The following is a 72089-nucleotide window of genomic DNA, read 5'->3' as shown; positions in this document are numbered from 1 at the left end:
AATGGAAAACAGAGATATTGTAGAAGGTCTTGTCTCACTTTTAGTTGACTTGCATCCATGTTTATTTATAACAAGCACTAAAGGTAATCTTGTCCATATTTTTACAATGATATTGCACCTGAACTTTAGCGGAGATTAGAAAGACAATGCCAAGGTAGACATAGAGCGTTATATAAAATAAATGGTATACTACATGGATGGGTCATTTAGTAAGATTTTGATCTCGCTTACTCTGTTATGCAATGTAAATTACTCTTGACATTTGAAAAACCTCTGCTGTTGTCCATTTGCTCAACCTAAATTAAAAAAAATATATAATAATAATAACAACAATAATAATATAAAAGAGAGTCTAGAAGGATGAAAATAATTAGATAGAAGAGGAAATGAGCAAACAAAAAGTAAATACATTTTTATATTGCACAGAGACATGCCTAGCTTTAAATTGATCCAAAATACAGATATTGAATAATATCTTCTAGGTGCATTGTGATGCTTTTATCGCTAATAAAAATGGTAGATTTCCACTCTGATTTGCTGTGTGCAGAAGCCGACCAATAATTAAAAGAAATCTCTGAGGTTATCAGTGCATTTGTAGTTATAAAACTCAAACTTTTGTTGTTACCAAAGGATTTTATTGAAAAATAGACATATAACATGAGCGTGGGCGTTCTGGATGTAGCTATATTGCATTAAACCAGAATACATATACAGTACGTTTCTAAAGGCAAATTAAATGTCATGAAATGTGTAATCATCTAACACAGTATCCTGAGAATTACAGTAAGGAACATGATGCTGTCATTATGGTAGGGACATAAGCACACCATTGAGCTCAAGACCCGTTTTGTAGTTATATGCCACAAAATAGTTGCCAGGGGGTTAATTAGGAAGGGCAGGGGTTGAGGATGAAAGGCTCTACATACTGAGCTTCGAATGGTGGGAGCTGTACAGTATGTGTGAGGCTAGAGAGAGTAGAGAAATTATAATGGAAAGGAAAGACCAGAAGGGAAAAAAAATAATAATAATAAAAAAAAAAATGACATTCAAATAGTGCATTGTGCATCAATTATCCTACTTCTCAGTCTTTATTCCAAACAACTCTTCCTAAGCCATCCTGCTGTGTAATGGATCAAAGCTAATGTCCTGCCCTGGGGACCAGACATTTTCCCCTGCCCATTATTTTCTTGGGCTTAGGTCCCCCCACTGCCGCCATGGGTTCTCCTACCTCTGGACCCTATGAGAGAGGACCCTGGCCACTGGAAATGTTGCCTCCACAAAATAAATATTTGCACATCAGGCAGGCTGCGATGTGGACACCTGAATAAAGAACAATAAGTTAAGTAAAATGGGCACATGGATAGAATTTTTCTTTATACCAGCGGTTAGTTGGGGGGAGGGGGGGGTGTATCCTGGAGTTGGGCTTTAAGGAGCAATAAAAAGACAATGAGAAGGTAGAAGAGGTAAGAAGAAGACTGAAAAGGGGATCGAAAGGAACATGGGGGAAGGGGGTCCATTCATCTTCATCTTGTGCATGCAATGTACAAAATGAATGTAATGTTGAATGGTAAGGTCCAGGAAGTAGAAGAGAAAAATGGTAAGTAAAGCTCAAGAGCATTAAAAAGTGTTAAATGATTTGATTACCTTCTCAATGCTTTGACGTTTAAAGTGGAGTTCCACTCAAAAGTGGAACTGCCGCTTATCTGTCTCCTCCTCCCCTCCGGAGCCACATTTGTCCCCTTTCGGGAGGGGGGAAGGGGGAGCGGGTACCTGTTTTTGACAGGTACCCTGTCCCCACTTCCATTGGACCTCACTGCGGTTTTAACTTCAATTTTGGGATGCATGAAAGGGATTTAATGTTTGTATATGCATGCAATCTTATTAGCCAACCCCTTTATAATACTTATATAGGGTTATTTTAAAGGAGTTGTAAAGGAAAAAAAAATTTTGCCTAAAATTAATGTCTGCAAGGTAGACAGACAGAATAGTGTAACGATTCTGTTAAAAAACGAGTAAATACCTATTAAATTCCTTCATCTATATCACCTCCGGCGTTCTAGTTTCTGTTCTCTCATTCACATCCTGGTTTGCATCGCTGGTTCATCTAAGAACTACATTTCCCAGTATGCATTGCGGCACGCCCAGTAATTCACACCTCCTTGAAGTCTCTAACACGTAGAGAGCGTCCTGCCGCACAGATGTAGTTCCCAGGAGGGGGCGAGCACGTTACTGACCACCGCAGTAAAGCCTCCATTCACGGCGGTCAGTAAAATCAGACAAGCAGGAAGTGAACAGAACAGAGAAGAAATAGAGCAACTTCTGAGCAAAAACGAACAATGAGGAAGTGAAAAGACGAATGTCTGCAGGGAAAGGATGCTTATTATGAAAATATTTTTTTTCCTTTACAACCCCTTTAAGGTAACATTTACACCTGTACAAAGCAACGTCAGGCTACGAAGAACCGCAGAGAAGAGAGAAATTGGGGCACTCTTGTGAGGGTGGATAGCCGCTCCTGAGCAGCAGTAGGGGGGTGGCAGTTGAGGCAGCACTTACTTGAGAGGAAGCAGCTCTGGGGATTCACTCACCATGCTTGATACCAAATCTCTTGGTCCTGATACACTACTAAACACAGCATATAATAGTCTCTGGTTAGCCACCATTATTACTCTTGCAGTCTCCCACTTCTTCTTTTAAGAACCGCTAAGAGATAATATATGCCTATATTGTTGTCACATGCTGGCATACATATGCTCATTTACTGTTCTCTACCTGGTCCTTTAAGAATAGCCAAGGCCTAATATATGCATGCCTATATATGCTTATATACGTTTATGATACGATGGGCTTTTATTTTGTTTTAAATGTTTCCCTTTTTCTTTATTTCTCAAATACGCCTAATTTTTGAATGCTCCTGATAATTTCCAAAATGCTACTAGTATTACTGCCACTAATAACTTATACGATACAATCGGTATGTGTGTATGCCAGTGACGTGTCAGCCTCCCCCCAGCATGTCCTCGGCAACAGAAGTACCAAGCCTCAACTCCTCCCCCTCACCTCTTATAAGCCAACTGTGCTAATATGGGCATAGGTCTGACCAAGGAGCCACGCATGCCCTGAAACGCGTTACCGCCCACCACCTTTACATCAGCGCGCGTTCCAGCTTTGTTCCGGAACCCAGGCCATTTTATCGCCTCCTCGCTCCCCCGCTGCTCCACGTCCTCCTGGGACTCGAAAACCTGCCAAACGGCTCTCTCTCCCTACACAGAGATGCAGGACATAGCGGTTCATACAAGGATTCTTATTGATATGCCTGATCATCTTCACAATCCTGTAAGTGTTTTTAATCCCCTTGCTTGTGAATAAATCTTTTAATGCTGCACTTAGAGCTGCCCTCTTTATTCTTTCCTTTTAAGAGGAGCCACAGCTGCCCACTGCTGTTTGCTAGTACCCGAGTTACCTATGGTTAGGGACAAATGTCAGTCCTAGATATGATCTGTCCAAGTTCAGGGCCGATCACATCTTCCGCAGGAAATCGCTGGATATCCAGATACATACAAACAGCGCTGGCTTCTATCAGTTTGTAACTGCTTTGTACAGGCTGAGCTGCTGCACCTCAGGAATTCTGGCATGCAGACAGGAGGGTGTGCTTAGTTGAGGAATCCGCTCCTCCCCTCCTTCCCTCCTGAAGACTCCTGGAATTTATTAATTTAGAATTTATTTTGTTTAGATAAGTATAACTTTACCAATCCTCTGCTTCCATTTTTCAACTCACTATGGTCCAAAACAGTTGTCCATTTATCCTTATCAACTGTTAGGCCCCATACACACCATAGAATCTATCCGCAGATAAATCCGTGCAAACGGGTTTCAGCGGATAGATTCTATGGTGTGTACACTCCGTGGGATATTTATCCGCAGATAAATCTCCCCTGGGATGGATTTCCAGCAGATGGATATTTGCTGACATGCTCAACAAATCCATCTGCTGGAATCCATTCCAACGGATGGATCCGCTCGTCTGTACAGACTTACCGGATCCATCCGTCTAAAGGGATTCCCCGCACGCGTCGTAATGACTTGACGCATGCGTGGAATTCCTTATATGACAGCGTCGCGCCCGTCGCCGCGTCATAATAGCGGCGACGGCGCGACACGTCATCGGCAGAGGATTTCAGCGCGGATTTCAATGCGATGGTGTGTACACGCCATCGCATAGAAATCCTCTGAAATCTTTGAGAGGATTTATCCGCGGATACGGTCCGCTGGACCGTATCTGCGGATAAATCCTCTCGTGTGTATGGGGCCTCAGAATAACTACCATTTTAAAATGAGACTCTAGTTGCGTATGACTAGATTAAAATATAGATAACAGTCTAGATAACAGTCTAACTAAAGGCAAACTTTTTTTAGTTTTGGCTATAGTGTAGAGGTATTAGAACGCTTTTCAGTTTTTATTATTTTATTATAGTCCGTTTCCCTCTCTATTTATCCTATTTACCTACAGTACAGACCAAAAGTTAGGACACACCTTCTCATTCAAAGAGTTTTCTTTATTTTCATGACTATGAAAATTGTAGATTCACACTGAAGGCATCAAAACTATGAAATAACACATGTGGAATTATACATAACAAAAAAGTGTGAAACTGAAAATATATTTCATATTCTAGGTTCTTCAAAGTAGCCACCTTTTGCTTTGATTACTGCTTGGCACACTCTTGGCATTCTCTTGATGAGCTTCAAGAGGTAGTCACCTGGAGCAGCACCCCATCACTCTCCTTTTTGGTCAAATTGCCCTTACACAGCCTGTAGGTGTGTTTGGGGTCATTGTCCTGTTGAAAAATAAATGATGGTCCAACTAAACGCAAACCGGATGGAATAGCATGCCGCTGCAAGATGCTGTGGTAGCCATGCTGGTTCAGTATGCCTTCAATATTGAATAAATCCCCAACAGTGTCACCAGCAAAGCACCCCCACACCATCACACCTCCTCCTCCATGCTTCACGGTGGGAACCAGGCATGTAGAGTCCATCCGTTCACCTTTTCTGCGTCGCACAAAGACACGGGGGTTGGAACCAAAGATCTCAAGTTTGGACTCATCAGACCAAAGCACAGATTTCCACTGGTCTAATGTCCATTCCTTGTGTTCTTTATCCCAAACAAGTCTCTTCTGCTTGTTGCCTTTCTTTAGCAGTGGTTTCCTAGCAGATATTCTACCATGAAGGCCTGATTCACACAGTCTCCTCTTACCAGTTCTAGACATGTGTCTGCTGCAAAAGGTGGCTACTTTGAAGAACCTAGAATATGAAATATATTTTCAGTTGTTTCACACTTTTTTGTTATGTATAATTCCACATGTGTTCATTCATAGTTTTGATGCCTTCAGTGTGAATCTACAATTTTCATAGTCATGAAAATAAAGAAAACTCTTTGAATGAGAAGGTGTGTCCAAACTTTTGGTCTGTACTGTATATATTTTGGGTTGTCCCTAGTAAAGAAATAGAGGGGACATTTTGCAATGGGGACACTAGTTCTGGTGACCTGGGGGTCCCCAAGGAATTCCCTTAACTTCCAGTGATTTCCACTCACTTCCTGTTTGGCTATGGGACAGGAAGTGAAGGGAAATTTCTGCAATGGGACAATGGTAAAAAAAAATCTGTCTGGGGTTATAACTCTCCCTTACTAAAATGGAAAGAAACTTGCCTATAGTCCTACTTTAAAGTAAACTCTAAATAATGTAGCGCAGAAACTGGATCGGTCTGGTGGTTTTGTCTCAGTTCAGCACACAACATTTTCTCATTCTGCAACAGTAAACAGGCCGCGGAGCTTTTTATTTTAATTTTATTTGGATGGGGTAGGGGTGAGCCTGGTGATACTCCAGAAAACTATAATACCAACTATGAGGACTCTAATCTGAACCTTCAGTTGTAAGACTGAGCAGGCAAACACGAAACCCAATAGAGATGTAGTCCTGAATGCAGAAAGTTGCAGTATTTCAGCAGCCTGCATTCTGGATCTGAAGTGGACTAACAGAGAACTCTTCAGGAAGGGTAGGGCAACAGTCCCCCCGCCAAGCCACAGCTGGGAACCCACCAAAGTGCAGTGGTCCAAAGTGAAACCACCAGGGATGCCACAGACCTCAGGCTGGGTTTTACTTCCCCAGGAACAAGATACCTCTGCTCTAAGTCCAAGCCATTTATACCTCCCCCTGCTGGTTATCAGCATATCAACCAGGGATTTGCTGAGGGGATTTAAACAGGCAGGCTGGAATCTGAACTCTTCCATCCACTATGTCCCAAGATCCCCTGGGATACATGGGGAAGCTGAGCCCAAGCCAATAGAGCCCAGAGCAGACCTGTTAATTGATAGGTGCTCTTTCCGTTTAAAGGGAGGCCACACCAACTTTAGCAATAAACGCTAAACATGGTAGCTCTGAGGTCGCTACAATAAAATAAATAGCAAGCTACTGGCTCTTTATGGCAGAAGAAACATGCAATGTCTAATTAATGAAGCGTTACATCATCTCACGCCACCCAATCAAGACAACTGAAGACCGACACCCAGAAGGGGCTTTGGAGAAGGTGCCAGCACAGATGCCAGACCTTGGGGGTTGTCGAACTGTTGGAGTAGAGGTAAGTATTGCAGACTTGAACATTAGATGCTATAGAATACAGCAAACTCTTCACAATTTCACAAAGATCATATCTGTTGAGTAGCAACAAATACTGATGCAGAAAATGGACCGTGGATGCAATTATAAAATGGTCGTAGGTACTCAAGGTTATATGACTAACATATTATGCTTTAATAATCCACCGCTTGACAAAATGATCCTCATTATTTTGCTTTTTATTCAAGGAAAGGTATGAAAAATAAAGAAGGAAAGATCACAAAGTAGACTTGAGTACACATCAGACTGCGGCATACGAACTTCATTTCATAATATGTAGTGAGCCTGGCCATTTTGTTGTATACATTCAGAATGCATAAGTTCAATATTCATGGCTTTTCAAGAGTATATTTGTCTTCTTCACTTGAAAATGCACAATACTGTTTCCAATCAAAATTAATGAGCCACAGAACATTGATCATAAAATAATACCCTTGTGCTTATGTTGTATCAGCTGACAATGCGCCCAATATTTGCAACAGTAGTGGCTGCCATACTGTTAACTAAAATTATTATTTTTATTTTTAAAATTGAGAGAACACTATTATTACTATTATTAAACCTCAAAAACACAGGAGAATTTAAAGCATATTGAACCCCCAAAGCAAACATTTTTTATATTGCAGCTTACCAATTCTTAGTTATGATCTTTTTTTTTTAGGTGTTCTTTCCTTTATTTTCACCTGGTAATCCAGACAGTAAATCTGTTGTTTTTCAACAGAGCAAGCTCTCCTGCAGATGTCGCATTTAGAGGTCGGAGACAAACCATCTACCACTGACGGGAGTGCTTACAATGGTCAGCTTTTATACATTAATGTAAAAACTTTATCCCAAAAGGATTTTTTTTTTACTGTAACCGTTTAACCACTTAAGACCTGGACCATTTGGCTGGTAAATGAGTTACGTTACGCCAGCAGAAAGATCCGCTGATCTTTCTGAATCTGGCCCAGTGTGTCTGTTGGATGTTCTAAGAAAAATCGTTAAAGCAGCTAAACTGTATGACGTCGCGATTGTACAATTCCGGTTGAATGCTCCGCCCACAAGCTATAGTAGAATTTTAATGTTTGACTAGTAATAATAATTATTACTAGTTAAACAACATTAGAATCCTTCTATAGCTTATGGGCGGAGCATTCGACCGTAAATGTTCGCTCGCAGCGATCGTATGTTTTTAGCTGCTTTGTCGAATCTTAACCACTTCAGCCCCGGAAGAATTGGCTGCCCAATGACCAGGCCATTTTTGCGATATGGCACTGTCGCTTTAACTGACAATTGTGCGGTCGTGCACCGTGGCACCCAAACAAAATCTGCACTATAAACAAAAAAAAAGAGCGTCCATTTTGAAAAAAAATGCTATATTTTTTACTTTTTTCTATAATAAATATCCCCAAAATATATATAAAAAAACAAATGTATTTCTCAGTTAAGGCCGATATGTATTATTCTACATATTTTTGGTAAAAAAAATAAAAAATTGCAATAAGCGTATATTGATTGTTTTGTGTAAATTACACTGGCAGGGAAGGGGTTAAACACTAGGGGGCGATAAAGGGGTTAAGTGTGTCCTAAGGAGTGATTCTAACTGTGGGGGGGCTGAGCTACCAGTGACACGACAGTGATCACTGCTCCCGATGACAAAGAGCAGTAGATCACTGTCCTGTCACTAGGCAGAACAGGCAAATGCCTTGTTTACAAATCTCCCCGTTCTGCCGCTCCGTGACGCGATCGCGGGCACCCGGCGGACATCGAGTCCACGGGACCCGAGGGCCCAATCACCGAGCATGTGGCAGGGGTAGGTACGTTGCTTTGCGCAGCCCTGCCATTCTGCCAACGTATATATACATGCGGCAGTCGGCAAGTGGTTAATGTCGAACGGTATTACCACAGGTTCAATAGACACAGATCGCTTTTGTCACCGTCATGTCGAATCCTCTATCTATATCGAACTGTTGTTGCAACGATACGAAAATGTAATTGATACGAACATAAAGTATTTTTAATTTCGTTTTTTTTGGATTTCAGATTTTGCGCGTTCGTAAACATTGTGCAAAAACAAAGTCCGTATATATGGTGCAGTCCTACGTTTTGGGGTGCTTGTCCCAGGGAACCCTTCTAGTGATAATTTCCATGCACACAGCAGGAAATCACCACGCACTCACCAGATGGCGAGGACTCTCTTGCTATGCAGCAAGGAAAGTCTAAAGGCATGTGGCCTAGGGAGACCTGTCCGGGTGGTTTCCTGGTGTCAATCCTTACTCCCGATATTACTCCAGTGGGTTTAAAAAGCAGGTGGTATGATGGATGGGAAAACAGAAGTACGGAGAAGGACCCTCTCATAGTGCAAAAGCCTAAAATATATTTATTTAAAATGCATTTAAAAGCAACACTATATGTAATACAAAAATAATACGGCCTGTGGTTACAATCCCTAAAAAATGGGAACAAATGGGAATAAAAGGGAACAATCTGCTAACACGTTTCATCATCTAACGGCAACATCTTCAGAGGCAGGAATTTGCCTTGCGTGTCTTCTAAGCTTTATAGATTCTGGAAAGCCTTGACAACCCCTTCCCGTCCAATAGAATTGTCTTTTACAGAAAACACAACCAGGAAGTGCCGCACCATACTATTATCCAATGATTATACTGGACCCATAGAATTCCCTTATGGGTATTCCACGGTTACCTCACTGAGGACATATTGTGGACTTTATTCATAACAATGTGCATAATTGTGTGCATAAAATTAGTATGTGTTCTGGGTCCAGGCTCGGGAAAGAAAAAAATTATTTGTAGAGTTTTTAGGAGCTTTTTCCAGCAAAAAAAAAAACGCGAAACACTTCTAAATGCTACTAAAACGCTTTTTTTCAAGCGTTTTCTTTCTTCATGTACAGTAAACTCTCCTAAAAGCTTCTAAAAGCTACTAAAAGCTAAATGCTACTACAAGTCGGCACAAAAGTGCTAAGATCAGCATTTTTCATCCAATGTTGCCTAAAAAGTGTTGGCTGAAGTTCGGCTTTAATTTGTTTAGTGTATTAAAACAAGTACATCCAAGGCCTTTCACACTGCTGCAACTTGAAAGTCACGCAAATTTGCCGTGATTTTACCGCGATTTTACTGTGATTTTAATGCGATTCTAGGGAATGCCGTGAGAACTTGCAGCCTGTATATTAGACATGTGCACTGCCAAAAAATGTGTTTGTTTTCGTGGTCATTTAATATTTTTTTTTTGGGTCATTAGTTATGATCGAAATTCGTTATTTAAAATAAATTTGTAAATTAAAAAATTCGAAATCCGAATATTTGGAAATGTAGAAACTCGAAAATTCCGAAATACGATAATTCGAACATTCAAAAAAACCCAGAAAAATTTGGAAAAATCAGATATTCAAAAATCCGAAAATAATAATGAAAATCTGAAAAAACGAATTAATAATAACTAACTTAAATTATAGGAATTAATTTAATTTCAAATTTGGCTTTTAGTGAACGCAATGAATATGAATTTATCCGAAGTTACGAATTATCCAAAATAACGAATGTCGCATCTGAACAAATGGAATGCAACAAATTAATAATAATGAATAATATAATAATAATAAGAGCCGGTTCACACTGCGGCGGTGTATTGTCACAGTTTGCTGCCTATCCTAGAATGCTCCGGAAGTCACGTGGCAGCCAACTGCGCATGCGCAAAGCGTTCCAAATGCAAATGCGATGCGTTCCAATGCATTCACGACAGTGCACACCAGTGAAACCTTGGTCGGCATCCAGGCTCTTTCCTTAACATCCCCGTGGATTGGAGGATGTTAAAAAAAGAGCCAGGAGGCCGAGCGAAGCGAGGACGTGAGGCCGACTGGCCACTTTCCCCTAAGTCCACGTCGCCCTGAATGACGGCTTCGCTGGTGTGTACTGTCGAAAATCCATTGGAACGCATCGCACTTGCGTTTGGAACGCATCGCGCATGCGCAGTTGGCCGCCACGTGACTTTCGCAGCATTCTAGGATAGGCAGCAAACTGTGACACTACAGCGGCACGACTTCGGGGGTGACTCTGCAAGTCGTCCTGAAGACGACTTCAGAGGCGATTAGCAAAATGACTTCTGTATAGAAGTCAATGCGAATCGCCCCGAGCCGCCCCCGAAGTCGTACAAGAACCTTTTTCTAAGTCAGAGCGACTTGCATCTCTCCTATTCGAACGGTTCTATTGCATAGAATGGGACGCGAATCGTCAGGCGGCTGAGCCGCCTGACGAGTCGCCTCAGTGTGAACCGGCTCTAAAAAGTTTTTATTATTATTTATTTTTATTAATTTGTTACATTCCATTCGTGTACTGTAGATGTGGCATTCGTTATCTCAGATAATTTGTAACTTCGGAAAAATTTGAAAGGAAATTCCAATACCTATAATTGAATAGTTAGTAATAGTTATTATTAATTAGTTATTATTTCAGATTTTCTAATTTTTGTTTTTCAAATTTTTGGATTTTCGTTCTTATTTTCGAATTTTGGATTTTGTTTTACAAATTTCCGAATTTTGGATTTTTTGATCTCGGATTCTGAAAAATTTGTTAAATGGGTTTTCATTAATTTGAATATTTCCGAATGAACAAATTTGTCGAATATAGTCAAATTTTTTTTTTTTTAACGAAACGAATGCGTATGCTCCATGTTAACAACCCAGCACTGTCTCCAGCTCCAGCACCGCTCCCCTCACTTCCTGCTTTTACAGAAGAAACTGAGGGTAGCACAGCCATTACTCTTTCTACACGTTAATTAAAGTGGAGGTTCACACGGAACATTTTTTAACCTTAGATTCCTGCTCATTTTGTCGATGTTTGGCAATATGCTCTGGCACCTCCTGAGCCAATTCTTCTAACTGATTTTCCCAAACCTGGCAGAAATTCATCACCTTCAAGTTTCCTCCATCCTGTGTTAAGTTCGGCTCACGGCTAGATCACCAAAATCCAATTTACTCTTCCTGTTTCTTGCATCAAACTTTAAAGGTACCCTTTAAAGCGGGAGTTCACCCATGAAAAAATGTTTACCCTTAGATTCCTGCTCATTTTGTCTAGGGGAATCGGCTAGTTGTTTTAAAAACGAAGCAGTACTTACCGTTGTAGAGAGCGATCTTCTCCACCGCTTCCGGGTATGGTCTTCGGGAGTGGGCGTTCCTATTTTGATTGACAGTCTTCCGACAGGCTCCCGACGGTCGCATCCATCGCGTCACGATTTTACGAAAGTAGCCGAACGTCGGTGCGCAGGCGCCGTATAGAGCCGCGCCGACGTTCGGCTTCTTTCGGCTACTCGTGACGCGATGGATGCGACCGTCGGAAGCCTGTCGGAAGACTGTCAATCAAAATAGGAGCGCCCACTCCCGAAGACCCATACCCGGAAGAGGCGTAGAAGATCGCTCTCTACAACGGTAAGTACTGCTTCGTTTTTAAAACAACTAGCCGATTCCCCTAGACAAAATGAGCAGGAATCTAAGGGTAAACATTTTTTCATGGGTGAACTCCCGCTTTAAAGGGTACCTTTAAAGTTTGATGCAAGAAACAGGAAGAGTAAATTGGATTTTGGTGATCTACCCGTGAGCCGAACTTAACACAGGATGGAGGAAACTTGAAGGTGATGAATTTCTGCCAGGTTTGAGAAAATCAGTTAGAAGAATTGGCTCAGGAGGTGCCAGAGCATATTGCCAAACATCGTTCTGAACTGGCATCTACAAATATATCTGACTGCACAATTATGTAAACACTGTCACTCATCGCAGACTGCACACAAGTGACTGTCATATTTCTACTCTTCCAGGAACTTTTGGATGCCTTCATAGCCGTGTTTTCAAAATTTAATTAGAGCCAATGATATAGTTTTGCTTATCTAGATGAATGAGACATAAGGGATTATAAAAGGGCTTACAAAGTCTCATATTAAGTTCTCTTGTCTGTTAAATTCTGATGTATCCCTTTGTGACTATTCCATGCACATCAGGGATAGACATGTGCAGAACGAAAACATTGTTTTGTTTTGTTTTGATTCCTTATCTACATAAATTAGTTTAGTTAAATTTGTTTAATTTGTTTTTGGAATTAGTTTTGTTTATTCGTATTCGAATCAATTTGATTTTTCAAATTGGAATTTGGATCGATTCGAAAAGTTTTCGAATTCGAATAGTTTTTCGAATTCAAAATGTTTTCCAATTTCCTTAGAGAATAAAATAGAATAGAAAATAAAGGAATATAATAGAAAAAATATAATACAATAGAAAAGAATACAACAGAAAAAAAAAAGAATATAATATAATAGATTAAAACAGAACAAAATAGGATAGAAAATAAAGAATAGAAAGCAATAGAAAATAATAGAAAGGAATAGAATAGATTACAAAAATTGAATTAAATAGAAGGATTATAACCATCTTCTGAAATTCTAATAGAATAGAAAAGAATAGAATAAAAAAAAACAATAGAATATAAATAATATAACCATTTTCCAAAATTCAAATAGAATCAATTCGAATTTGAATAGAATAGAAAATAATAGAATAGGAAATAACACAATAGTATAGCAAAAAAGACTAGAATAGAAAGAATATAACCATATTCTTATATTAATCTATTTTCTATTCTGCTCAAACTGATTCTATTTGAATTTTGGGAAATGGTTATATTCATTCTATTCAATTTTTTTAATTGCATTATTTTTCTATTTGTGTATTCTAGTCTATTCTATTATTTTCTATTCTATTTTCTATTCTTTTCTATTCAAAATTATTCTATTCAAAATTAAAATTTTGGAAGATGGTTATATTATTTCTATTCTATTCTGTTGTTTTTTTCTATACTATTATGTTACTTTCTTTTCTATTCTAATAACATAACATAACAAAAAAGTGTGAAACAACTGAAAATATATTTCATATTCTAGGTTCTTCAAAGTAGCCACCTTTTGCTTTGATTACTGCTTGGCACACTCTTGGCATTCCCTTAATGAGCTTCAAGAGGTAGTCACCTGGCGCAGCACCCCATCACTCTCCTTCTTGGTCAAATAGCCCTTACACAGCCTGGAGGTGTGTTTGGGGTCATTGTCCTGTTGAAAAATAAATGATGATCCAACTAAACGCAAACCGGATGGAATAGCATGCCGCTGCAAGATGCTGTGGTAGCCATGCTGGTTCAGTAATAAGTGCATATTTATAGCACTGATCGCTGTGTAAATGTGAATGGTCCCAAAATAGCGCCAAAAGTGTCCGATGTGTCCGCCATAATGTCGCAGTCACGATAAAAATCGCTGATCGCAACCATTACTAGTAAAAAAATTATTATTAATAAAAATGCCATAAAACTATCCTCTATTTTGTAGACGTTATAACTTTTGCGCAAACCAATCAATAAACGCTTATTGCGATTTTTTTTTTAGCAAAAATATGTAGAAGAATAAGTATCAGCCTAAACTGAAGAAAAACTTTTTTATATATATATATATATATATATATATATATATATATATATATATATATATATATATATATATATATATATATAAATATATATATATATATATATATATATATATATATTTTTTTTTTTTTGGGGGGGGATATTTACTATAGCAAAAAGTAAAAAATATTGCCTTTTTTCAAAATTGTCGCTCTATTTTTTGTTTATAGCGCAAAAAATAAAAACCAAAGAGGTGATAAAATACCACAAAATAAAGGAGGACAATTTTGTTTGGGAGCCACGTCACACGACCACGCAATTGTCAGTTTAAGCGACGCAGTGTTGAATCGCAAAAAGTGGACCAGTCATTTAGCAACAAAATGGTCCGGGGCTTAAGTGGTTAAAAGCGACACAGTGTAGGAGCTGTGGTGGCTCAATGCGACTGGCACTGCGCTGACAAGCCATTCACCTCTGCAGCTAGAGGTTCGAATCCCGGTCTCGGCTACATGTGAATTGAGTTTGGTGGTCTCAGCCCGGCTCCCGTTGGGTGTGCTATGCGAGGTAAGCCTGCGCTTAGTATGCCCACCCCCTCCCACAAAAACCACCACACTTACACGCACTCGAAATTGGGTTAACATGCACGCACTTTGACCATGCGATCTCTAAAAAGAGAGGCGAAGGACTAACGGGGGGGTTGAGCGGGCTAGATCCTCTCACTCCCCTATAGGGAGTCCCTCTGCCCCGTTGGGCTTCAAAGCGGAGCAGGTAGGGCGGGCTGTGTGGGAGGACCCCCTCGCACACCCGCCATTGCCACACGGGGCATGGAGAAAGGTGGCAGAATGCCTCTGGGGGAGGCCTGCCTACTCCCAACTCCTGCAGTCTGGCTCCTCTCTCGAGTACACGCACAAAATACACTTTAAAAAAAAAAAAAAAAAAAAAGCGACACAGTGCCGAATCGCAAAAAGTGCTCTGGTCTTTGGCCAGCCAAATGATCCGGGGCTTAAGTGGTTAAAGCGGAGTTCCACCCAAAAGTGGAACTTCCGCTTAATCCACTCCTCGCCCCCTTACATGCCACATTTGGCATGTAATTTTTTTTGGGGGGGAGTGGAGGCTTCAGGAGGAGTGGGACTTCCTGTCCCACTTTCTCCTTCCGCCGAGGGGCTGCTAAGGCGAATAGTCTAATCGCCTTTCTGAAGCCCCTCCCTGTAGGCGATCGTTTGGGACACGTGACATGCGCAGTGGGTGCCCGGCCGTGAAGCCGAAAGCTGTCACGTCCGGGTGCCCACACTTGGAATGAAGACGCCAGCCGGAGAGGGGGGGAGAGGAGTGGAGCCCCGGCCGACGCGCCACTGGAATGTGGAGCAGGTGAGTGTATGTTTATTAAAAGCCAACAGCTACACTTTTTGTAGCTGCTGACTTTTAATAAACATAAAATATGACTGGAACACCCCTTTAACCTCCTGAGGCCCGCGCTATAGCCGAATGACGGCTACAGCGGGGACCTGAAAATCCAAGTGGACGTCAATTGACGTCTGCCCCAATTGACGTCCGCCCCTTTGCTCGAAACCCTTTGCCCCTTTGCTCGAAACTCTGTGCTGGCCGTGTAACTTGGACACAGCCAAGCACAGATCGCCGTGAACGGCCAATCGGAGTGGCTGTTCGGTAGGCGATCTGTGCGGCCAATGAGAGATGATCTTATATGTAAACATATGAGATCATTTCTCATTACCGGCTCTTACAGAGACAGCGTGCTGTCAGGGAGAGAGGAGTCCGATCTGTGTCTCTTGTACATAGAGACACAAATCGGTCACCTCCCCCAGTCACCCCCCTCCCCCCACAGTTAGAACACTAAGCAGTATACACATTTAACCCCTTCCTCACCCCCTAGTGTTAACCCCTTCAATGCCAGTCACATTTATACAGTAATTAGTGCATATTTATAGCACTGATCGCAGTATAAATGTGAATGGTGCCAAAAATGTGTCAAAAGTGTCCGATGTACCGCCATAATGTCGCCGTCCCAATAAAAATCGCAGATCGCCGCCATTACTAGTAAAAAAAAAAAAAAAAATTCTGTCCCCTATTTTGTAGGCGCTATAATTTTCCGCAAACCAGTCGCTTATTGCGATTTTTTTTTTTTTTTTACCAAAAATATGTAGAATAATACGTATCGGCCTAGACTGAATTTTTTTTTTTTTTTTTTTAAATTGAGATATTTATTATAGCAACAAGTAAAAAATATTGTATTTTTTTTCAAAATTGTCGTTCTTTTTTGTTTATAGCGCAAAAAATAAAAACCGCAGAGGTGATCAAATACCACCAAAAGAAAGCTCTACTTGTGGGGAAAAAAGGACGTCAATTTTGTTTGGGGGCCACGTCGCACGACCGCGCAATTGTCAGTTAACGCGACGCAGTGCCGGAATCTGAAATTTCACCTGGGCAGGAGGGGGGTATATGTGCCCAGTAAGCAAGGGGTTAATAACTATTTGTGGGCAATTATTATGTTATTTGCCACAGCAAACCAGGGTGCTTTTGAAAAAGCCTGTATTATATCAACTTTATTAGGTAATGGATTTACAGCAGAAACAAACAAATAAATAAGCAGATCTAACAGGCTGCTTTTATATTGGGTGATGGCGGTCGGGCTCGTCTGGAGCACAGAAGATCCTTGTTTCCTCACAGGAATGAAAGGACCAAATCGTCACCTCCGTATTGGTATTCAGTGACATTCACCAGCCCAGCAGACAGTGGTGTCTGCAAGGAACACAATGGAGCACTGCAGATGTCAAGGAGATGGATTACATCTGCAGTGTCTGAATTCCAAGCCACGCTTTCCGCCAGCAGCAGATTCACCTCACCTAATAGTGATGAATCTGAAGGCTTCAAAGAGTGGGCTGGGTAAATATGTGCTAATATGTTCCAATTATAATTTAATGAGCATAAGCACTGAAATACGAGGAGCTGTTCAAAGGGATCCTGAATAAAAAGGGACTTACATAGAGACTCAAATCTAAAGTGAATATTGTAGAGGTATTATTAATTGCCTCTTCATGAGCTATTTCACCTTAATTTTCTGTATCATGTAGTAAGTATCACAATCAGCCTTAATTGCTCCCAAGTAAATGTTTAACATACCGCCTTAGCGCCAATTTAAAGCATTTCACTGTTGCAATCAGTTTAATTAAAGACGCCTTCCACCTACAAATTATTATTTGTTATTTTTTAATGTGTTATACAGCGCCAACAGCTATAGTGGCATTGTAAGGAAAAGTGATACAAACAAGAGTCTGTAATGATGATAATACTCATAAAACATTTCCAGTAGTACATACAGTTAAATAAAAAAACTTGTACTAAGGCACGATAGAAGACAGAACTGTACCCATGCAAACTATGAAATGATTTCAAGCTCTTGGCCACCAGCAGATCATTATTGTTAAAGCGGAGTTCCACCCATTTAAAAGTCAGCAGCTATAAAAAGTGTAGCTGCTGACTTTTAATAATCAGACACTCACCTGTCCCACGGTCCAGTGATGCGGGCGCATGAAGCCTCTATCCCTCCTCTCCGCGGCACCGGCATTTTAACTGTGGGCGCTGCGTGATGTGAATGGCCGGGCAATCTTCTGGGACCTGTGATGTGTCACAGAAGATTGCAGGGAGGGAGGGGGGGGGAGACATTTTCCTTCCGGCGCCGTGGCACCAGGGAAGGAAGTATCTTCAGTATCTGCCAAAGGTGGGTACACCCCTCAAATTTTTGTAAATATTTTATTATATCTTTTCATGTGACAACACTGAAGAAATTACACTTTGCTACAATGTAAAGTAGTGAGTGCACAGCTTGTATAACAGTGTACATTTGCTGTCTCTGTCCACTGGCAACAAAAGTGAGTACACCCCTAAGTGAAAATGTCCAAATTGGGCCCAAAGTGGCAATATTTTGTGTGACCACCATTATTTTCCAGCACTGCCTTAACCCTCTTGGGCATGGAGGTCACCAGAGCTTCACAGGTTGCCACTGGAGTCCTCTTCCACTCCTCCATGATGACATCATAAAGTTGGTGGATGTTAGAGACCTTGCACCTTCTGGTTGAGGATGCCCCACAGATGCTCAATAAGGTTTAGGTCTGGAGACATGCTTGGCCAGTCCTTCACCTTTATCCTCAGCTTCTTTAGCAAGGCAGTGGTCATCTTGGAGGTGTGCTTGAGGTCGTTATTGTGTTGGCATACTACCCTGCAGCCCAGTCTCCGAAGGGAGGGGATCATGCTCTGCTTCAGTATGTCACAGTACATGTCGGCATTTATGGTTCCCTCAATGAACTGTAGCTCCCCAGTGCCGGCAGCACTCATGTAGCCCCAGACCATGACACTCCCTCCGCCATGCTTGACTGTAGGCAAGACACACACTTTGTACTCCTCACCTGGTTGCCGCCACACACGCTTGACACCATCTGAACCAAATAATGCCCTGTACACACGATCGGTCCATCCGATGAGAACGGTCTGATGGATTTCTCCATCGGTTAACCGATGAAGCTGACTGATGGTCAGTCGCGCCTACACACCATCGGTTAAAAAAACAATCGTGTCAGAACGCGGTGACGTAAAACACAACGACGTGCTGAAAAAAATAAAGTTCAATGCTTCCAAGCATGCGTCCACTTGATTCTGAGCATGCGTGGATTTTTAACCGATGGTCGTGCCTACAAACGATAGTTTTTTTGCTATCAGTTAGGTATCCCTCGGTTAAATTTAAAACAAGTTGGCTTTTTTTTATCCGATGGATAAATAACCGATGGGGCCCATACACGATCGTTTTGAACCGATGAAAACGGTCCATCAGACCGTTCTCATCGGTTTAACCGATCGTGTGTACGCGGCCTAAGTTTATCTTGGTCTTATCAGACCACAGGACATGGTTCCAGTAATCCATTTTCTTAGTCTGCTTGTCTTCAGCTAACTGTTTGCGGGCTTCCTATAGCTCTTAAAGCGTCTGACGTACACCTACGGCAGTTTGCGCAGCCGTGCCTAGCTGCCGCAGGATAATGACGGCGGCTGGTCGGCAAGACGTTAAAATACATAGCCTCTCATCGTACAATAAAGCAGTTTTACTTTCTGAGGATTGCGGAAAATATAACTAACTTTAAGGTTATTCTTTTTTTCTGCTCAAAAGGTTCATTGTAAAACGTACAAAAGATATTAGCATTATTATCTCGAAATTGTATATAAATACAGTTCTTCTCAGAAAGATGTTATTACAGTTTAAGTGTGGCACTTCCGTATCTTCTGAATACACAGCAGCATTATCCTCCCAGAACTATACTTAAAGCGGTAGTTCACCCTCCTTTCCATCATTAGACCATTAAATTCGGCATCGTAGCGCGAGCTACGGTATGCCGGTCTTAAATTTTTAATCCCCGTACTCACTGTGCTATTGTTGATTGAAGAATCCGACTCCCGCGGGGAATGGGCGTGCCTATGGAGAGGGAGGATGATTGACGGCCGGCTCTGGCACGTCACGCTCCCCGAAGACAGCCGGAGTAGGTCTCGGCTATTCACGACGCCTGCGCACAGGCTATGCGCAGGCGCCGTGAATAGCCAAGCCTATTTCGGCTATTTCCGGAGAAGCGTGACGTGCCAGGGCCGGCCGTCAATCACCTTCTCTCACCATAGGAACGCCCATTCCCCGGATTCTTCAATCAGCGATACCACAGTGAGTACGGGCATAAAAAATGTAAGACCGGCATACCGTAGCTCGCGCTACGATGCCGAATTTAATTGTCTAATAAAAAAAAACTTTTTTTTTTTTTTAACAGGGCGAACCCCCGCTTTAACCACTGTTTTTGGTTGTAGAAATGCTCATGTATTGCTATTTTTATATGGATGATTATGCCTAGATTTCATGGGAACGACTGTGACATATATAATTAATGTAGCCTTGTACTTTTTTCATTCTCTTCATTTACCGTATTTATCGGCGTATACCGCGCACTATTTTGCCCTGAAAATCAGGGCAAAATCGTGGGTGCGCGATATACGCCGATACCCGCTTTCCCGCCACAAGTTTGAATACTGCGCCGGCATATACCGAGCGCAGTACACTTGTGTATCTTCGGGCAGTCTGGGCACTTTTCACGCTGACGTCCTGAGCGTACAGGACGTCAGCGCGAGAGTTGCCGAGCCTGCCCGACGATGGACGAGTGTACTGCGCTCGGTATATGTCGGCGTAGTATTCAAACTCGGCGCGGGAAACGAGCGGGGAGGACACGAGGACGCCGCAGAAGGACGCCGGACCCGACGAAGAGGACACCCGAAGCCGCAGACGGACCCCGGACCCGACGAAGAGGACCCCCGGAAGCCACAGAAGGACCTGTACCTGACGAAGAGGACCCCCGGAAGCCGCAGAAGGACCCGTACCCGACGAAGAGGACACCCGAAGCCGCAGCCGGACCCGACGAGGCCGCCGATGGATGCCGCGCAAGACACCAAAGCTGTAAGTACAAAAAAACTTTTTTTCCACAGGATTGGGACCAACATTAGGGGTGCGCGGTATACGCGGGAGCACGTTATACCGCGATAAATACGGTACTTTATGACTTTTATGTTTTATTACACAGTTGCCTCCAGGCTAGTATTTGTTTCTCAACTGTATATAGTGTCAGTATATTACTTAGCACTTTATATTAGCCCCTGTGACATAAAGCGGTATTAAACCCCAAACCAAAAAATATATTGCAGCTTACCAATCATTAGATGTAGTGGCTGCATTTGTTTTCTTTTTTAGGCTTTCTTTTTTGTATTTTTATCTGTTGATGTGGTTAGTAAAAGCCCATTCACACAGGTCCGACTTTGGATCCGACTTCAAGTCGCTCCTAGTCGCCTCAAGTCGCGCTGCATGAAGAAATTAATGTAAGTTAATGGAGCCGTCTTAATGCACGCTACTGCAGTCGCTCCGACTTCAAAAAAGGTTCCTGTACTACTTCAATCCGACTTCTAGGCGACTTGTACCCATTTATTTCAATGGAAGTCGCCTAAAAGTCGTGCTTTGGGGCGGCCCCCCATCCCAAAGCACCTTGTCTCCATGTTGATGGGGACAAGGGCCTCTTCCCGACAACCCTGGCCGTTGGTTGTCGGGATCTGCGAGCAGGGGGCTTATCGGAATCCGGGAGCCCCCTTTAATAAGGGAGCCCCCAGATCCCGGCCACCACCCTATGTGAATGAGTATGGGGTACATCGTACCCCTGCCCATTCACCTGGGGGGAAAAAAGTGTCAAGAAATAAAACACACTAGACAGGTTTTTAAATGGGGCTCTACAGTTCCTGCGACAGTAAAATCAGAGCTGATCATTTCTTGCCCTTTCCTCAGACATGGAAAAAACATGAAAGCATTCAGTAGCCCATCTCTATAATTTACCCCAAAACCTCGGACCTGTAAGGCACAAATGAGGACTTGGATATCCATGCTTCATAGGCTGAGTCTTCCTTTGTTTTACAACGACAGTAGTCAAACATTTTTTCATTTATTTCTCCCTGTAAAATCCCTGTGGTGTGCCTGTATATGGAATATAACATTTGAAGCAGTGCCAATGTGAAGATTAGAAATTGGACTCCAGGCTGTTGGATAAAGAGAAGAGCTCCAATGCGTTTCCTGTGTACTCTTAGCAGGGGTTCCTACAAAGACCTTGTACTGGACAGAAATATAAATTACCTTAGCAGTGCTAATTGTGGACAGTGAACCTCGGGCAAGTCAAGGCAAGTGTATGGAAAATCATGGAAATCAGAAAATACACCCTTCATATAATATACTACCTGTGCACATATACAAAGAGAACTTTTAAAGGGCCAGAAATATCAGAATCATGAGCCGATACTAGTGGGTTTAAGCAGCAGTTGGTGGCAAGCTTGTAGGCAAGTGCAGTTTATTTTCTCCACTGCAGGTGGCACTCAACCACAGCGGCATTGCAGTTGGAGGGTAAATCAAGAGGAACATGGTTTCTCTATGGTTTCCTGGATCACTGGGGAAGCTATCCAATTGGATGCTGCCGTTCCATGTGACTCTGGTTGCCATCTTGGGTCAGGCAGAGGCTTTTTGGGACTGTGATTCCCAGGCTTGGTGAACAGTTTGCATGTTGATAGTCAGTGAATAGTGGGAGGGAGAGGTTCCAGAAAAATACGGAATGAGTAGGGATGCGTCATCCTTCCTGGAAGCCTGCCTACTTGTGTACAGACCAGCCAGGAGGCATTCTTTTCCTCAAGACAGATGCTATCAGCACATCCGATACCTGCTCTGCTACACATCGCTGTTACATCCTGGGAGTGTTCCTGGTTGGGTGCTTTCACGCCGTGCTTAGTGAGAATTGCTAAACTTTGACTTTAAAGTGATTGTAAAGTCTTGTTTAAAAAAAAAAAGTACAAACATGTTATACTTACCTGCCCTGTTGCAGTGGATTTACACAGTGCAGCCTGGATCTTCTTCTTCTCGGGTCCCTTTTCGCTGCTCCTGGCCCCTCCCTTATGTCAAGTGACCCCACAGCAAGCAGCTGGCTATGGGGGCACCCAAGCCGAGTCACAGCTCCGTATGTCCATTCAGACATGGAGCCCCGCCCCCTCTTTCCCCTGATTGGCTAGCTGATATTCCTTGACAGCTGCGGGAGCCAATGGTGCCGCTGCTGTGTCTCAGCCAATCAGGAGGAGAGTCCCGGATGGCGAAGACACTCGTAGACATCACTGAAGAGAGATGGGCCTCAGGTAAGTAATTAGGGAGGTGCTACACACAGAAGGTGTTTTTTATCTTAAAGCGGAGTTCCACCCAAAAATGGAACTTCCGCTTTTTGGAACCCTCCCCCCCTCCAGCGTCACATTTGGCACCTTTCAGGGGGGTGCAGTTACCTGTCTAAAACAGGTATTTGCACCCACTTCCGGGCATAGACTCCCATGGGAGTCACGCCACTTCGTCCCCCCACACTGTCTCCTGGGAAACACGCTGGTCCCTGGAAGGAGGGGGCACCAGTCAGGGCGCGCCGCACTACTCGCGCATGCGCAGTAGGGAACCGGGCAGTGAAGCCGCAATGCTTCACTTTATGATTCCCTCACCAAGGATGGCGCCGGGGGCAGCCGAGAGACGAGCGATTGCGCTGGACAGGTAAGTGTTCATTTTTTAAAAGTCAGCAGCTGCGGTATTTGTAGCTGCTGGCTTCTAAAAAAAAAAAATTCGGGTGGACCTCCGCTTTAACCACTTCCATACAGGGCACTTACGCACCTTCCCGCCCAAGCTAATTTTCAGCTTTCAGCGCTGTCGCACTTTGAATGGCAATTGCGCGGTCATGCTACACTGTACCCAAACAAAATTGGCGTCCTTTTTTCCCCACAAATAGAGCTTTCTTTTGGTGGTATTTGATCACCTCTGCGATTTTTTTTTTTTTGCGCAACAACTAAAAAAACACTGAAAATTTTGGAAAAAATTACGTTTTTATTTTTTTCTGTTAATTTTTTTGTAAATAAGTAAGTTTTCTCTTTCAATTACGGGCACTGATATGGTGGCACTGATGAGATGGCACTGATGGACATCGATGAGGTAGTACTGACGGGCACAGATAAGGTGGCACTGTTTGGCGGCGCTGGTATGCGGCACTGATGGGCACACATAGGCGGCACTGATGGGCACACATAGGCGGCACTGATGGGCACACATAGGCGGCACTGATGGGCACTCATGGGCAACACTGATGGGCACTCATGGGCGGCACTGGGCACTCAAAAGCGGCACAGATGGGCACTCATGGGTGGCACTGATGGATACTTATGGGTGGCACAGATGGGCACTGATAGGTGGGCACAGGGCATGGATGAGCACTGTGGGGTGGCACTGATGGACACTGTGGGGTGGCACTGATGGACACTGTGGGGTGGCACTGATGGACACTGTGGGGCAGCACTGATTTACCTATGTTGCCAGTCAGTGCCCATTTGTGGGCACTGATTGGCATCTTTTTTTTTTTAATGCTTTTTTTTTTTTTCAGCCTTTTTTTTTTTTTGTTCACAGACTTTTATTTTAGTTTGCCCTTCCCTGGTGGTCCAGGGTGGGCTTCCCTGGTGGTCCAGTGTGACGAACCGAGGGGGGGCTGCGCTGATAAACAATCAGCGCAAACCCCCCCTGTCAGGAGAGCCGCCCATCGGCTCTCCTCTACTCGCGTGAGGAAGAGCCATCAACGGCTCTTCCTGTTTGAATCGTGATCAGCCGTGGTTGGACACGGCTGATCACGTGGTAAAGAGTCTCCGTGAGAGACTCTTTACCGAGATCGGTGTTGCGGGTGTCAGACTGACACCCTGCAACAATGATCGCCGCGATGCGCGCCCCCGGGGGCGCGCAGCGGCTCAGAATCCTGAGGACGTCATATGACGTCCAGTCAGGATTCTACAACCACTTTGCCGACGTCAATATGTCATTGGCGGGCGGCAAGTGGTTAAAGATAAAGAAAAAAAACCTCCTGCCTTTACAACTCCTTTAAGTTCTGTTTCCTGCAACTGGACTCTGAAGCCTCGTACACACGCTCGGTTTTCTCAGCAAGAACCAGCAAGAAAACGGCTGGCAGAGCTTTCTTGCCGAGTAAACCGAGCGTGTGTACGAGGCTTTGAGGTTTCTCGTCAAGAAAACTGGCCAGAATCTCGACCAGAAAAATAGAGAACCTGCTCTCTATATTCCACGCCGTGATTCTCGGCAGTGTTTTCCTGGCGAGAAACCCGAGCGTATGTATACTTACCTGTCACGGTGTAAACCTGCGCATGCTCGAAATGACTTTGACGCATGCGCGGTAGCTTCCAAGGGCAGTGTATGGTGTAGCAAGATGGCGGCGACGGCATTAAATGTGTCGAGCACATGCTCGTCGTACTCGATGACGTCACCGCGTTCTTGACATTCAAAAGAACGGCGGTTGTTTTGAATTGAGTGTGTGTACACTCGGCCCGGCAAAAGATTCTTGCCAAGAATCTCGTCAGGAAAAACAACGTTTTTTTTCCTGACGAGATTCTGGCCCGTGTGTACAGGGCTTGAGTGTTTACTATCGCCGCTCCATGCTGCACCTCCCCACAAGCTACTTTCATGAATGTTCATATATTTGCCAACCTTAGATAAGCAGATTTTCCTGCCCCTGAGGAAGTGATTTTCCCAAAATGCATAGGGCACAATAGGATGAAATCGTGTTTGGCTTTTATCATGTTTTCAAATGGCTGTTTTATATCATATTTTTGTCCATGGTTAACACCATGATGGATTTCTCTATTATACTACACGACTTTAACTAGGGCTTATTTTAGGGGTAGGGCTTATATTGCAGCCATCCCTGAAAATAACGCTAGGTCTTATTTTCGGGGTAGGGCTTATTTTCAGGGAAACAGGGTATTGATGTAGTTATTTATTTCATGAATTGTTCCAATCATGTTACAATACTGTTGCCATCGTCGGATTGGATTATTCAATAAAAGTCTTGGGCCAGATCTAGAGAGCAAGTACGCCGGCGTATCTACTGAATCCTCAAACCAAGATACAACGGCACTGAATCCTCAAACCAAGATACAACGGCATTTGGGTAAGATCCGACAGGCGTACGGCTTCGGATCTTAGATGCAATACTTCGGCGCCCGCTGGGTGGAGTTTGCGTAAATTTTCCCCATCGGGTATGCAAATTAGCGATTTACGACGATCCACGAACGTACGCGCGGCTGTCGCATTTTCTAACGTCGTCTGTAGTCGGCTTTTTCCGGCATATAGTTAAAGATGGCATTTTGCGGCGTATAGATAGACTTGCCATGTTAAGTATGGCCGTCGTTCCCGCGTCGAAATTTGAATTTTTTTTTTTGCGTAAGTCGTCCGTAAATAGGGATGGACGTAACTCACATCTAAGTTCAAAAAATGACGTCGTTGCAATGTCATTTCGCGCAAAGCACGGGTGAAATTTCTGGACGACGCATGCGCAGTTCATTCGGCGCGGGGACGCGCTTCATTTAAATGAAACCTGCCCCCTGATCGCCAATTTGAATTCCGCCGCCAGAAATACACTACGCCGCCGTAACTTTACGGCGCAAAATGGTTGTGGATTCGAAATTCCGCCAGGTAAGGTACGGCGGCGTAGCGTATCTCTGATACGCTGCGCGGATCTAATTCTATGTGGATCTGCCCCCTTGTTTTTATATGTATTTACCTGTTTGTACATGAATATATACCATGTTTACATGCAATATACTCAAACCTCTCCTTTCGTTGTAATATATTTGCCGACCTTCCACAACCACAACAAGTGTTTTTCACTCACACTGTTACATTTTAGCGGCTTGTCAAAAGTTTAGTTCTGAAAGCCCAAAATGTTTCGTTCAAATCAGCCAAATATGTTGTACATTGCAGGTGCATCAAAGTAACAGATTGTGTACACATTACAGTTTATAGTCTTATAAAGGCAGTCGTAGCCTGATTGGAAACGTCTGTCTCCTGCCAGCAAACTGATAAAAAGGACCCTAGTTCTCTATGTGGAAGCAGTGGTCTCTCTGCAAAGGTCTGCCACACCCCTGTAAAAAAGGCTGCTTCTGCCAGAAGTGATCAGCCAGGAAACTGTCAAGAGGGGATTCGGCCGGATCACACAGGGCGGGGATCTCACGCTGTGACGCAGCTTGTGTATAAAACGCCGGCCGCTGTCAAACAAAGTCCCGACTCCTGTAATAGACAGCACACTGGTCCAGGAGGCAGGACTTTTGTCTGACGGTGGCTGGCGTTTCATCTCCAAGCTGTGTTACAGCAGGAGATCCCTGTTCTGTGTGATCCGGCTGGCAATCCTTCTGATTCCTCCCTGTGATCCCTGTTCTGTGTGATCCGGCTGGCAATCCTTCTGATTCCTCCCTGTGATCCCTGTTCTGTGTGATCTGGCTGGCAATCCTTCTGATTCCTCCCTGTGATCCCTGTTCTGTGTGATCTGGCTGGCAATCCTTCTGATTCCTCCCTGTGATCCCTGTTCTGTGTGATCTGGCTGGCAATCCTTCTGATTCCTCCCTGTGATCCCTGTTCTGTGTGATCTGGCTGGCAATCCTTCTGATTCCTCCCTGTGATCCCTGTTCTGTGTGATCTCTGGCAATCCTTCTGATTCCTCCCTGTGATCCCTGTTCTGTGTGATCTGGCTGGCAATCCTTCTGATTCCTCCCTGTGATCCCTGTTCTGTGTGATCTCTGGCAATCCTTCTGATTCCTCCCTGTGATCCCTGTTCTGTGTGATCCGGCTGGCAATCCTTCTGATTCCTCCCTGTGATCCCTGTTCTGTGTGATCTGGCTGGCAATCCTTCTGATTCCTCCCTGTGATCCCTGTTCTGTGTGATCTCTGGCAATCCTTCTGATTCCTCCCTGTGATCCCTGTTCTGTGTGATCTGGCTGGCAATCCTTCTGATTCCTCCCTGTGATCCCTGTTCTGTGTGATCTGGCTGGCAATCCTTCTGATTCCTCCCTGTGATCCCTGTTCTGTGTGATCTCTGGCAATCCTTCTGATTCCTCCCTGTGATCCCTGTTGCATTGATAGGCACTGATGAGACTGCACTTAAGGGCACTGATAGGCTGTATTGATGGGCACCAATAAACACTGATGAGGCTGAACTGATGTGCACTGATAGTCTGCACTGATTGGCACTGATAAGGTTGCACTGATGGGCACTGATAGGCTTCATTGATGGGCACTGACAAGCCTGCATTGATGGGCACTAATAAGGCCTCGTACAGACGAGAGGATTTCCGCTGGAAACGGTCCGCCGGACCGTTTCCAGCGCACATTCCTCCTCCGGATTTTGATCTGATGGCTTGTACACACCATCAGATCAAAATCCGCGCGGAAAACATCCACGGTCACATGTCGCGACGTGTCCGCGCCGTCGCCGCGATGATGACGCGGCGACGTGCGTGACGCTGGAAGGTAAATTCTTCCACGCATGAGTCGAATCATTCCGACGCATGTGAGGGATAGGATCGGACGGACTGATCCGGTGAGTCTGTACAGACGACCGGATAAGTCCGAGGGACAGGATTCCAGCGGATAGATTTCTTAGCATTAACATTTCTTGTCCGCTCGGGCCTACACACGACCGGATCTATCCGCTGGAACTGATCCGCGGATAAATCCCAGCGGATAGATCCGGTCGTGTGTACGGGGCCTAAGGCTACACTGATGGGCACTGATAAGGTTGCACTGATGGGCACTGATGAGGTTACACTGATAGGCTTCATTGATGGGCACTGACAAGCTTGCATTGATGGGCACTAATAAGGCTGCACTGATGGGCACCGATGAGGCAGCACTGATTAGGCAGCAATGATGGGCACTGATAAGCTGTACTGATGGGCACTAATGCGGCTGCACTGATAAGGCAGCACTGATATGCTGTACTGATATTGCTGCACTGATGAGGCTGCACTTATGGGTACTGATATGCTGCACTGATGGAGCTGCACTGATGGGCACTGATAGACTGCACTGATGGGCAATGATAATGCTGCACTGATGGGCACTGATGAAGTTGCACTGATGGGCATTGATGAGGCGGCAGTGATAGGCTGCATTGATGGGCACTGATGAGGTCACACTGATGAGCCCTGATGAAACTGCACTGATGGGCATGGATGAGGATGCACTGATAAGTCAGCACTGATATGCTGCACTGATGGTCTCTGATGAGGTCACACTGATGAGCACTTATGAAACTGCACTAATGGGTACGGATGAGGTAGCACTGATGGGGCTGCACTGATGGGCACTGATGGGTACTGATAGGCCCTGATGAGGCTACACTGATGGACATTGATAAGCCACACTGATGAGCACTGATATGGCTGTACTGATAAGGCAGCACTGATATGCTGCCCTGATGGGCAATGATGGGGCTGCATTGATGGACACTGATGATGTTGCATTTACGGTTACTGATGAGCCTGCACTGATGGGCACTAATGAGGCTGCACTGATGAGTATACTGATATGTTGCACTGATGGTCGCTGATAGGCTGAAGTGATGAGGCTGCACTGATAGGCACCGATAGGCTGAACTGATGGGCAATAATGAGGCTACACTGATATGCTTTATGTTAATATTGTTAAAATTATTGTTAATATTATTTTTTGTAACTTAATTCTGCATAAAACATTTAACCGCGTCAACTGGTAGCGAGTAACTTTTAAGGCCTGGCTAGTAGCTCAGGACTTGATATTTTGAGCCCTGTTATATATATACTAGCTGAATACCCGGCGTTGCCCGGTCTTCCTATCTTAACCTTTTGGGGAGGAAAATCATAGTAATATAAATATACCCATCTTTTATATAAGGGTGTAGGTAAGGGTTAATTTAACTGTCATATATTTTTATTTGGCATATAAGTAATATGTGTACCAGGTATTATTGAAATATCTCCAGGCGTACAGAAGTTATGTGGGAACATACATTTCCCATTGATTTGCATGGGACTTTAAACAAAAACCCCGACCCTCACAAATGGGGGTAGTTAAGGGATAAATTAACTATCTTATAGTTTAAGTGGACATATAAGTAACATGTGACCAAGTGTTATCGAAATATCTACAGCCGTTTGGAAGTTATGAAGTAACATGTATTTCCCATAGAGTTGAATGGGACTTTAAAGGAAAACCCCGACCATGGCAAATGGGGGTGGGTAAGGGTTAAACCACCTATCCTATGTTTGTTGCTGACATATAAGTAACATGTGTGCCAAGTTTCATGTTAATATCTTTAGCCGTTTGGACGTGATGCTGGAACATACACACACACACACACACACGTTGAGTTTTATATATATAGATTGTGGCCTGGATTCACAAAGCACTTACGCCGACGTATCTCGAGATACACTGTGTAAGTGTAAATATGCGCCGTCGTATCTATGCGCCGTGCTCACAAACTGAGATACGCCTAAAAATAGGCTTCATCCAACCGATGTAACTTGCCTACGCCGGCGTATCCTGGGCGCATATTTACGCTGGGCGCAAGTGGCGCTCCCATTGATTTCTTATTCAAATATGGAAATGAGGGAGATACGTCGATTCACGAACGTACTTGCGCCCGGCGCATAATATACGCGGTTTGCGTAAGTCGTACGTCCGGTGTAAAGTTATTCCCCATATAGGAGGCGCAATATGACTAGGCGTAGGTTACGTTCACGTCGTAGGCAGTGATCCGTCGTATCTTAGGGAGTAGTTCCGACGTGATTCTGAGCATGTGCAGTGGGATGCGTCAACGGGACCGCGCATGCGCTGTTCGTTAATCGTATCTTTATGGCGCTCGGCCCATGATTTGCATGGGGTCACGCCTCATTTGCATGGCTCACGCCCACTTCCACTTACGACGACTTACGCATAGGAAACCCAGCGCAGATTTGGCAGCACTGGCTTTGTGAATCCAGTGCTTGCCTCTCTGCGCTACGTCGGCGTAGCGTATATGAGATACGCTACGGCGGCATAAATATGCACCGATGTATGTGAATCCGGGCCTATATATACAGTATAATCAGTACACTTGTCAGCTTATAATAAAAACATTTTTTTTTGTGTCAAATTTTATTTGAATAAATATAAAAAATAATATGATAGGGAGGCAAAATAGTCAAAGGGCTTTAGTCAAGGTAACTGATGCAGCTACACTTATGCTGCTAAATTTGGCACGATCACCTAGGCTGACCATGAAAGGGTTAATCCTTTTTTTTTTTATTAAGGAAGGATTCTATTCCAAAGCTAGAAAATTATCATTTATTTTGTACACAGATAGCTAGATTCACGTAGGGTGGCGTATGTTTGAGCCGGCGTAGAGTATCGTATTTGCGCTACGCCGCCGTAAGTTACAGAGGCAAGTGCTGTATTCACAAAGCACTTGCCTCCTAAGTTACGTCGGCATAGAGTAAATGTGCCGGCCTAAGCGCGCCTAATTCAAATTGTGAAGAGGTGGGCGTGTTTTATGCAAATGAATCGTGACCCGACGTGATTGACGTTTTTTACATGCGCCGTCCGTGGACATATCCCAGTGTGCATGCTCCAAATTACGCCGCAAAGACTTGAACGTAAATTACGCCCTGCCCCATTCACGGACGACTTACGCAAACGAAGTAAAAATTTCAAAATTCGACGCGGGAACGACGTCCATACTTAACATTGGCTAGGCCAGCTTTTTGTTGGACTAACTTTACGCCTGAAAATGCCTTACGTAAAAGGCGTATCTTTACTGCGACGGGCAAGCGTACGTTTGTGAATAGGCGTATTTCGCTGATTTACGCATTCTAGGCGTAAATCAGCGTAAACACCCCTAGCGGCTGGCGTAAATAGTCAGCTAAGGTACGACGGCGCCCGCGGTCGTATCTTAGCTACATTTAAGTGTATCTCAATTTGAGAATACACTTAAATGTACGACGGCGCAGATTCAGAGTTACGACGGCGTATCTACTGATACGCCGGCGTAAACCTCTCTGAATCTGGCTAAGAATTACAGTTACAGTTTTCTGCTGGCTTGTATGGATAGTGAGATTTCAGAGCATTTCATGTTCAGACTGACCATTACCAGTCAGCTTGCGCTAGAATCCAAGGACTGTTATGCTAATGTTTAATGCTTACTTCTTAATGCCTGGCTAATCAACTTGGCCAAGCAGAAACCGTCGCAGATGGAATTCTAACCATGAAATAACAGGCCTGACACTTCACATTTTCATAATGAAAACTTGTCCCCACCAATATATTAAAGCAAAATAATAATTAAGATATTCTGAACAAAAGCAAAAGCTCTGCGTAGACAGCCATGTTAGAGGACAAATGTCACCTTTTTTCCAACCATGTTAAAATGAAAACCCTTGTTATGTTGTCAAGCTGAGGGAGTAGACAATGCCCGTGCTAACCTATAATCAGACTGTTTTACTTTCCTTACTGTCATTTCTCTAATTACAGAATTAAGGAAAGAGATCTTCTCAAGCATAAATATAAAGGAAAATTTCCTGCTGAACTGATAACAAAACCAGGACAAATGTATAAACTCAAATCTAGCTTAATATTTTTAAAATATATACCGTATATAAAAATTATACTATGATTACTGTTTATTTTTATTGATGAAGCCACATGATATTCAATAGGGATGAGTGAAATGTACCAGGGTTCGTTGACCAACCAGAGAACTTAAATCCAAGGGGGCAGATCCACAGAGCGAGTACGCCGGCGTATCTACTGATACGCCGGCGTACTTTCAAATTTCCCGCGTCGTATCTTTGGTTTGAATCCTCAAACCAAGATATGACGGCATCTGGGTTAGATTCGACAGGCGTACGGCTTCGTACGCCTTCGGATCTTAGATGCAATACTTTGGCGTCCGCTGGGTGGAGTTCTCGTCGTTTTCCGCGTCGAGTATGCGAATTAGCTATTTCCGACGATCCACGAACGTATGCGCGGCCGTCGCATTCTCTTACGTCGTCTCTAGTTGGCTTTTTCCGGCGTATAGTTAAAGCTGCTGTTTTGTGGCGTATAGTTAGACTTGCCATGTTAAGTATGGCCGTCGTTCCCGCGTTTATTTTGAATTTTATTTTTTTGCGTAATTCACGTCTATGTTAAAAAATATGACGTCCTTGCGTTGTCATTTAGCGCAATGCACGGCGGGAAATTTAGGGACGGCGCATGCGCAGTTCATTCGGCGCAGGGACGCGCTTCATTTAAATGAAACACGCCCCCTAATCGCCAATTTGAATTCCACGCCGTTACGCCGCTTGAGATACACTACACCGCCGTAATTTACGGCGCAAATTCTTTATTGATTCGATTTAAAGCCAGGTAAGGTACGGCGGCGTAGCGTATCTCGGATACGATGCGCCGGGGCAGATCTTTGTGGATCTGCCCCAAAATCTTGTGAAGTCAATGGGACCCGGAAGTTATATACAGTAATGCCCATTTTCTAGGCTAGAAGGCAAGAGATTGTAAAAAAAAATGTTTTATGGTGGGCTGGGCAATGCCTTGTGGAACATGTACCAAAGCAAAGAAAAACAAATTTGTTTGGAGATTTTAATAATGCTAAAAATTAAAAAGTCAAAACTCCTTCAAATAACATGACTGGATAATGCCCTTAACCTCCCTGGCGGTATGATTATGTCAGCTTTTTGATGCTGAAAGCGGTGCAATTGTTTTGCATGAAAATTTGGCGTTTTATATTGTAGGCCTGTAATTCTTAGGCCCCGTACACACCATAGAATCCATCCATAAAATCTCAGCGGATCGGTTTCAGCGGATAGATTCTATGGTGTGTACATTCCTGCGGATATTTATCCGCGGGAATTTCACGATTCCAGCAGATAAAAATTTGTAGACATGTCTACAAATCTATCCGCTTGAATCGATCCCAACGGATTGATCCGCTGGTCTGTACAGACTCACCGGATCAATCCGTCCGAAGGGATCCCCCGCATGCGTCGTAATGATTCGATGCATGCGTGGAATTCCTTATATGACAGCGTCACGCTCGTCGCCGCGTCATCATCGCAGCGACGGCGCGACACGTCATCGCGAGGGGATTTCGGAGCGGATTTCGATCCTATGGTGAGTACACTCCATCGGATCCAAATCCGCTGAAATCCTCGAGAGGATTTATCCGCGGAAACGGTCCGCTGGACCGTATCCGCGGATAAATCCTCTCGTGTGTACTAGGCCTTAGAAATAACTCATTTAAATCTGTCCAAACAAGAGTCTAGTAGACATCCCGGCCCGGGTATAATAAAGTTTGAAACATGAAATTATTAATTATAATATAGTAAATAACTATAAATAATTATAACAAATAATAATATAATAATAATACAAATTATTCAATAATGTAATCAAATCAAAAACACTGAAATTTGCTCAGTTGCAGAATTGTCGCTGTCATTACTTTCAGTGTTTGATGATGAATTTCCCCACAAATCGCTATCGCACAATTCTGCAAGTGATTATAATTTATTATCGCTGTTTTCTAGCTGCTCTAAAACCACTTTTGACATAAAGAGACACTTTTTGGTTGCTATGGACAATCTCCAGTTTCCAGGCAGAAAGAACAGTAGTTATAATATAAAAGTGCATGCAGGACACCAAACAGACCACTAGGGACAAAGGAGGTGTGTAATTATTTTAAACAGTACTGTAATCTGTAAGTTTATAGTATACTATATATGTGAACTGTGTTTTACTTTTTTTTTATTTGGTGCCGATTTCCGCCCCGTGTGTAGTAACGTCGCAGGGAACGGAGCTCGGCGGCACTCGGGGCACTGTGTAAATCGAGTGAGGAGACATTTCGATCACACAGCGGGGAGTCATCGCAGGATCCAGGGGACAAGGTAAGTAAACTCTGCCTAGATACTGCAATGCAATCCTGAGTCTGGCTCAGGGATAACGCTAATAGTACTGGATTTCCACCCCGAGACAGACTTGAGATTACCGCCAGGGAGGTTAAAGTGGAAGTCGGGCCAATGCACGCTGCACGTGAGAGTATTTTTTGCCATGAATGCACTCACCAATGCCCGGAACTGGCGGGGACCATGGTCATGTGAAAGTCTAAGGCCTAGTACACACGAGAGGATTTATCCGCGGATACGGTCCAACGGACCGTTTCCGCGGATAAATCCTCTCGAGGATTTCCACAGATTTGGATTCGATGGAGTGTACTCACCATCGGATCGAAATCCGCGCCGAAATCCCCTCGCGATGACGTGTCGCGCCGTCGCCGCGATGATGATGCGGCGACGTGCGCGACGCTGTCATAAAAGGAATTCCACGCATGCGTCGAATCATTACGACGCATGCGGGGGATCCCTTCGGATGGATCGATCCGGTGAGTCTGTACAGACCACCGGATTGATCCGCGGGAGCCAATTCAAGCGGATAGATTTGTAGACATGTCTACAAATTTTTATCTGCTGGAATTGGGAAATTTCCGCGGATAAATATCCGCAGGAATGTACACACCATAGAATCTATCCGCTGAAACCGATCCGCTGAGATTTTTCAGCGGATGGATTCTATCGTGTGTACGGGGCCTAAGGCCTCGTACACACTACCAGTTTCCGCGGACATGTCCGACCGTGTGTACGGCCTAGCGGACAGGTTTCCTGGCCTAGCGGACAGGTTTCCAGCGGACAAAAGTTTCTTAGCATGCTAAGAAACTTGTCCGGTGGAAACCTGTCCGTCGGACATGTCCGATGGTTAGTATGACTCATCGGACATGTCCGCTGGTTATGACGTATAACCAGCGGCCCGAAATCCTGCGCATGCGTCAAATTGATTCGACGCATGCGTGGAAGCATTAAACTTCCGTATTAGAGAACGTCGGTGACGTCTACGTCACCGCGTTCTCTGTCCGCTGGGATTTTGGTCTGATGGTGTGTACACACATCAGACCAAAAGATCCCAGCAGACATGTCCGATGAAAACGGTCCGCGGACCTTTTTCATCGAACATGTCTGCTCGTGTGTACAGGGCCTGACATTAAGGCAGTTCCCTGACTTAGAGATAAGCCATAATACTGTGTGCAGTAGTAAGAGTACAGAGTTCTTCTGAAGGTGCTGTCCCAGTTCACTATACACTGTAACTTGGTATATGTTGCATTAGGAGGAACACTGCTGAGCCTGCACCCTCTCCACTAGTCCAGCGGACCTCTGTTACCACACTCCCAGTAACAGAACTCTTGTACCCATGTGACCAGGTCCTAGATCTCCGTACTGCAGGTTTGGTTCTAGTTGCTACTGGGAAGGGAGCCGGATTACTGTACGCCCCGCTGTCATAGGACCCCTAATACTATTTTAGGGACCACAACGTAACAACTGGTTGTGTTTTACTTTAACTAATGCTTGGTTACCTATAGCAACTGTACTGCTCCTCTTGTTAATTTGCCAAGTAGACCTTTGATAGCAGTAGAGCTTTATACTTCACATGTCGCTTTACTGTCCCAAGTTCTTTGAATATGCCAGAATCAACATCAACCCCTTGAATAATTTGAGATCAGGCTTAAAACAGTTGATGCAATTTTACTAAAATGCTTTGTAGTACAGTCCGACTACAACAGTTATATAAAAATGTCCCTAACTACCTCTAGCTGGTTGCCCAGGCCTACCTCTGAAAGGTTTTAGTCCATATTGGTGTCCTCCAGGTCTTGGTTGTTCTCCGGAACCCTGATTCTTCTGACAGACTGCAAGGCACAGCAGTCCTTCTCTACAGCAGTCATGTGCTTTCCAATGTGGCCTGCCTTTCTCCTATATTTATACCACTAGTAGGTAGTCTGGATCCAAAAAGTTGGGAACTATAGCATCCACATTAACGCTCTCCTCCTGGCCTGGGCCAGCCACTAACTTAATTAACATTTCTGTAGGTAACCTGCCTACATATGCAGCCCCCTGAAACATACCAGGCCATATGCCCGCCTCAACATCATGAGGGTAACTTGCCAGGGGAAACTTGTCAGAAAGGGTCTGTCTGTATATATTCCATTGACTTGTTTTATGTGAATGAGTAGGGGGTACTTTATCTACATGAAGCCTTACTTTTTTAAAGTGTCAGTTATTTTCAGCTGAGACCAAAGCAATATAAGGCTGCTTTTACACTGAGGCGCTTTGCAGGCACTATTGCGCTAAAAATAGCATCTGCAATGCGCCCGGAAAGAGCCGCTCCTTTCTATCCAGTGTGAAAGCCTGAGGGCTTTTACACTGGAGCATTGCGCTGGCGGGATGCTAAAAAAGTCCTGCCACCCGCATCTTTGAGGCGCAGTAGGAGCGGTAAAAATACCGCTCCTATAGCGCCCCTGCTCATTGAAAACAATGAGGTAGCGCCTCCAACCCACCCGCAAAACGCTGCAAAGAGGCGTTTTTTAACCTTTTCGGCCGCTAGCGGGGGTTAAACCCAGAACGCTAGTAGCCGAAAATCGCGGCAAACAAAATGGTAAAACGCCGCTAAAAATAGCAGCGTTTTACAGCCAGCGCACCCAGCGCTTCAGTGTGAAAGTAGCCTAAAACTTACAATGATGTGGCTGTCAATAAAGATTGTTGTTCTTGTGTAAAGATTTGCGAATTGAACTTATAGTGCTTTAGCAAGCTATTTGTTATCCAGCCAGGGTTTATATGTACTTTGATTGCTATATACAGTAAATTATGGAAATATATTACGCTTTGTTGATGACTATTATTATTCTTTATACACTTTGGGCCAGATTCAGGTAGATTTACGTTACGCAGCGGCGTAACGTATCCCATTTACGTTACACCACGGCTGGTTTACAGCGTAAGTGCCTGATTCACAATGCACTTACCTGTAAACTTGCGGCGGTGTAACGTAAATCCGCTCGGCGCAAGCCCGCCTAATTCAAATGGGGCGGGCACCATTTAAATTAGGCGCGTTCCCGAGCCGAGCGTACTGCACATGCTCCGTCCGTCAAATTACCCGACGTGCATTGCGCTAAATGACGTCGCAAGGACGTCATTGGTTTGACGTTAACGTAAATGGTGTCCAGCGCCATTCACGGACGACTTACGCAAACGACGTGACATTTTAAATTTCGACGCGGGAAGGGCGGCCATACTTAACATTGGCTAGACCACCTAGGGCTTAGCTTTATCTTTACGATGCGTATCGCTACGGAAACTACGTAAATTTAGATCGACGGGCATCGCGGACGTTCGTGAATCGCCGTAACTAGTCATTTGCATATTCTACGCCGACCGCAATGGCCTCGCCACCTAGCGGCCAGCCTAGAATTGCAGCCTAAGATCCGACGGTGTAACACAAGTTACACCTGTCGGATCTTAAGGCTATCTATGCGTAACTGATTCTATGAATCAGTCGCATAGATACGACAATCGTATCTCAGAGATACAACGGCGTATCAGGAGATACGCCGTCGTATCTCTTCTCTGAATCTGGCCCTTTATTTTTACTTTTTTACAATTGGTATGTAGTAATGTTGTCTTAGGCTTCCTCACGATCTGTGTCAAGTGAAAGGTTAATGTCTATAAAGTCTTCATATCAAGCACAGTGAAAGCTGTGAGGATCAGCCTGGAGAGGGCAAGGCAGAAAAGCCAAGCATACAAATGTGTAAGCCTGTAAGAAGTGGCTTACTGAGTATTGTAAGTTTCCCAAGAGCAATATCGTTTCAGACTCCTGTTTAGACTTTTATGAAGCGAGTCATATGTACAACAGACATCTCTGGAGACATGTTACATCAGACAGAGAGACTGAGGGAAGAATGTGATTTAACTCCTAGCGCTCACCTCTGAGGGAGCACTGGAGTAAATAATATATACCAACAAGCTTATATTGATAAGAAGGACTTCTCAGACACCTTTTCTATGTGTTAGACTGAAGATGACACAACAGCAATGTCAACCAAGTGAGAACGTGGAAATCACACCCACCCATGGGCTAGTGAAAAATCCAACACACTCTTTTTATGCTTTCCTTTTTTCATTATTATCAATTTGATTTGGAGTTTTTGATGTTGAGTATTTAAAAAGAAAAAATCTTTAATGAAGAAGATGGTGACCATGTGCATTTCAAATAAAAAGCAAGCATAACCCAACCTAATTGTTCAGTATTATTTAAACTATCTAAACTGCACATCGACTCGAGAATTATCTGATTGCCCTTGGGGCAAGCTGTCTGTGATGTTCTGCAGTGTGATCTATAAATTACAATGTACAGTATGTCAATGGAGGAATGAGGAAGCAGAGAAGAAGAGGCCAGGGCCAACTTATCAAGACGTATAAATGGCTATCGGGACAAGTGTTTGAAGCAATCTAATTGTTAGTTCCGCCTGACAGTAGACTACTGTCTGTTGCCATTTGCAGACATGAGATGATCACCCTATCTGGCTAGATAAGAAGGTACCTTAAATAAATATTTCAGTACTTTATCCTTTGTCTGAGATTCTCTAGAAATTCCCATGGCAGTCAGGGAGCTTAGAGTGGAAGATAAGGAGAAAAGGACAGCTTCTGGATCACATGACCACACCGGAGTAGATAAAAAAAAGGGATTTACACACATCTTTTTATACGGAATATATTTTTAGTAAAACTTGTCATTAAAGTGATACTAAAGCTTTGTGTATTTAAAAAAAATAAAAAAAATAACAAACATGTCATACTTACCTCCACTGTGTATTTCGTTTTGCACAGAGGGGCCCCCGATCCTCTTGTTCTGGGGTCCCACAGCGTCTCTCGCTGCTCCTCCCCGCATTAGATAACCCCCTCTGGGAAGCTTTTTCCCATGGGGGTTACCTTGTAGGCGCTCTCCTGGGTCATACACTCGGTGTCCATAGATGCCGAGTGTATGACTCGGCCCCGCACCACGGCGCTCTGCGTCATTGGATTTGATTGACAGCAGCAGGAGCCAATGGCTGCACTGCTATCAATCTATCCAATCAAAGCTGGGACTCCGTGGAGAAGAGGACGGCAGGGACGCGCTCACAGAAATTCGGGGCTCAGGTAAGTAAAACAGGGGGGGGGGGGCTGGGGTGCCAGACATTGCAAGGTGTTTTTTCACCTTAATGCATAGGATGCATTAAGTTGAAAAACACGTAGGTTTACAACCCCTTTAATCTTAGGCCCCTTTCACATTGAGGAGTTTTTCAGGCGGTAAAGCGCTAAAAATAGCGCTGCTATCCCGCCTGAAAAACTCCTGCACTGCAGACTCAATGTGAAAGCCCAAGGGCTTTCACACTGAGGCGATGCGCTGGCGGGAGACAAAAAAATCTCCTGTCAGCAGCATCTTTGGAGCGGTGAGAGGAGCGGCATGTATACCGCTCCTTCACCGCTCCTTCCCATTGAAAACAATGGGAACCGCGGCAATACCGCGGCAATATTTTTAGCGGCGTTATACCGCCACCGCAGCTCCCGCCCCAGTCTGAATGACCACTTTAACGACTTCAGCTCCGAAAGATTTACCCTCCTTCCTGACCATGTGATGTTTTGTGATACGGCACTGCATTACTTTATCTGACAATTGCACAGTCTACAACTCTGTACCCATATAAAATGTATATTCCTTTTTGTCCCACAAATAGAGCTTTATTTTGGTGATATTTGATCCCCTCTGTGTTTTTTATTTGTTGCTCTATAAACAAAAACGACTGAGGCCCCGTACACACGTCCGAGGAACTCGACGTGCCAAACACATCGAGTTCCTCGTCGAGTTCAGTGTTGAAGCTGCCGAGGATCTCGGCGGGCCGACTTTCCTCATTGAACAACGAGGAAATAGAGAACATGTTCTGTATTTGGCCCGACGAGTTCCTCGTCGGCTTCCTCGCTGAAAAGTGTACACACGACCGAGTTTCTCGGCAGAATCCAGCTCCGCTCGAGTTTCTGGCTGAATTCTGCCGAGAAACTCGGTCATGTGTACGGGGCCTGACAATTTTGAAATAAAAAAAAACAATGTTTTTTACTTTCTGCTATAAAACATATCCAATAAAAAACAAAAACAAAAAGAATCAAATTTCTTCATCAATTTAGGCCAATATATATTCTGCTACATATTTTTTGTAAAAAAAAAACTTTTACTAGTAATATCGATGATCAGCAATTTGTAACAACGCTGCGATATTGCGGCGCACAAATTAGACATTAACACTTTTGACACTTTTTTTGGGACCCAGTGACATTTATAAAGTCATCAGTGCTAAAAATATTCACTGTCACTGTACTAATGACACTGGCTGGGAAAGGGGTTACCATCATGGGCAATCAAAGGGTTAACTGTGTGCCTAGCTAGCGATTTAATGTAGTGGGGAGGCGCTTGTACTAGGGGAAGGCATAGATCCATATCCCTGCTTTGCAGGAACATAGGATCAATGCTTTCCTTACTGATAGAATGGCAATCTGCCTTGTTTACATATGCAGACCGCCATTCTGCCTGTATCCTACAGGGAGAGAGGGTTAGGGCACAGGACACCCTTATGGCCCATACACATGATCCGAATATCGTACCATTAACCGTCGTCCGAGGAAGAATCGTACAATAATCGTATCGTTAGTACAGAGCTTTTGAGAGCCGAGCACGAAAATTCATCCGATATTATTCAATCGGCCAAGCATGAAAATGTTTCTTGTACAATACCAGATCGTACGATTTTTGTTTAGTCAGTACAGTTGTAATCCGAAAATACAATACAAATACATTACAACACATGACATCACTTCCGGTTTTTTTTTCTGTTGTACGAGAATTTTCATCACTTTAGTAACCTATTCAATTTATACTTGCGACTATTAAGCGAGAAAAGTCAGACGTCCTGTCGTCCAATTTTCGGATTGTGTGTACAGTAGGACAGTAGGCAGACAAATTAACACACACCAAAAACAAAAGAAAAAAAAAACAGCCGGATTGTGAGGGCACAGACCTTTCACGGTCACATTCCCCAGTTGGTTCTGGGTAGAATCGAACCTGGGACCTCTCCATTTACAAGTCCAGCTCTTTGCCTCTGAGCCACTGCTCAAGTGTTAGTTTGCTTGCTGTCCGTTGGAGCCTGGTGCTGAACCTATGTTACTTTGGACCAATCAGTGGCCTGAGCGGCCTATTTAAGCCAGCCCCTTCCTCCTTGCTAATTGCTGGTTCGTTGTCAGCTTTACCCTGTGAGAGAACCTTGAAACCTGAATACCCTGACCTGCTTGACCCGGATTGGACCTTGACGATTCTCTGCCGTCTCCTACACTTGACCCCTGCCTGCTTATCGGATTTGCTGTTGTCTCCTGCCCCTTGACCTTGGCTTGCTCTCACGGACTTCCTCTGATCTCTCCAACTCCTGACCCACGGCCTGTGACCCGGATTTGCTTTTGTTTCCTGTTGGTCCCTTCTGGACGTTCCTGCCTGATCAACGACTGTCTCCAGTCCTCTGCACCTGCCCTGTTTTCGTCAGCTGCACCAAGTCTGCCTACCAGTTCCCGGCACCGGTGCCTCCTTGTGCCGTCCCTCCTCTGTTCTAACTTCAGGGAGTGGTCTGCACAGGGTCGCAAAGGTGAGCCGCCCTCAGCATCTCGGCCTCGGTGAGTACTTACCTTAATGGTCCTGACACAGATAGAGAGCAATACAGCACAAGGGCCTTAGGCCTGCACCCAATGTTCTATATCTATGTAGCAACCGTTGTCTCCCATAGCAACCAAAAACTTACAGTACCATTCAGGGTTTCCTTCTCAATTCAAATTAATTCTCAAAAATATTTTTTTTCATATGCTGCTGTTTTGTCCCTGACATTTTGGTGTGATGGGAGCGTGACTGTGGCTGCTTGTGCTGCGCTCTTGCTGTTAATCTCCCATTTCTGTTAAGTATTCTTATTAAATTACAGGATTTATAAATATATTCAGTGCTCTTTTTCAGCATGTTTGGGATGCAGATGGGGAAAGGTAGGTGATGTAGTTTGCAACATGGCATTGTGGCCTGTATTCCAGTATGGAGCGTGTGCTGTATTCTGGTGATGGCAGGCAATAAAATGATGATAGTTGGAGAGGTTCCCACTGAAGCTATGCCAGGGAAGGTGATCTTTGGTCAGGGTGTTATGTGTTACCCCTTGATCCTTGCTTTTTTTTAAGAACTTGCCTCCTAATTAGACATGTGCCCTGCCAAAAAATGTGTTTGTTTGTTTTTCGTAAATTCAAAAAAATAAAAAATGTAAAAAATTAGGAAATTCGGAATTCGTAAATTCTAAAATACAAAACTAGGAAAGGAAAATCCAAGTATTAGAAAGAACAACAATTCGTAATAATAACTAACTAACTAACTAACTAACTAACTAACTAACTAACTAACTAACTAACTGATAATAACTAACTATTAAATTATAGGTATTGGAATTTCATTTCAGATTTGGCTGTTAGTGAACGTAACAAATTTATCTGAAGTTACGAATTATCCAAAATAAAGAATGCAACATCTAAACAAACCAAACGGAATTAAATAATAATATTATTAAATTTTTATTATTATTATTGATATTTATTATTATTAATTCTTTACGCTCCATTCGTTTAGATACAGAATTCATTATTATGGATAATTCGTAACTCGGACAAATTTGTTACGTTCACTAACAGCCAAATTTGAAAGGAAATTCCAATACCTATAATTTAATAGTTAGTAATAGTTAAGTTGTTATTAGTTAGTTATTTCAGATTTTCAAATTTTCGTTCTCACACGGGACGCACGTGTTTACCTCTATCTCACCTATGACCAGCCCCAATTAAGGGGACTATTTATAGACACAGCACATTGATATTCCCCGTACTGGTGCCACCTAACTACCAGGGACACACAGAGCTATACCCTGTTGTGGATTATCAAGGTAAGACAGCACTATCAGATTCACATGCTGTGGCAATTGTTTTTGCTATAAGACATGGAACCTTTCTATATATTATTCCTTAATTAATACCTTACCTCAATTTATATCTTTATATCTATAGGACTTCATTGCCAATTTCTGTTACCCTTTCCATGCATATGGATTGAAGCTGCCCAGTTTGGCAATCGTCGAGGCAGATCTACCCATCTGCTTAGCCGCGCTCGGCTCACTACTTTTTGTATAGATCCCACTGTGTGAATACATCCATGGATTAGGCATTTTGTTTATTGCTTACCAGCAATTAACTGCCATACCACTTTATGCAATCTTATTTTTCATTTTATGGTAAGCTCTCTTTTTCCTTCTTTTACCTGTATTATCAAACATTTTGGCATTGCCCCTATGAAATTATCTGACTACATGGGCACACTCTAAACTGTTTTTTATTTTTATTTTATAATGATATCTACAGATATTACTCCCCTAATTGGTTGAAGCAATATTCACTTGTGGATTACAACCAACATTAGGCTAATACAAGACCGCTCGTTGATTATCACAAACGCGATATATTTTCTGTAAGTCTTATATAGATTTGTTTAAAGCTCATTGCTAGTGATAGATACGCTATTACCAATCCTGCATACTGTATTATATATACTCTCCATTATGAGAATCTTTCCATCACAGATCAGGGTTTTTCATTATTCATTTTTCTTTCTTTTTTCTTTTCTCTTTCTTGTTTTCTTTCTTTTTCTATGGGTTCCTCTTTCCCCTCTCCCCTTTTGGTTAGCTGTTTGGCTTGCTGTCCTGTTGCCTTGTCACATATTGGCGCACTAAGACAAACTCTACAACAATTATCGTTTCATTATATATCCTGCAACCTTTGTTGCATTCTGTATATCTATGTGTATTTTTTATCTAAAAATGTGTATTTTGTTTTCTTAATTTTTGATGTACATATACCTTAAACTGTCATTGTTTTCTGTATATGTCTTATTAGAATGAGATATCTATGCTCCTGAAGAAGCGCTAATCCCAAAGTGCGCAACATGTCGAGCAAGCCCTCCTGTTCCTCTGGATAAACCACCTGGTCACTTGTGATATAACCCACTCTATGATTTTGCTTTGTATTGTTGAAGCTTTCTATGTTAGAATCATACAATGAATGTGAACCTTGTGTGTGGAACCAGTTATTCATTTAATTTCATTTGTTGATTTTATATCTATAACTGTTTTTATGATATTTCTATATCAATAATAAAAAACATTTCTAGTTTTCCATACCACTTGTATCGTGTGCCTTTAAAGCCCAACCTACTAGTTCTTAGTCCAATTCCACATTATCGGGGCGTTGGCACACTTACCACTGGTGCATCCGTAGTATCACCCTACGATTGATGTACATTAAATTAGGCCTGTATCTTCTCACCTCTCTCTTCCTCATCCAGGTGCCATATGTATTTCTTCATTATATGTCCGTAATGAATTTTTTTTTGTGCTTTACTTATGTGGCTTTGTAAAGTGTGGACCAGCTTTATACTACATTGCTTGTACCAATTGTATACTTGGCCATACAACTTTTGCTAATAACTGTTATTGTAACATGTCTTTATGTTTCAATAAAATAAATCCCTGCTTGTAAAATAACATTTCTGTCTTGTCCTTTTCAACCAATGAGACTCAAATGCAATCACTGCAATGCAGGATCTACATAGAGTGTACAACAAAGAAAAGGCACCATTCACAAGAATTTATCCTTATCTAAATGTAATTTCTTTAAGACTCTTTTCTTTTTAACTAGATAAGTTGTATTTTGCAAAACTGCAGTTATCCTATTAACTGGCAAAGCTCTGTTATGGATCCGTGTGGTGAATAGCCATGTAACAGATGTAGAATACTGTGAACTTACTATTGTAGTTTTATACACTTCACAGTATGTCAGATCTAAACACACATTTTGAGCATTTCATTCACCTCTTGATAACAGAACACACTCATTTTGAAAATGTGAAATAATTTGACCACCAAATGTGTTCAGATGAATAACACGGCTTGTTCACTAAAGAAAATAAAGTATTGCCAAATGTTGTGTTTTTGATAACCAAAGAACTCTGGGAAAGCTGTTTTGTATGCACAGAAAATCACAGTTGGATAAGCAAAGGCATCAGGAGGCCCTGCCAACTATTACTGGGCAAATTGTTCAATGGGCATGAGAGCATGACTTGCAATCTAAGATTAAACTAAGAGCAAGATTGAAAAAAAAAAAAACCTTTGCATGTTCTACTACAGTACAAATCATAAAACCGAGGCTGTAATGATGGGCGATGACATTTAAAGATTACAAAGAAAGTTGAAAAGAAGGAAACAGAATTATACATGAAATTATAGTTTTAAATTGCCTTGACACCCATATTTGAAAGTATTCTGTCAACTTTAAAAATGTAATTGAAGTGATAAGCATTCAGAAGAGATAGTTTGCGTTTTTTTTTTTTTTTTTCTCATTTTACAATTTGATCTATTTAGAAAAGGCTTGTTGGAGGGTCAAGTTCCTCATTTCCATTCATTAGTTGCACATTGATTAATTCAGCATTTTAGCTTCTTTTTAAACCTTTTTTTTTTATACAATTTAATTTGATCTGTCCCCAACTGTAAGCCATGCAACACTGAAATCTGAGAAAAAACAATGCATTAAATGGTGTGTATACAATTGTAGGCAGGTGCCTTTAAAATGTTATGATGTATGTTTTCTAAGTGCTATGTATTGTAATGTATGCCTTCCTTATTTTTTTTTTAAGCAGTGAATGTGGCTGCCCCACGGTGAACAAACTGAGCTAAAATGTTTGTGCTCCAGTTTGGGAAACGTAAAAATACAGGAGTTTAGCATTGCGAGGGGTTCAGTCAGTCTGTGTGTGTTGCTCACGAATATTCGTATTGCGAATATTCGGCTCGAATATGGCATATTCGAGTATTCGCGAATATCTCGAATTTCGCGGCCAATATTCGCTATTCCGAATATAAAAAAAAATTGCGAAATTTCGCCAATTGCGAATTTATTGCGAACATTTTGCGAATTTTTTTTTCTGATTGGCTCTGATGCAAAAGAATATTGCATCATATTCAAAAGTATTCTCGAATATTCGGAAATTGAATATTCGGAATATTCGGAATATTTTATCAAAAAAACAATGTTGTGAAATATTTTGACAACTGTGGTAGGAGAACTCTGATTGGCTCTGATGCAAAAGAAGGGCGGAGAAAGTATTCGCGAATATTCGGAAATCGAATATTGGTGATATTTTATCGAAATTTCGCTAATGCGAATGCGAAATTGATTGCGAGATTTTGACAACTCTGATTGGCTCTGATGCAAAAAAGGGTGGAGAAAGTATTTGCGAATATTCGATTTCCGAATATTCGCAAATACTTTTTCCACCCTTCTTTTGCATCAGAGCCAATCAGAGTTCTCCTACCACAGTTGTCAAAATATTTCACAACATTTTTTTTTTTGATAAAATATTCCGAATATTCGATTTCCGAATATTCGAGAATACTTTCTCCGCCTTTCTTTTGCATCAGAGCCAATCAGAAAAAAAAATAAAAAATTCGCAAAATGTTCGCAATAAATTCGCATTAGCGAAATTTCGCAATTTTTTTTTTTTTTTTTTTAAATATCACGAATATTCGATTTTAGCGAATATTTCACGAATATTCGGCTATATATTCGTGATATATCGCGAAATCGAATATGGCGTATTCCGCTCAACACTAGTAATGAGAATTGAGGGGAACAACATGTGCAGGATTTAAGGTCTTTCGAGCTACAAGGCACCTTCCGCAGGAACCCAGTTGGGGTTCCAGAGTAAAAACAGAGCCATTCATGAATCTATTCTATTGGACTTTAATATTGAGATACCTGATAAATCTTGGCGTAGGGGCACTAAGGGAAGCAGAGCCGTATTAATGAAATAATGTAAGAGAGGGACTATGATTCTGTTATAAATGCAATGAAGATTTCTATAAGTAAATAAATTTGTTGAAGAAATCCTGCCTGACCTGAAGTTATTTGAGTTCACAAAGTGGTGTATGTAAGGTGTATCACATTATGGAGAGACATTGCAATGTGGAGATACAGTATAAGGGCCCCATGCACAGCAGAATTAACCCCTCTGAGTGGTGCTACTGGTGGTGAATCGAGTACAAGTGTCTAATAAATGATAGCAGCCAGCTGGTCAGGAAACGGGGTGACTGGCAGAGGTGATGGAAGTCCCTGGTAGCAAAGAAACCAGGGTGCTTGAATTCCTTCACTAGAAGTTTTTACCCCAACATTGGTACGGGGCATCCTAAGGAGCTGGCCTGAGGGTCACCGGTGAGAGAGAGAGGCCTCAGGGACCAGAAGAATGGTGTTGGCTTAATGGAGTATATAGCATTATAATGCTAAACTGGAGAAAAGACAGTGAATGATAACTGGGTCACTGGAAGAATGAAGAGTTATGGCTGGTGGAGCCTGGTACATGCTCCACAGTGCCAACTCAGAAATTCTTCTTAGTTGGCTGGAGTAAAGGTGTTTAGCCAGCATGTTATATAGAGAGCAGTTAACAAACAGAGCCAAGATAGATGTCTGTAAAGAGTATTGTCCATTATCGGAGACTGCTGCCTTGACACCACTTCAAGTGTTCAAGGGAATACCTTTGTCGGCCCCTAGGGGCATTAACGTACATTTTCCAGAGTCCCCACCTGAACCTGCTCTCTATCACAGGTATTATGCCAGTTCCTTGCAATGTTCATTAGGTTTTCCAAAAATTCAGCACTTGTGTTCCCTGATATAAAAAAAAACACTTCACCATTTTTACTAGTCCATCAGCCTGTAGAGTAAAGCTTTATAAATACATAGGGAAACTGGGGTGATGACAGTCAAGAAACCAGTAAACCAAAAAGTTGAAAACTATTTCCGTGTCTAATTCAGGGCCAAATTTACAATTAGACACAATAGGCCTGTGTCTTCAGATAACAGAATTAAAGCTGAACTCCAGACAAACAGATAAATAGACAGATAAAATACATAAATGGAAATTACTTCTAAGAAAAGCTGCACTCCAATGATGTCACTAAAGCTCAGCACCTTTATTGATTAACATCACACGCTGCGTCCATCCACCCTAGGTCCACCCCTTTTATGCATTACACCCCTCCTGGCTTAGTTGTAGAGATTCTCTATCTAAGCCAGGACGGGTGTAACGCATTGGAGAGGCAGACCTAGGGTGGAAGGATGCAGTATGTGCTGTCCATCAATGCAGAGTTTTGGAGTGTAGTCTTTTTCTTCATAAGGATGCCTATTGGAGCATGGATGTTCCTTAGTTATGTAGTTAGTCATGTTGAAAAAAAGACATCTAGTTCAACTAATGGAAAAAAAAAATCCTATACCCACAGCTGATCCAGAGGAAGGCAAAAAAACAGCAAAGCATAATCCAATTTGCTACAGCATGGGAAAAAATTCCTTTCTAAACCCCCGGGAGGCAATCGGATATTTCCTGGATCAACTTTACCTATAAATGGCAGTATCCAGTTATATTATGTACATTTAGGAAATAACCCAGTCCTTTTAAAGAAACTGTAACGAATGTCCCACACTCAGATTGAGTGCATCTGTCATCTACCGCTTCCTATCAGTCTGGATATAGGTATCAGATATTCCAGCTGCTCTCAACACACAATGAGACGAGACTTGTTTGTGTGCTGAACATGGAGTGTTTAATAGAACCAAGAATACAGCCTTATATACAGTTTAAAGAGGTAACCAGAACATACATTAACATGAGCTAATTAACTACAGCTGATGACTCATACACCTGTCCTTTAGGCTGTCTGTTAACTTACAATACACACATTATCATCAATAGACCTTCACACAATACAGGGTCAATTAGCACAAGCCACAATGAAAGATCCTCAGAAGCCATCCTAGATTCATTTACATCACACCAGACAGACAGGTAGGCTGGAGTTGATGACATTAACACCTAACAGTATGTGTCCCCACATTATGAATGAGTCACTCTTTCAATTAACCTGTTGAGTTCAGAATCAACAAACAGCAACCAGTTCTCACAGATATCCTGGAATATATTGTGGATAATATCTACATAATAATTCAAGATTTTCCTAGCTTGTGACGGAAAATATTAATTATATGAAGACAGGAGGCGAGTATCTTATGCATTATCTTTCTTTAATAATGCCCATAGCAGAAATACAGTAAACATTTATTGTAATTTAAAAAATTCAAAGAACTACCCTTCCCAGCAGTCCCTGGGCCAGTGTAGCCCCTCCCAGACCGTAGCCTATATAAGGGACTGTCTGAGGTAACCTATTCCTCTTTCTTCATGCAAATTAGTGTAAACAGGAACCGAAAGTCCAATTAGACATCTCCGCGGCTGCCGGGAACCTTCCGACCGGAACACAACATCCGAATCTGGAGGAAACGAAAGGACAAGGCCAACACGGACCAACTTCATCCGGACCAACTTCATCCCAACGGGGACTATAGGAAACCCAAACCATTCGGAGCCGACCGGTCAGTTGTCCTCAGGAACATGGACCAACGGATTCAGTCAACGGCATCCCGACTCCGGATCTGGAACGCAGTAGGAACCTCCATCTGCGGTGAACTAAACCCATGGATCGAAACGGACAGCAATCCCAACGGGGATAGTGAAAACAAACTCCCGGGGCATACCAGCCTCCGACTTGCAGGGTGCGTGGTTCATCAGTCTAGAACGAGAGAGAGAAAACCTTGTGACAGGGTTGGGTTGGGAGGGAAGATACTCGCCTCCTGTCTTCATATAATTAATATTTTCCGTCACAAGCTAGGAAAATCTTGAATTATACATCAGACAGGAGGCTCATATCTTATGCAAGTTCAAAGCTATAACAATGCATATGACCAATAACAATCAAAATAATCCACAACACTGACATAGATATGTGTACCTCCTGTTCAAAGCGGGATTGGCGGAAAAGCGGTCGCTGACAACAGTCCGCCGCTATAGTAAGTCACAGAGGAAACCGGGAAGAGAGGATTAACGTAGGAAACGAGGAGTTGAAAGACTTGCGAAGATCGCAGCGAGGCTGTCAAGGACATATAAGTCTGTAGACAGCGGACCACATACAGTTGTGGATGTGCGGGGAAGAACGGGTAGAAAACCGATCAAAGTACCGTCTGGTCCAACGCACGACGGAAAAAGACTTGAGTCTCTGAGGCGAGGAATGACGCCTGGATATGTCCAAAGCCTTGACGTCTGACCCACGATGATGGAAATCAGACACAAGAAGACAGTAAGCTCGAAAGACAGTAACCTCAAAACAGAGTGTCAACGTCCCCCAGCCCGAGAACATGATCATGACCTTGGAAAAATCTCAAGTGTGCTGGTACATTGGGCGATTTAAACTTAACGCCTTCAAAATTGACACACCAACGGATCCAAAGAGTCCGCCAGATAATTGGCTATTACAGACCCTGGCGCTTGAACGGGGTCGACCCGTCGTTGATCACACCAAGTAACCCAGAGTCCCCAGGTAGATCGAGATGCCGATCTAGACCCGGGGCCCAGTCCAAGGCAGGGAATCCCTAGCTGTTCCCGAAAGGTCGTAGTCTGCGACCGGAACCCCGATACTAACCATGTGAGGAGAGGTAGGATGTGCTTCGTGAGTAGAGGGTGCAGATCCCCGTTCGGACCAGCGAGGAGGTGGGGGGAATGAGGAAACAACCTGGGGAGTTCCACCGTCATCCTCAGAAGGAGGGGAAACCATGGCTGCGTCGGCCACCACGGAGTGAACCGCACGACTGATGCCCTCCGGCTCGCTAAGTGAAGGAGGACCCTGAGGGTCACCGGGAACAGGGGAACGCGTAATGTGTCCCCTGTGACCACGTTTGGTGGAGGGCGTCCACATGGTGCGCCTCCGGATCCGGCCTCCGGTTGTAAGAGCGCATAAACTGGTGGTTGATACGGGAAACGAACAGGTCCATAGAGAAGGATCCGCGAAGTGAGCGAGGATCAGGGACCCTGACCGGTGCGGTCGCCAATCGTTGGAATTGGTCAGGTAACGAGAATCCAATCTGCCACCCTATAGGGATAGTCTGTGGCATATCCCGCAATCGGGACGATGTTGCATTCCAGGCAGAAGTGCCCGAAGTCTTACTAGATCCGCTAGGATTCAGGATCAGGGGCCCACCAAGCGATCGACGTACCGGACTGCGGGTACATTGTCCGAACGCAATAGCACACAGCAGATGGACGTGCGTGGCAACAGACTTCCGATGGCAAAAAAGGCCGTCAGAGTCTCGAGTCTCGAGTCTCTGGAGGGTTCGACAGTGAAGAGGGGCTGGAGAGTGGCCTGGATTGACACCGGGAACAGGCCGACTAAGCGAGTCAGTCCGCGTAAGGACACCCGCTGCTGCCCAGCATGATACTGATGTCTTTGCGGATGGCGGCTAATTGGGTATGGGTAGCCGAAGGATCGCTCGGTTGGTGTCCACCAAGAACCCCAAAAACTCTATCTCCTGAAATTGGGAGATAATAGGTGTTCGTGATCTATGAGGAGTCCCAGATCGCGAAGCGATCCGACCATCCAGGAGGCGTGTTCGCTCGCTAGGCGAGGGGAACCAGCCATTAGAAGTAGGTCGTTCAAGTAGATGTTCAACCTCACCCTTGTTCCACAGGGCAGTAAGTTGGTGAGATTTCTCAAGCTCCCACCGGACGAAAAACCGCCTTTCTTCTTCCTGATCGGGAAGATGTTGTTGAGGAAGTTCAAAGAGAGCGGGTCCATCTCTACTATCGGCTGTTTGGTCCAAGGTCTAGCAACCTGTTGTCCATTAGGACGGTGTTTAGGTTTGAAAAACCGAATGGGATGGTGAATCAGGTATACGCCTGGTAATATAACTCCATTTGTCCTACCGTCTTAAAGATATCATCAATTAGCGTGATCCCATTGTGCTAGGTCAACCGGCTTACAGAGGCGGTAGCCTGCTCACTAAGGCGTAGGGTTAGGTGATAGGTCCAGAGATCTAAGACCCAGTACTGTGAGGTCCCAAAGGCCCTCTCTATTCCCTTCCTGGAATACTGAATGATTATGGGATCCACCTCTGGAGTGAGCACCACCGTATTTGGTAATGGAAGGGTGAGTATTCCACCCTCAACTTGTCCGGTTAGCGTACCGATCGATCTCCGGGTCCAGCATTCGATCTATTGGATCACCTCAGGTAGAGGTGCCCAGTCACCGGAGTGTGGGTGGCCAATCACCTCCTGATCGAAAAATGGTACTCCACAAGAGTCCAATAAGGTTTTACCCTGGGACCTAGGGTTGGCGTCGTCATGGAGCACCATGTGCCCACTGCTCACATAATCATCATCATTATCATCATCATTTTCATCCTCAGACTCAAAGGTGTTAGCCGCCTCGTACTCCGCGGACGACTCTGGAAGAGTCCACGAGGAGTCTGGCTCAGTCCGTCTAGCGGATCGCTGCCTCTGCATGTGCATCTCCCCGAGGCTCGGGGGTCGATTGGAGTCTGGGAAGGCAATGGGTCGGCAGGCCCGGGAGGGTACTGCCTGGGGCATGTTATTTACTTCCCCTGCCGGGGGGAGTCCGTGGGTCGGCAGTCCTGGGAAGGTACTGCCTGGGGCATGTTATGTACTTCCCCTGCCGGGGAGTCAGAGGGTCGGCAGTCCTGGGAGGGTACTGCCTGGGGCATGTTATCTACTTCCCCTGTCGGGGAGTCAATGGGTCGGCAGTCCTGGGAGGGTACTGCCTGGGGCATGTTAATTACTTCCCCTGCCGGGGAGACGGAGGCCACATTAATGTGACGGCGCATACGGGACGCCATGCCCTACTCAGGGGCGTTATATCCTTGCCGGGAGATCCGGACATAGGGGTGCATGTGGGTTGGAGCAACCGATGCCCTGGTAGTCTGGACGGACCTACCGACCAGCTCAGGAACCAGTGCAGCACTGAGGTAAGTAGGGCCTTCCAGGGCTGCGTCCACCACTTCAGTGGCACCAGTAGGGAGTAAAGGATCTGTCGCCAGCCACAGGAGAGGAGTCAGCTGTCTGCGGACAGCACGGCCGTGCAGCACAGGAAGATACGGAAGTTATGTACTATAACTTATATAGTAATTTCTATAGTTCATTCAATTATTGTTATAATTTGTTTATTTATATATATATATATATATATATTTATTTATTCAATTATATATAAAGTATAGTTTAATAGTTTATATTTAAAATTTGTTTATATATATATTTATATATTTATTTATTCAATCATATAGATTGTATAAATTATTTATTTATAGACATTTATGTTCATTGATTTATTTATATTTATTTAATAAGTCAATAATTTATTCATTCGTATAATTATTTAAATGTATTATTTATTTACATCTATTAATATATTCATTATATGTAGAATAGACTACAGGGGAATAAATTCCCAGAACAAGAACTGATGTTAATGTAACTGAAGGTGAAGGAGTGACAGAAGCAGGGGAGGGGAGGAATTCCCCACCAGCTAGGTGTGAGTGACAGAAGTTAGATGAGGGGAGATATTCCCCACCACAAGGGGAGCTAGACGTGAGGCTCGGGGCCGTAGTCTCGCGAGACTACGGCCTAACGTGATTCGCATAGATCAGTGAGATCTACACAGAGTTCCAACCATACAGCCGCCCGCACCCTGGCGTGGCGGCGATGGGGAGAGACGGCCTAGCACACGGAGGATGGGGTCCCCAGGACAGGTCCGCAGCAATGGCGCCGTCGATTCGCGACAATAGCGCGATTGGTGCAGGGAGATCCTCACCGCCACGCCCCCCTCAGAGACGAGACGCTCTGAGGAGAAGAAGGGAGGTAGGAAAAAAGGCGCCGAGATGTTAAAATGGCTCCGTCCTACCTCCAGTCAGAAAAACGAGCAGTGTGCAGAGCGCACCGGGGGGAAACAAAAGAAGCAAAGCAGCGGTATATTGTAAAATAAACAAATAAAGAAGCCCAATGACTGTAAGATGTACACATCAGAGGAAACCGCGTTCTCTACCAAACGGGTGGCACAGATAGCAAAGTGGGAAAAACATACAGCAAAAACTAAACGTTTATCATATTTAGAAATATCAGTTGTGCTTCATAAGACAGAAGGTTGATAGAACAACACACAGATGAAGGTCTGAGGGGATCAGAGGGTATATACAGATACAGGTGGAAGTTGAAGGGAATAGCGGAGGAGGGAAAAACCTCCGTAGCTGTAATAAAAGCCGGGGTGGGAGGGGGGGGGGATCCCCAGCACAATGTGGAAAGACGATGTGACATTAGGATCTACACAAATTAAAAAAAAGGCTGCTGATAACCAAATAACAAGCAAGCCTACATAAAAATTAGAAACATAGAGTAATGTACTTATCTGAGTTCTGGCTATGAGCAGAAAGAAAGAGGAATAGGTTACCTCAGACAGTCCCTTATATAGGCTACGGTCTGGGAGGGGCTACACTGGCCCAGGGACTGCTGGGAAGGGTAGTTCTTTGAATTTTTTAAATTACAATAAATGTTTACTGTATTTCTGCTATGGGCATTATTAAAGAAAGATAATGCATAAGATATGAGCCTCCTGTCTGATGTATAATCCCTTCTTAGGTAGTCCAAGATATAATTTATCAGTCATCCTATGCCCCCAGTGGACATAGGATGATTTTAGACATAAGAGGGTTAGAGTCTGTCACAGAAACCTACTGATTTGGCCAGAACTACCTCTGGAGGGAGTCTAGTCCACATTTTTATGATGGTCTCTGGCACCTGGGTGGCTGCAGTGTGGTAGAACGAGTGAATAGCTTTATGCAGTGAGAATCTTCGATGTCTTCTAGTTCTACCTGTATATATGGGAGTTGTTATATCAGAAAAAGGATCTGCTTTTCTGACCATCCACATCTACATCTAATATTTACAAACACTTACAACTACAATTAAAGCAGTATTAAACCCAAAACAAAATGTTTATATATTGCAGCATACCAGTCTTTAAATGTAATGGCTGCATTTGTTTTCTTTTTTAATCTTTTTTCTTTTACTTTCACTTGATCATCACTAGGGATGAGCTCCGCGTTCGATTCGAACGTATGTTCGACTCGAACATCGGTCGTTCGATCGTTCGTCGAAACTCGAACAAAACGGGTCGTTCGCGCCAAATTCGAGTGACGCAAAACGTCCCATAATTCACTGGGGCGTTGAGCGCTGATGATTGGCCAAGCATGCTGTATGTCCCGCATGCTTGGCCAATCACAGCGCTCAAAAAACGAAGAGCCATAATTGGCCAAAGCCAGGGTGGCTTTGGCCAATTATGGCTCAGGGGGATTAGTACACGCCCCCCACTATAAAAGGCAGCCTGCACGGCTGCCTAGTGTAGTGTGTTGGCGGTTCTAGAGAAGATCAGTCAGTCAGACAGAGAGAGATAGAGAGATAGAGACACAGTGTCTTAACCAGATAGATAGATAGATAGATAGATAGATAGATAGATAGATAGAGTAGGAAGTGTAGTCAGTATAGTTAAAAGTACAGTTTGTAGAGAATATATTCACATCCTTAGGCGTTGTCAATATATTTATAAACTGTACAGCTCAGCTAGTTTATCTATCAGGCAGGAGATTGTTCTACATGCAGCGCTCTAACGTGTTGTATTGCCTGCATTAGGGATTTACTTTAAATATAATTATTCTGTGTTATTTAACGTGTGCTAGTTAATTGCACACACAGACGCATTACCTGTTACTGCACGTGTGCAATTTATTTGCACAGAAGCGCAGTCGCTGTTAATGCAACTGGGCTATTGAATTGCACAGAAACGCAGTCGCTATTACTGCGTGCGTGCTGTTTAATAGCAACTAAAGGCAGTTGGTGTCACTGCGTGCGTGCTGTTAAATCGCATTTGACCGCAGTCGCTATTACTGCGTGCGTGCTGTTTAATAGCAACTAAAGGCAGTTGGTGTCACTGCGTGCGTGCTGTTAAATCGCATTTGACCGCAGTCGCTATTACTGCGTGCGTGCTGTTTAATAGCAACTAAAGGCAGTTGGTGTCACTGCGTGCGTGCTGTTAAATCGCATTTGACCGCAGTCGCTATTACTGCGTGCGTGCTGTTTAATAGCAACTAAAGGCAGTTGGTGTCACTGCGTGCGTGCTGTTAAATCGCATTTGACCGCAGTCGCTATTACTGCGTGCGTGCTGTTTAATAGCAACTAAAGGCAGTTGGTGTCACGGCGTGCGTGCTGTTAAATCGCATTTGACCGCAGTCGCTATTACTGCGTGCGTGCTGTTTAATAGCAACTAAAGGCAGTTGGTGTCACTGCGTGCGTGCTGTTAAATCGCATTTGACCGCAGTCGCTATTACTGCGTGCGTGCTGTTTAATAGCAACTAAAGGCAGTTGGTGTCACTGCGTGCGTGCTGTTAAATCGCATTTGACCGCAGTCGCTATTACTGCGTGCGTGCTGTTTAATAGCAACTAAAGGCAGTTGGTGTCACTGCGTGCGTGCTGTTAAATCGCATTTGACCGCAGTCGCTATTACTGCGTGCGTGCTGTTTAATAGCAACTAAAGGCAGTTGGTGTCACTGCGTGCGTGCTGTTAAATCGCATTTGACCGCAGTCGCTATTACTGCGTGCGTGCTGTTTAATAGCAACTAAAGGCAGTTGGTGTCACTGCGTGCGTGCTGTTAAATCGCATTTGACCGCAGTCGCTATTACTGCGTGCGTGCTGTTTAATAGCAACTAAAGGCAGTTGGTGTCACTGCGTGCGTGCTGTTAAATCGCATTTGACCGCAGTCGCTATTACTGCGTGCGTGCTGTTTAATAGCAACTAAAGGCAGTTGGTGTCACTGCGTGCATGCTGTTAAATCGCATTTGACCTCAGTCGCTATTACTACGTGCGTGCTGTTTAATAGCAACTAAAGGCAGTTGGTGTCACTGCGGCTATTTTGTTACTTTACACTTGAGCCAAGTCGCTCTTACTGTGTGGTTGCTGTTTAATACCATCTGAAAGCAGTCGGTGTGACAGCGACTATTTTGTTACTTTACACTTGAGCCAAGTCGCTCTTACTGTGTGGTTGCTGTTTAATACCATCTGAACGCAGTTGGTGTGACAGCGACTATTTTGTTACTTTACACTTGAGCCAAGTCGCTCTTACTGTGTGGTTGCTGTTTAATACCATCTGAACGCAGTTGGTGTGACAGCGACTATTTTGTTACTTTACACTTGAACCAAGTCGCTCTTACTGTGTGATTGCTGTTTAATACCATCTGAACGCAGTCGGTGTGACAGCGACTACTTTGTTACTTTACACTTGAGCCAAGTCGCTCTTACTGTGTGGTTGCTGTTTAATACCATCTGAACGCAGTCGGTGTGACAGCGACTATTTTGTTACATAACACCTGAACGCATAACTATGGCTGGAAGGACAAAGAGAGGCAGAGAGTCACGAGGGCAAGCAGGCTCTGCATCTAGAGGTAACGCTGGTGATGGATGTGGTGCATCCTCTTCAGCACGTGGCCGTGGCCGCTCGTCCTTCTTTTCGGGAGCTGGCCGTGTTGAGCCTCAACATGCTGAGAAATTAGTTGAGTGGATGACCAAGCCGTCCTCATCCTCCTCATCCTCTCTCACACAGACTGATTATAGTTTGTCTGGCAAAGCAGCTGCCAAGGCGTCCTCTACCCTCTGCACAATGGGATCACACAATCCTTCCCTAGTCCCACCGTGTCCTCCTGAGGAGTCCCCCGAACTGTTTCAACACAGTGTTGGGTACATGCTAGCTGAAGATGCACAGCGTTTTGAAGACTCCGATGACGGAACACTGATAGAGGAAGGCATTGATGTGAGCCCAGGGAGAGGGGGTGGCCGAGAGGGACAACAATCTGGGAGTGATGTTCCCCCAGCTGGAGCATACTGCCAGGTTGTCGCCAGTGATGATGAGGAGGGAGGGGATGATGAGGTCATTGACTCTACCTGGGTGCCTGGTAGGAGAGAGGAGGAGGAGGAAGAGGACGAGGCACAGGCACATCTTCAAAGAGGCAGGAAGCCCTCCAGGGGTCAGCTTAAGGGCAGTACACCAACTGCATTACGTGGCGCTGCTGTGTCTCAACGGTACAGCAAAAGTTCTTTGGTGTGGGCCTTTTTTGAAACCTGTCCATCAGATGCTACCTTTGCTGTTTGCAACATATGTCTCAAGCGTATCTCGCGTGGCCAAAACATCACCCGCTTGGGCACCACATGCTTGTCCAGACATATGTCGACCTGCCATGCAGCTCGTTGGCAGGCATACCAGAAAGACCCACACCAAAGACCAAAGCGGTCCTCCCCTTGCCCTTCTGTGACCTCAAACCCCACTAGACCCCTAGTCCTCTCTGCAGCCTGCACCGAAGGTGTAGAAATAGGTGTGTCACAACGTAGTAGTGGTAGTACATCCGGACAATCTACTGATATTACCAGACAAATTTCCCTGCCCCAGCTGCTGCAGCGCCGAAAGAAGTACGCTCCCAGCCATCCACATGCCCAGCGGTTGAATGCTAGCTTAGCAAAATTGCTAGCACTTCAACTGCTACCTTTTCAGTTGGTAGATTCTGCCCCCTTCCGTGAGTTTGTGGAATGTGCAGTACCTCAGTGGCAAGTACCCAAACGCCACTTTTTTTCACGGAAGGCGATTCCGGCTCTCTACCGGCATGTGGAAGGCAATGTCCATACCTCGCTGGACAGGGCGGTCAGTGGTAAGGTGCATCTTACCGCTGACTCATGGTCCAGCAGGCATGGACAGGGACGTTACCTGTCTTTTACGGCCCATTGGGTGACTCTGCTGGCAGCTGGGAAGGGCGCAGGTCAAGGCACAGTAGTTTTGGAGGTTGTTCCACCACCACGCCTCCAAAACACTACAACTGCTTGTGACACACCTCTCTCCTCCACCCCCTCCTCTTCTTCTTCCTCTGTGGCCTCTTCCTGTGGTGATGTTGGCTCAGAACCAGCCGTGCTCCGTAGGCGTACGACGGGCTACGCAGGAATGCAGGCCAAGAGATGCCATGCGGTCCTAGAGCTGGTGTGCTTGGGAGACAGGAGCCACACTGGGGAAGAGGTTCTTTCAGCTCTGCAGGGGCAGGCTCAGAGGTGGTTGACGCCACGCCAGCTGAAGCCTGGAATGGTGGTCAGCGATAATGGCACCAACCTCCTCTCTGCCCTGCGACGTGGAAAACTCACCCATGTGCCCTGTTTTGCGCATGTTCTCAATTTGGTGGTGCAGCGGTTCTTGGGCAGGTACCCTGGCTTACAGGATGTCCTGAGGCAGGCCAGGAAAGTCTGTGTGCATTTCCGGAGGTCATATAATGCCACTGCTCGGCTGACAGACCTCCAGAGGGAATACAACCTGCCCAAGAACCGCCTAATCTGTGACATGCCCACCAGATGGAACTCTACGTTGGCCATGCTGCAGCGGCTGCACACGCAGCAGAGGGCCATCAATGAGTACCTGTGCCAATATGGCAGCAGAACTGGCTCAGGGGAGCTTGGGTTTTTTTCACCACGCCAGTGGGCCTTGATCAGGGATGCATGCACTGTCCTGTCACCATTTGAGGAGGCCACGAGGATGGTGAGCAGTGACAGTGCATGCATCAGTGAGACTGTCCCGCTTATTCACATGTTGGAGCACACCCTACGTGGAATAATGGACAGGGCCCTTGAGGCAGAACAGAGGGAGGAAGAGGAGGACTTCCTTACCTCTCAAGGCCCCCTTTATCCAGACACTGTTCCTGCTTGCCCACCTGGAACACAGGAAGAGGAGGAGGAGGATGAGGAAGAGGAGGAGGAGGAGGAGGAGGATTGTATCAGCAGCATGGAGGTGGAGCCTAGCACTCAGCATCAACAGCAGCAGTCTTCAAGGGATCATTTACAGTCCCAAGGAACACGTGGACTTTTACGTGGCTGGGATGAGGTGGCTGAGGATCCTGTCGTCCTCAGTGACCCAGAGGACTGTGCCCCGAATGCCTCTGCAAACCTACGCTGCATGGCCTCCCTGATTCTGCAAAGCCTGCGTAAGGATCCTCGTGTACGTGCTATCAAGGAGAGGGATCATTACTGGCTGGCAACTCTCCTTGATCCACGTTACAAGAGTAAGGTAACGGATCTTATGTTGCCATCGCAGAGGGAGCAGAAGATGAAACTACTGCGGGAGGCCTTGCAGAAGGGTCTGTGCAATGCGTTCCCAGAACCGGGGGGATTACCAAAACCTGGCCCTGGACAACGTCTTGCTGAGGCTTCGGTGAGTCAGAGAAGGAGCGGTGGAGAAGGTGGCCGTCTGACCGATGCGTTCAGACAATTTTTTAATCCGCAGCCCCAAGGTCTGACCGGTTCCAGCAACCATCGCCAGCGTCTGGTTTACATGGTCCGGGAATACCTAGCGGCAAGATCCGACTTGGACACCTTCCCCACGGAAAATCCTCTGGCTTACTGGGTCTTGAGGATGGATCACTGGCCAGAGCTTGCACAGTACGCAATTGAGCTACTGGCTTGCCCTGCATCCAGTGTTCTTTCAGAACGTACATTCAGTGCTGCTGGAGGCTTTGTGACCGATCACAGGGTACGCCTCTCCACCGACTCTGTTGATCGACTGACCTTCATCAAAATGAATCAGGCTTGGATCAACACCGGCTACCAAGCACCTGATGCTGATGTTACTGAATAAGAATTTTGTGTTGAAATATCAGATCCCTTTGAGACTGCTGATGCTGAGTGACTGTCCTGTTGTGCTGCTGATGGAATATCCTTCTCCTCCTCACTTTTCATGCTGTTAGCTATTAAGAAATTTTGTTTTTCTGTGCTCCGCCACCAGTGCCTAAGGCCTAATTTTTCTGCCCCTGTTTAACAGGGGCGCCTAATAACAATTTTTGATGCAATACTTTGCACGTGGCCTAAGGCCTAATTTTTGTGCCCCTGTGTAACAGGGGCGTCTAATAACAATTTTTGATGCAATACTTTGCACGTGGCCTAAGGCCTAATTTTTGTGCCCCTGTGTAACAGGGGCGTCTAATAACAATTTTTGATGCAATACTTTGCACGTGGCCTAAGGCCTAATTTTTGTGCCCCTGTGTAACAGGGGCGTCTAATAACAATTTTTGATGCAATACTTTGCACGTGGCCTAAGGCCTAATTTTTGTGCCCCTGTGTAACAGGGGCGTCTAATAACAATTTTTGATGCAATACTTTGCACGTGGCCTAAGGCCTAATTTTTGTGCCCCTGTGTAACAGGGGCGTCTAATAACAATTTTTGATGCAATACTTTGCACGTGGCCTAAGGCCTAATTTTTGTGCCCCTGTGTAACAGGGGCGTCTAATAACAATTTTTGATGCAATACTTTGCACGTGGCTCCTTGTTGCGCTCCAATTACAGATATTGGGAGGGGTTGCAGTGTTATGTTGCGCCTAATAACAATTTTGGATGCAATACTTTGCACGTGGCCTAAGGCCTAATTTTTCTGCCCCTGTGTAACAGGGGTGTCTAATAACAATTTTTGATGCAATACTTTGCACGTGGCTCCTTGTTGCGCTCCAATTACAGATATTGGGAGGGGTTGCAGTGTTATGTTGCGCCTATGGACACATTTTTATGCCCCTGTGTAACAGGGGCACCTAATAACAATTTTTGATGCAATACTTTGCACGTGGCTCCTTGTTGCGCTCCAATTACAGATATTGGGAGGGGTTGCAGTGTTATGTTGCGCCTACGGACACATTTTTATGCCCCTGTGTAACAGGGGCACCTAATAACAATTTTTGATGCAATACTTTGCACGTGGCTCCTTGTTGCGCTCCAATTACAGATATTGGGAGGGGTTGCAGTGTTATGTTGCGCCTATGGACACATTTTTATGCCCCTGTGTAACAGGGGCACCTAATAACAATTTTTGATGCAATACTTTGCACGTGGCTCCTTGTTGCGCTCCAATTACAGATATTGGGAGGGGTTGCAGTGTTATGTTGCGCCTACGGACACATTTGTATGCCCCTGTGTAACAGGGGCACCTAATAACAATTTTTGATGCAATACTTTGCACGTGGCTCCTTGTTGCGCTCCAATTACAGATATTGGGAGGGGTTGCAGTGTTATGTTGCGCCTATGGACACATTTTTATGCCCCTGTGTAACAGGGGCACCTAATAACAATTTTTGATGCAATACTTTGCACGTGGCTCCTTGTTGCGCTCCAATTACAGATATTGGGAGGGGTTGCAGTGTTATGTTGCGCCTACGGACACATTTTTATGCCCCTGTGTAACAGGGGCACCTAATAACAATTTTTGATGCAATACTTTGCACGTGGCTCCTTGTTGCGCTCCAATTACAGATATTGGGAGGGGTTGCAGTGTTATGTTGCGCCTACGGACACATTTTTATGCCCCTGTGTAACAAGGGCGCCTAATAACAATTTTTGATGCAATACTTTGCACGTGGCTCCTTGTTGCGCTCCAATTACAGATATTGGGAGGGGTTGCAGTGTTATGTTGCGCCTACGGACACATTTTTATGCCCCTGTGTAACAAGGGCGCCTAATAACAATTTTTGATGCAATACTTTGCACGTGGCTCTTTGTTGTGCTACAATTACAGTATGTTTGAGGGGTGCCCTTTTTTCTACAATTTTGCTTTCCCAAAAAGATAATGCCACCCCCCCACCACCCCTAAAATAATCTAGATATTGTTCCCACACAGCACGTGCGCAACCAGTATTAAATTACTTTGTTCTTATAATAATTTAATGTTGTGCAGGGACATTTCTAAACATGTGCCACTACTAGAGACACACAGCAGGTGTGATATTTGAAGGAATTTTTCATTTTTTTTTTTTCACTTTAAACATCATTAAAATCGCTGCTCCGCAAAAACGTCCGTTTTTAAAATATTTTTTTCGATTGATACATGTTCCCTGGGGCAAGACCCGGGTTCTGAAAGACGTTTACCAACATTAAATTGAATATTGGTCTTTAAAATGATCGTTTTTGAATTCGAACGTTCGAGTCCCATAGACTTCAATGGGGTTCTAAATGTTCGCGCGAACCCGCGGTCTGTTCGAACGTTCTGATGCGAACCGAACCCGGGTATGTTCGGCTCATCCCTAATCATCACATTCTGGGTGGAAGATCAACAGAGACACCATTGAACAGCGGATTAGTTAACAATGGAAAGGGTAGTGTTAGATGCTCTAGCAAATTTAGATAGACTTGACCCATTAGGAGTAAAGATTTTACTTACTGAATAAATGCTGACCATTATAAGCACCCCTGTCAGTGGTAAATGGTTTGTCTTAACCCTCTAAATGGCACTTTTGTTGGTTAGCTTGGTCTGTTAAAGAAAGATATCAGGCTTACTGGTGAAATCGCCTGGTGAAAATAAAGAAAAACAGACTAAATAATGCAGTCATCACAACTGATTGGTTAGCCACATTATAATAAATGTTTGTTTTTGGGTTTAAAACCACTTCAAGGACAAGCATCTCCAGCCTACTAATTGGACAGTGAAGTATCAGGAGACTGATGGGATTATCTCTCTACTCATTCTGTTCTAGTGACTCTTTTCAATATCTTTAAAAAATGCTCCTTTTCAGTTCTCTCTGTCCATGTGGGTTTCTTCTTGGTGCTCGAGTTTCCTTCCACAATTCAAAAATATTCTGGTAGGTTAATTGTCTCCTGTCTAAATTGTCCCTAGTATGTGTATATATGAACATGATTTAGGGACATTAGATTGTAAGCTCCTTAAGAAAAAGGGCAGATGTGAATTAATAATACAGTAAAACCTTGGTTTGAGAGTAACTTGGTTTGAGAGCGCTTTGCAAGATGAGCAAAATATTTAAAAAAATGTTGCCTTGATATACAAGCGATGTCTTGATATAAGAGTAGCATCATGTCACAACTGAGTATAAAAAAAGAGGAGCCTCTAAGTGTAGCAATATGGTTACATTTAATGAAGGAACAACATTTAGCATCTTATTGCTACACTTAGGCCTCGTACACACGATAGGTTAACCAGAGGAGAACGGTCTGAAGGACCGTTTTCATCGGTCAAAACCGATCGTGTGTGGGCCCCATAGGTTATTTAACCTTAGGTTAAAAAAAAGGCAACTTGCTTTAAAATTAACCTATGGATTCCTACCGATAGGTCAAAACCGATCGTTAGTAGGCACGACCATTGGTTAAAAATCCACGCATTCTCAGAATCAAGTCGACGCATGCTTGGAAGCATTGAACTTCGTTTTTTTTCAGCACGTCGTTGTGTTTTACGTCACCGCGTTCTGACATGATCGGTTATTTAACCTATGGTGTGTAGGCGCGACGGACCATCAGTCAGCTTCATCGGTTAACCTAAGACAACGGTCCTTCAGACCGTTGTCCTCTGGTTAACCTATCGTGTGTACGAGGCTTCAGAGGTGCCTCTCTTCTCTTTTATACCCTGTAAAAAAAATGCTTTCATATACAAGTGCTTTGGATTACAAGCATGTTTCTGGAACGAATTATGCTCGCAAACCAAGGTTTTACTGTATATGTAAAGATGAGCAGAGGTTCACCAATCTGTGAAAAGCTACATCCAAAAAAATTGTCAAACAATTTCTGAATAATGTTCCTCAATGTAGAATTGCAAAAATTTTAATGCAGAGTAAAGCTCTATCATGCAAAGAAGAAACTATGGGGCAGATCCACAAAATAATTACGCCGGCGTATCAATAGTCATTTTAAATGTCCCGCGTCGTATCTTTGTTTTGTATCTACAAAACAAGATACGACAGCATCTGGGATCAATCCGACAGGCGTACATCTTACGCCGTCGGATCTTAGATGCAATTTTTCGGCGGCCACTAGGTGGCGTTTCCTTCGAATTCCGTGTCAAGTATGTAAATTAGCTAGTTACGGGGATCCACGAATGTACGTCCGGCTGGGGCATTTTTTTTACATCGTTTGCGTTCGGCTTTTTCCGGCATATAGTTAAAGCTGCTGTTATGAGGCGTACTCAATGTTAAGTATGGCCGGCGTTCCCGCGTACAATTTAGATTTTTTTTTTTTTTCATATTTAAATCTTTTTTTTTTTAATGGTCAAGTTCACAGAAGATTAACTTATACAGTGGATACATAATCATATAGTTCTTATCACTACACTCTTATAATGGGCTAGCAAATAAACAGGAGGGGATACAAAAACTTAAGAAGAATAAACCGAAAACAGTACCTCCCTGGTCCCCTTACCCTGTTCCCACGCTCGCCTGCCTTTTATCAATAACTTCTTTTCCCGTTTCTTAATACCACTGTATTGACCTCATACTTCTTCCTCCCCTCTTTTCCCTTGTCCTTCCCTACACCCCGCCTAACCCCTCTCTAAACCTAAAATCAACATAATCCTCAACACAAAACAAAACAAAACAAAAAAAAAAAAAAAAAGAGAAAAACCTGCCAACTGAGGGTAAACCCCCCCCCCCACCGCCCACCCCCTCCCTTCCTCTCCCCTCCCTCCCCCTCCTGCTGGAGACGGGCGGATCCTCCCTTACTTCAACCCTTCAGCCTCGCCCCTTCTACTTCTACCCAAAAAGGACTCTTCTCTCCCCTATCTATTCCTCCCGTAGTCTCTTCCCCTCTTCCGTACTCATAAACTGATTCCAACCTGTCCAAGTTTCTACGTACTGTTCCCTTTTGTTCCGGGCTGAGAGGATCAGATCCTCTATGGCTCCAGTCTCTCTCACTCTATTGAGCCATCTCGCAATAGAGGGTGATCTACTATCTCTCCATTGTATTGTTATTCCATTTCTTGCAGTATTTATCATGTGACATATCACCGTCTTTTTGTACTCACGCACTGGGATTTGTGAGCTATGGAGCAGAAAAAAAGCTGGATCCTCCGGAATCTGGTATTCCGTAAATTTTTGAACAATTCTCTGGACTTCCTTCCAGTATTCTCTTACTTTTGCACAGGACCAAAATATATGCAGCAAGGTTCCCTGCTCCACACCACATCTCCAACAATACTCTGAGTAGCCTTTAGAAAATGTATGCAGCTTTACTGGTGTATAATACCATTGGAACAGTAGTTTATAGTTAGATTCCTGTATTCGCGTAGATATTGAGGAGTTTAGTGCTAAGTGAATTATGTGTTTACGTTGAGTCTGTGAGAAGTTTCTCCCCAGATCTCTTTCCCATTTCTCCAATCCCGGCAACTCAAAATCCTCCTGAGGGGAATTCAATAATCTATACATCTTTGAACTCACTCTTTGTATTGGTTCCTCCTCGTTGCAGTATTGTTCAAATTTTGTTAGTTGAAAATTAGATGGTTGTCCCGGGAAACTTAAAAAGTAGCTTATTTGAAATGCTTGCCAAAAGGATAACTCATAATTCCCTCCTCTCTTTGTTAGGGCCTCAATTGATGGCCACATACCAGTTTGCAGAAAATGTGATGCCTGTACCTTACCCCTTTGTTTTAATTTATTAAAAACTGCTCCTACTGTACCTGGTATGAAGCCTGGGTTCCCTAATATAGGGAACAGGGGAGAATACTTCAATGAAAATTTTGGATTTTTACATATTTTAGCTGCGATTGACAACGTTGGGCCAATTATAGGATGTTTCTTCATCTTACTTGGCAGTAACTTATAACACCAAGGGGCTCTGCTTAGTGTTATTGGACAGGTCTGCTGTTCTACCTCAACCCACCTTTTATAGTGTCCGTTTCTGCACCAGTCTATCAATCTCGTCAAATGTGCCGCTTGGTAATATTTGGCAATGTCCGGGGACTGCCACCCCCCCAAAACACTTGGGTAACCTCATCACTTCTTTTTTAATTCTTGCCTTTTTCCCTGCCCAGATGAATTTCATCAGGAGGGCATTCATTTGCCGTAGAAAGGCCGATGGTATCGTTATCGGCAGTGTTTGAAACAAATACGTAATCTTTGGCAAGATGCTCATCTTGACTATATTATTTCTGCCGAACCATGAATGTAATCCATGTTGCCATTTCTCAAGTAGCATTCTTATTGAAGTAAGAAGAGGTGGAAAATTTATTTTAAAAACGTATTTTATGTTTGCTGGAATCAGGGTACCCAAGTATTTTAGCGCAGTCTTCCACTTAAAACCAAAGTTTTGTTGTATAATCGACTGTTTCTGGGGTGTCATTGACACACTCATTGCTTCAGATTTTGCTTGGTTTATTTTTAGGTTGGAGAGCTCTCCGAATTCAGCAATTTCTTTGACGAGATTGGGAAGAGATACGTGTGGGTTTGATATAGTAAACAGCAAGTCATCTGCAAATGCGGTTATTTTATGCCTTCTCCCCCCTATCTGTATACCCTGTATATCCGGATTTTGGCGTATTTTATTTAATAAGGGCTCCAAAGATAACACAAATAGTAGCGGTGACAGGGGACATCCCTGGCGCGTTCCGTTTGTGATTTGGAAAGTTTTGGAAAACATCCCGTTAACTCTCACTGAGGCACGTGGGTCTGTGTAAACACTCCCAATCCACCTTAACATATTCTCCCCCAGGCCCACGTGTCTCAGTACTGAGAACAGGAAATTCCAACTCACTCTATCAAAAGCCTTCAATTTTGATTTTTTTACATTGTTTGCATAAGTCGTTCATGAATAGGGATTTGCGTAGAATGAATTCACCGTCGCGAGCATTGGCTTGTTCCGGGTTAATTTCGAGCCTGCGCACTGGGAAACCCCCACGGACGGGGCATGCGCAGTTAAAAAAAAACGTTGTTTACGTCGGGTCACGACGTATTAACATAAAACACGCCCCCGTTACATCCATTTCAATTCCGCGCCCTTACGCCGCCAAAGATACACTACGCCGCCGTCACTTACGGCGCAAATTCTTCTAAATAAAAAAAATAAGTTGCGGCGGCGTAGTGTATCTTAGATACGCTGCGCCCGGCGAAAGATTACGCGCAGGTACGTGGATCTGCCCCTATATCTGAAACACTGCCCTCTTCTTTGAACCAAAACAAATTTAAAAAGATCTGCTGCAAAGTGTAAAACTCTTCTATGATCAGACAAATCAAAATGTGATATTCTTTTTGGCAACCATGGGCATCACATCTGCATCTGTCTGCAACTCTGATAGTATGGGTGTGCATTACATTGTATGGAATGGGTAGCTTGCACATCTTGAAAGGCACAATCAATGCTGAAAAATGTTTCCAGGTTTTAGAGCAGCATATGCTCCCATCCAGTCCACGTCTTTTTTAGTGAAGGCCTTGCATATTCTAGCAGGACAATGCTAAACTGCATACTGCATCTATGACAAGAGCATGGCTTCATAGTAGAAGAGTCCAGGTGCTTAACTGGTCTGCGTGCACTCCAGGGCCCGGATTCAGATACATTTTCGTATCCATCAGCGGGCGTAACGTATGTCAGATATATTACGCCGCCGTAACTTAGGGCGCAAGTTCCGTATTCAGAAAGAACTTGTGCCCTAAGTTACGGCGGCGTAGTGTAAATGTGTCGGCGTAAGCCCGCCTAATTTAAATGTGGATGATGTGGGTGGGTTTTATTAAAAGTAGCTGTGACCCCACATATTTGATGTTTTTTCCGAACGGCGCATGCGCCGTCTGTGAACGTTTCCAAGTGCGCATGCTCCAAATTACGCCGCAAACTGTCAATGCTTTCGACGTGAACGTACAGCCCTTATCGCGAACGACTTACGCAAACGACGTAAAATACGACGCTGTTCGTTCGTTTACGACGTCCATACCTAACATGACTTACCCCTGCTTTATGAGGGGTAACTTTACGCCGAAAAATGCCTTACGTAAACGACGTAAAAAAATGCTCCGGGCAGACGTATGTTTCTGAATCGGCGTATCAACCTAATTTGCATATTCGACGCGGAAGTCTAGGGAAGCGCCCCTAGCGGTCAGCGTGAATATTGCACCCTAAGGCCCCGTACACACGAGAGGATCGATCCGCTGGAATTGATCCGCGGACCGGTTTCAGCGGATAGATCCCCTGGTGTGTACGATCCAGCGGATATTTTTCCGCGGATTTTTTTCCCCGGGGATGGATTTCCAGCGGATCAAAATTTCTTAGCATGCTGGTCTGTACAGACTCAGCGGATCAATCCGTCCGATTCCATCCCTCGCATGCGTCGTAATGATTCGACGCATGCGTGGAAGTCCTTATATGACAGCGTCGCGCACGTCGCCGGGTCATCATCGCGGCGACGGCGCGACACGTCACCGCGGAGGGAATTCCGTAGGGATTTTGATCTCATGGTTAGTACAACCATGAGATCAAAATCCGCCAGAGGATTTATCCCCGGAGACCGTTTCCGCGGATCGATCCTCTCGTGTGTACTAGGCCTTAGATTCGACGGCGTAGGAGACTTACGCCGCTCGTATCTAGGCAACATTGAGGCGTATCTGATTCTATGAATCAGACGGCCCGCACTCAGAGTTACGACGGCGTATCTGGAGATACGCCGTCGTAACTGCTTTCTGAATCCGGGCCCAGACCTTTTACCAATTGGAAATATTTGGTGCATCTTGAAGCGAAAAATGCAACAAAGAAGACCCAGGACTGTTGAGCAGTTAGAATCCTATATTAGGCAAAAATGAGACAACACTTCTCTGCCGAAACTTCAGTAACTGGTCTTTTCAGTCCCCAGGTGTTTACAGAGCGTTTTTGAAAGAAAAGGGTGTTTTCTTATTTCTATTGTGCATAAAAAAAATGGGTTTATGAGATTTGCTAATTTTTGCATTTTGTTTTTATGTACAGTAGATTGGAAACAGTGTCCAGAAAATTTGGAATTGTGCAGATTTAAATATTACATGAACAGCCTTTTATGGTCATTAGTAGGAATAGGCGGCTGCATACTTTGATATATTCCACCAACTGCACCTGGTCTCTTTGTATGGTTATAGAAATCATGACGCATGAAAAGCTTTTAAATCAAGAATTTTCAAGGGAACGTATAAGGCTGTACCCATCATTACACTGTTTATGGAAGGTCAAGTCCACAGACACTCCTAATTGCCTGCTCGGAAATAGATCCTATGAACAGCTGGTGAAGTTCTGAAAGACAATTAATCTTGTGGTTATAACAAAGTTTGCAAAAACAAAAATTGCACAAAATTTATTTTAAAAAGTTGAAGGCAAAGAAACCATCCTGGACTGCTGCACTCTGTAAAAGCGAATTTATTGCAAAAAATGACAAAAAAAAGTGTAAGATCCAAACTATGCAATGCAAATGCAAAATCATCCAAAAATTTGCCAAAAGTGGACATGCAGGGAAAAAGACTAGCTGACGCGTTTCACATCATGGTTAGATGCTTATTCATAGCTAAGGTACCGCTGCGTCATTGGATATGATTGACAGCAGCGCCAGCCAATGGCTGCGCTGCTTTCAATCAACCAATAAATGAGCCGAGATGCTGGCCGAGAAGCAATCGCGTTCACGGCGCAGGACTTTCGAGGGGTCAGGTAAGTAAACGGGGGTGGGGCGGGGGATGGGAGGCCACTAATCTACAGATGTTTTTTCACCTTAATGCATAGAATGCATTAAAGGGTCACTAAAGGATTTTTTTTAAGCTAAATAGCTTCCTTTACCATACTGCAGTCCTGGTTTCATGTCTTCATTGCTCGTTTTTGCTCTGATGTTGCTGTAATCCTTCTCTGTTGTGGACACTTCCTGGTTGTCTGGCTCCTTATAAAAAAAGTCATGGGAGAGTTTAGTTTCGTTTTCCTAGCCATGACTCTCTATGGCACTGTCCAGCACAGAGGCATACAATAACATGCAAAGACTAAACTAGTTTCAGTTTAGTTTTTGCATCTAGGAGGCACATTATATGATTGATTTTTATCTTTTTTTAATCGTTTTTAAAAGGAATCAGTTAACTATTATGTCTCTATACCCTGTAAACAGTCATTTCAGAAAAAAAATAAATTCCTTTAGTGATCCTTTAACTACTAGCCGACCAGCCACCGTCATTATACGGCGGCAGGTCGGCTCTCCTGGGCGAGAGCCCGTAGCTATACGTCTGCTTTTCGAGCGGCCACTAGGGGCGCGTGCCCCCAGCTCCCGTGCGTGTGCCCGGCGGGCGCGATCGCTGCCGGGCACACGCGATTGCTCGTTACAGAGCGGGGACCGGGAGCTGTGTGTGTAAACACACAGCTCTCGGTCCTGTCAGCAGGGGAAATGCTGATCTTCTGTTCATACAATGTATGAACAGAGGATCAGTGTTTCCCCTAGTGAGGCCACCCCCCCCCCACAGTAAGAACACACCCAGGCATACTTAACCCCTTCCCTGCCCCCTAGTGTTAACCCCTTCACTGCCAGTGGCATTTTTATAGTAATCCAATGCATTTTTATAGCACTGATCGCTATAAAAATGCCAATGGTCCCAAAAATGTGTCAAAAGTGTCCGAAGTGTCCGCCATAATGTCGCAGTACCGAAAAAAATCGCTGATCGCCGCCATTACTAGTAAAAACATATATTAATAAAAATGCCATAAAAATACCCCCTATTTTGTAAACGCTATAACTTTTGCGCAAACCAATCAATAAACGCTTATTGCGATATTTTTTTACGAAAAATATGTAGAAGAA

General features: G+C 44.0%; 1 long non-coding RNA gene across 1 annotated transcript; it reads left to right on the top strand.

The window, feature by feature from the left end:
• The first annotated feature begins 43271 nt into the window (after positions 1–43271).
• On the top strand, positions 43272–45096 carry LOC120928686. The gene is made up of 2 exons (XR_005747299.1): positions 43272–43791; positions 43919–45096. It is a non-coding gene; the product is annotated as an uncharacterized LOC120928686 (long non-coding RNA).
• The last annotated feature ends 26993 nt before the right edge of the window (positions 45097–72089 follow it).

This window comes from Rana temporaria, chromosome 2 (genome assembly GCF_905171775.1).
Source record: "Rana temporaria chromosome 2, aRanTem1.1, whole genome shotgun sequence".
In the NCBI taxonomy this organism is placed as follows: domain Eukaryota; kingdom Metazoa; phylum Chordata; class Amphibia; order Anura; family Ranidae; genus Rana; species Rana temporaria.
Note: the sequence above shows the minus strand (reverse complement) of the source record. Positions and strands in the feature narration are given on the sequence as shown.